Source organism: Heptranchias perlo, chromosome 23 (assembly GCF_035084215.1).
Source record: "Heptranchias perlo isolate sHepPer1 chromosome 23, sHepPer1.hap1, whole genome shotgun sequence".
NCBI lineage: Eukaryota > Metazoa > Chordata > Chondrichthyes > Hexanchiformes > Hexanchidae > Heptranchias > Heptranchias perlo.
Window position 1 is genome coordinate 47,173,327 of NC_090347.1, and position 68,094 is coordinate 47,241,420.

At 46.4% G+C, this 68,094-nt stretch overlaps 1 protein-coding gene across 2 annotated transcripts; it reads left to right on the top strand.

The window, feature by feature from the left end:
* Positions 1–18,338: 18,338 nt before the first annotated feature.
* jpt1b (Jupiter microtubule associated homolog 1b) lies at positions 18,339–60,533 on the top strand. 2 transcript variants are annotated; one of them, XM_068004434.1, is made up of 5 exons: positions 18,339–18,489; positions 21,052–21,206; positions 29,832–29,959; positions 36,114–36,153; positions 60,069–60,533. In XM_068004434.1, the coding sequence occupies exons 1-5, from the start codon at positions 18,434–18,436 to the stop codon at positions 60,209–60,211; spliced, it is 522 nt and encodes a 173-aa protein (XP_067860535.1). In that variant the 5' UTR covers positions 18,339–18,433; the 3' UTR covers positions 60,212–60,533. The 2 variants fall into 2 exon arrangements, with proteins under 2 accessions (XP_067860535.1, XP_067860536.1); XM_068004435.1 differs by having other exon boundaries at positions 21,055–21,206.
* Positions 60,534–68,094: the final 7,561 nt, after the last annotated feature.

A 68,094-nucleotide genomic window follows, 5' to 3' on the forward strand; every position in this document is an offset into this window, starting at 1 on the left:
CGATGGGAGTCCCGCACTCTGTAACTATAGTTACTGGGCCCTGTCAATGGGAGTCCCGCACTCTGTAACTATAGTTACTGGGCCCTGTCGATGGGAGTCCCACACTCTGTAACTATAGTTACTGGGCCCTGTCGATGGGAGTCCCGCACTCTGTAACTACAGTTACTGGGCCCTGTCGATGGGAGTCCCACACTCTGTAACTAGAGTTACTGGGACCTGTCGATGGGAGTCCCGCACTCTGTAACTATAGTTACTGGGCCCTGTCAATGGGAGTCCCACACTCTGTAACTATAGTTACTGGGCCCTGTCGATGGGAGTCCCGCACTCTGTAACTATAGTTACTGGGCCCTGTCAATGGGAGTCCCGCACTCTGTAACTATAGTTACTGGGCCCTGTCGATGGGAGTCCCACACTCTGTAACTATAGTTACTGGGCCCTGTCGATGGGAGTCCCGCACTCTGTAACTATAGTTACTGGGACCTGTCGATGGGAGTCCCACACTCTGTAACTATAGTCACTGGGCCCTGTCGATGGGAGTCCCACACTCTGTAACTATAGTTACTGGGCCCTGTCGATGGGAGTCCCACACTCTGTAACTATAGTTACTGGGCCCTGTCGATGGGAGTCCCGCACTCTGTAACTATAGTTACCGGACCCTGTCGATGGGAGTCGCACACTCTGTAACTATAGTTACTGGGCCCTGTCGATGGGAGTCCCGCACTCTGTAACTATAGTTACTGGGCCCTGTCGATGGGAGTCCCGCACTCTGTAACTATAGTTACTGGGCCCTGTCGATGGGAGTCCCACACTCTGTAACTATAGTTACTGGGCCCTGTCGATGGGAGTCCCACACTCTGTAACTATAGTTACTGGGCCCTGTCAATGGGAGTCCCGCACTCTGTAACTATAGTTACTGGGCCCTGTCGATGGGAGTCCCACACTCTGTAACTATAGTTACTGGGCCCTGTCGATGGGAGTCCCGCACTCTGTAACTATAGTTACTGGGACCTGTCGATGGGAGTCCCGCACTCTGTAACTATAGTTACTGGGCCCTGTCGATGGGAGTCCCGCACTCTGTAACTATAGTTACTGGGCCCTGTCGATGGGAGTCCCCCACTCTGTAACTATAGTTACTGGGCCCTGTCGATGGGAGTCCCACACTCTGTAACTATAGTTACTGGGCCCTGTCGATGGGAGTCCCGCACTCTGTAACTATAGTTACTGGGCCCTGTCGATGGGAGTCCCGCACTCTGTAACTATAGTTACTGGGCCCCGTCGATGGGAGTCCCGCACTCTGTAACTATAGTTACTGGGCCCCGTCGATGGGAGTCCCGCACTCTGTAACTATAGTTACTGGGCCCTGTCGATGGGAGTCCCGCACTCTGTAACTATAGTTACCGGGCCCCGTCGATGGGAGTCCCGCACTCTGTAACTATAGTTACCGGGCCCTGTCGATGGGAGTCCCGCACTCTGTAACTACAGTTACTGGGCCCTGTCGATGGGAGTCCCGCACTCTGTAACTACAGTTACTGGGCCCTGTCGATGGGAGTCCCGCACTCTGTAACTATAGTTACTGGGCCCTGTCGATGGGAGTCCCGCACTTTGTAACTATAGTTACTGGGCCCTGTCGATGGGAGTCCCGCACTCTGTAACTATAGTTACTGGGCCCTGTCGATGGGAGTCCCGCACTCTGTAACTATAGTTACTGGGCCCTGTCGATGGGAGTCCCGCACTCTGTAACTACAGTTACTGGGCCCTGTCGATGGGAGTCCCGCAATCTGTAACTACAGTTACTGGGCCCTGTCGATGGGAGTCCCGCACTCTGTAACTACAGTTACTGGGCCCTGTCGATGGGAGTCCCGCACTCTGTAACTACAGTTACTGGGCCCTGTCGATGGGAGTCCCACACTCTGTAACTATAGTTACTGGGCCCTGTCGATGGGAGTCCCACACTCTGTAACTATAGTTACTGGGCCCTGTCGATGGGAGTCCCGCACTCGGTAACTATAGTTACTGGGCCCTGTCGATGGGAGTCCCGCACTCGGTAACTATAGTTACTGGGCCCTGTCGATGGGAGTCCCGCACCCTGTAACTATAGTTACTGGGCCCTGTCGATGGGAGTCCCACACTCTGTAACTATAGTTACTGGGCCCTGTCGATGGGAGTCCCGCACTCTGTAACTATAGTTACTGGGCCCTGTCGATGGGAGTCCCGCACTTTGTAACTATAGTTACTGGGCCCTGTCGATGGGAGTCCCGCACTCTGTAACTATAGTTACTGGGCCCTGTCGATGGGAGTCCCGCACTCTGTAACTATAGTCACTGGGCCCTGTCGATGGGAGTCCCGCACTCTGTAACTACAGTTACTGGGCCCTGTCGATGGGAGTCCCGCAATCTGTAACTACAGTTACTGGGCCCTGTCGATGGGAGTCCCGCACTCTGTAACTACAGTTACTGGGCCCTGTCGATGGGAGTCCCGCACTCTGTAACTACAGTTACTGGGCCCTGTCGATGGGAGTCCCACACTCTGTAACTATAGTTACTGGGCCCTGTCGATGGGAGTCCCACACTCTGTAACTATAGTTACTGGGCCCTGTCGATGGGAGTCCCGCACTCTGTAACTACAGTTACTGGGCCCTGTCGATGGGAGTCCCGCACTCTGTAACTATAGTTACTGGGCCCTGTCGATGGGAGTCCCGCACTCTGTAACTATAGTTACCGGGCCCTGTCGATGGGAGTCCCGCACTCTGTAACTATAGTTACTGGGCCCTGTCGATGGGAGTCCCGCACTCTGTAACTATAGTTACTGGGCCCTGTCGATGGGAGTCCCGCACTCTGTAACTATAGTTACTGGGCCCTTTCGATGGGAGTCCCACACTCTGTAACTATAGTTACTGGGCCCTGTCGATGGGAGTCCCGCACTCTGTAACTATAGTTACTGGGCCCTGTCGATGGGAGTCCCGCACTCTGTAACTATAGTTACTGGGCCCTGTCGATGGGAGTCCCGCACTCTGTAACTATAGTTACTGGGCCCTGTCGATGGGAGTCCCGCACTCTGTAACTATAGTTACTGGGCCCTGTCGATGGGAGTCCCGCACTCTGTAACTATAGTTACTGGGCCCAGTCGATGGGAGTCCCGCACTCTGTAACTATAGTTACTGGGCCCTGTCGATGGGAGTCCCGCACTCTGTAACTATAGTTACTGGGCCCTGTCGATGGGAGTCCCGCACTCTGTAACTATAGTTACTGGGCCCTGTCGATGGGAGTCCCGCACTCTGTAACTATAGTTACTGGGCCCTGTCGATGGGAGTCCCGCACTCTGTAAATATAGTTACTGGGCCCTGTCGATGGGAGTCCCGCACTCTGTAACTATAGTTACTGGGCCCTGTCGATGGGAGTCCCGCACTCTGTAACTATAGTTACTGGGCCCTGTCGATGGGAGTCCCGCACTCTGTAACTATAGTTACTGGGCCCTGTCGATGGGAGTCCCGCACTCTGTAACTATAGTTACTGGGCCCTGTCGATGGGAGTCCCACACTCTGTAACTATAGTTACTGGGCCCTGTCGATGGGAGTCCCACACTCTGTAACTATAGTTACTGGGCCCTGTCGATGGGAGTCCCGCACTCTGTAACTATAGTTACTGGGCCCTGTCGATGGGAGTCCCGCACTCTGTAACTATAGTTACTGGGCCCTGTCGATGGGAGTCCCGCACTCTGTAACTATAGTTACTGGGCCCTGTCGATGGGAGTCCCACACTCTGTAACTATAGTTACTGGGCCCTGTCGATGGGAGTCCCGCACTCTGTAACTAGAGTTACTGGGACCTGTCGATGGGAGTCCCGCACTCTGTAACTATAGTTACTGGGCCCTGTCAATGGGAGTCCCGCACTCTGTAACTATAGTTACTGGGCCCTGTCGATGGGAGTCCCACACTCTGCAACTAGAGTTACTGGGACCTGTCGATGGGAGTCCCGCACTCTGTAACTATAGTTACTGGGCCCTGTCAATGGGAGTCCCACACTCTGTAACTATAGTTACTGGGCCCTGTCGATGGGAGTCCCGCACTCTGTAACTATAGTTACTGGGCCCTGTCAATGGGAGTCCCGCACTCTGTAAATATAGTTACTGGGCCCTGTCGATGGGAGTCCCACACTCTGTAACTATAGTTACTGGGCCCTGTCGATGGGAGTCCCGCACTCTGTAACTATAGTTACTGGGACCTGTCGATGGGAGTCCCGCACTCTGTAACTATAGTTACTGGGCCCTGTCGATGGGAGTCCCGCACTCTGTAACTAAAGTTACTGGGCCCTGTCGATGGGAGTCCCGCACTCTGTAACTATAGTTACTGGGCCCTGTCGATGGGAGTCCCGCACTCTGTAACTATAGTTACTGGGCCCTGTCGATGGGAGTCCCACACTCTGTAACTATAGTCACTGGGCCCTGTCGATGGGAGTCCCACACTCTGTAACTATAGTTACTGGGCCCTGTCGATGGGAGTCCCGCACTCTGTAACTATAGTTACTGGGCCCTGTCGATGGGAGTCCCACACTCTGTAACTATAGTTACTGGGCCCTGTCGATGGGAGTCCCACACTCTGTAACTATAGTTACTGGGCCCCGTCGATGGGAGTCCCGCACTCTGTATCTATAGTTACTGGGCCCTGTCGATGGGAGTCCCGCACTCTGTAACTATAGTTACTGGGCCCTGTCGATGGGAGTCCCGCACTCTGTAACTATAGTTACTGGGCCCTGTCGATGGGAGTCCCACACTCTGTAACTATAGTTACTGGGCCCCGTCGATGGGAGTCCCGCACTCTGTAACTATAGTTACTGGGCCCCGTCGATGGGAGTCCCGCACTCTGTAACTACAGTTACCGGGCCCTGTCGATGGGAGTCCCGCACTCTGTAACTATAGTTACTGGGCCCTGTCGATGGGAGTCCCGCACTCTGTAACTACAGTTACTGGGCCCTGTCGATGGGAGTCCCGCACTCTGTAACTATAGTTACTGGGCCCTGTCGATGGGAGTCCCGCACTCTGTAACTATAGTTACTGGGCCCTGTCGATGGGAGTCCCGCACTCTGTAACTATAGTTACTGGGCCCTGTCGATGGGAGTCCCGCACTCTGTAACTATAGTTACCGGGCCCTGTCGATGGGAGTCCCACACTCTGTAACTATAGTTACTGGGCCCTGTCGATGGGAGTCCCGCACTCTGTAACTATAGTTACTGGGCCCTGTCGATGGGAGTCCCGCACTCTGTAACTATAGTTACTGGGCCCTGTCGATGGGAGTCCCACACTCTGTAACTATAGTTACTGGGCCCTGTCGATGGGAGTCCCGCATTCTGTAACTATAGTTACTGGGCCCTGTCGATGGGAGTCCCGCACTCTGTAACTATAGTTACTGGGCCCTGTCGATGGGAGTCCCGCACTCTGTAACTATAGTTACTGGGCCCTGTCGATGGGAGTCCCGCACTCTGTAACTATAGTTACTGGGCCCTGTCGATGGGAGTCCCACACTCTGTAACTATAGTTACTGGGCCCTGTCGATGGGAGTCGCACACTCTGTAACTATAGTTACCGGGCCCTGTCGATGGGAGTCCCACACTCTGTAACTATAGTTACTGGGCCCTGTCGATGGGAGTCCCGCACTCTGTAACTATAGTTACTGGGCCCTGTCGATGGGAGTCCCGCACTCTGTAACTATAGTTACTGGGCCCTGTCGATGGGAGTCCCGCATTCTGTAACTATAGTTACTGGGCCCTGTCGATGGGAGTCCCGCACTCTGTAACTATAGTTACTGGGCCCTGTCGATGGGAGTCCCGCACTCTGTAACTATAGTCACTGGGCCCTGTCGATGGGAGTCCCGCACTCTGAAACTATAGTTACTGGGCCCTGTCGATGGGAGTCCCACACTCTGTAACTATAGTTACTGGGCCCTGTCGATCGGAGTCCCGCACTCTGTAACTATAGTTACTGGGCCCTGTCGATGGGAGTCCCGCACTCTGTAACTATAGTTACTGGGCCCTGTCGATGGGAGTCCCTCACTCTGTAACTATAGTTACTGGGCCCTGTCGATGGGAGTCCCGCACTCTGTAACTATAGTTACTGGGCCCTGTCGATGGGAGTCCCACACTCTGTAACTATAGTTGCTGGGCCCTGTCGATGGGAGTCCCACACTCTGTAACTATAGTTACTGGGCCCTGTCGATGGGAGTCCCGCACTCTGTAACTATAGTTACTGGGCCCTGTCGATGGGAGTCCCTCACTCTGTAACTATAGTTACTGGGCCCTGTCGATGGGAGTCCCACACTCTGTAACTATAGTTACTGGGCCCTGTCGATGGGAGTCCCGCACTCTGTAACTATAGTTACTGGGCCCTGTCGATGGGAGTCCCGCACTCTGTAACTATAGTTACTGGGCCCTGTCGATGGGAGTCCCGCACTCTGTAACTATAGTTACTGGGCCCTGTCGATGGGAGTCCCGCACTCTGTAACTATAGTTACTGGGCCCTGTCGATGGGAGTCCCGCACTCTGTAACTATAGTTACTGGGCCCTGTCGATGGGAGTCCCGCACTCTGTAACTATAGTTACTGGGCCCTGTCGATGGGAGTCCCGCACTCTGTAACTATAGTTACTGGGCCCTGTCGATGGGAGTCCCACACTCTGTAACTATAGTTACTGGGCCCTGTCGATGGGAGTCCCACACTCTGTAACTATAGTTACTGGGCCCTGTCGATGGGAGTCCCACACTCTGTAACTATAGTTACTGGGCCCTGTCGATGGGAGTCCCACACTCTGTAACTATAGTTACTGGGCCCTGTCGATGGGAGTCCCACACTCTGTAACTATAGTTACTGGGCCCTGTCGATGGGAGTCCCGCACTCTGTAACTATAGTTACTGGGCCCTGTCGATGAGAGTCCCACACTCTGTAACTATAGTTACTGGGCCCTGTCGATGGGAGTCCCGCACTCTGTAACTATAGTTACTGGGCTCTGTCGATGGGAGTCCCGCACTCTGTAACTATAGTTACTGGGCCCTGTCGATGGGAGTCCCTCACTCTGTAACTATAGTTACTGGGCCCTGTCGATGGGAGTCCCGCACTCTGTAACTATAGTTACTGGGCCCTGTCGATGGGAGTCCCACACTCTGTAACTATAGTTGCTGGGCCCTGTCGATGGGAGTCCCACACTCTGTAACTATAGTTACTGGGCCCTGTCGATGGGATTCCCGCACTCTGTAACTATAGTTACTGGGCCCTGTCGATGGGAGTCCCTCACTCTGTAACTATAGTTACTGGGCCCTGTCGATGGGAGTCCCACACTCTGTAACTATAGTTACTGGGCCCTGTCGATGGGAGTCCCGCACTCTGTAACTATAGTTACTGGGCCCTGTCGATGGGAGTCCCGCACTCTGTAACTATAGTTACTGGGCCCTGTCGATGGGAGTCCCGCACTCTGTAACTATAGTTACTGGGCCCTGTCGATGGGAGTCCCGCACTCTGTAACTATAGTTACTGGGCCCTGTCGATGGGAGTCCCGCACTCTGTAACTATAGTTACTGGGCCCTGTCGATGGGAGTCCCGCACTCTGTAACTATAGTTACTGGGCCCTGTCGATGGGAGTCCCACACTCTGTAACTATAGTTACTGGGCCCTGTCGATGGGAGTCCCGCACTCTGTAACTACAGTTACTGGGCCCTGTCGATGGGAGTCCCGCACTCTGCAACTATAGTTACTGGGCCCTGTCGATGGGAGTCCCGCACTCTGTAACTATAGTTACTGGGCCCTGTCGATGGGAGTCCCGCACTCTGTAACTATAGTTACTGGGCCCTGTCGATGGGAGTCCCACACTCTGTAACTATAGTTACTGGGCCCTGTCGATGGGAGTCCCGCACTCTGTAACTATAGTTACTGGGCCCTGTCGATGGGAGTCCCGCACTCTGTAACTATAGTTACTGGGCCCTGTCGATGGGAGTCCCGCACTCTGTAACTATAGTTACTGGGCCCTGTCGATGGGAGTCCCGCACTCTGTAACTATAGTTACTGGGCCCTGTCGATGGGAGTCCCGCACTCTGTAACTATAGTTACTGGGCCCTGTCGATGGGAGTCCCGCACTCTGTAACTATAGTTACTGGGCCCTGTCGATGGGAGTCCCGCACTCTGTAACTATAGTTACTGGGCCCTGTCGATGGGAGTCCCGCACTCTGTAACTATAGTTACCGGGCCCTGTCGATGGGAGTCCCGCACTCTGTAACTATAGTTACCGGGCCCTGTCGATGGGAGTCCCACACTCTGTGACTATAGTTACTGGGCCCTGTCGATGGGAGTCCCGCACTCTGTGACTATAGTTACTGGGCCCTGTCGATGGGAGTCCCGCACTCTGTAACTATAGTTACTGGGCCCTGTCGATGGGAGTCCCGCACTCTGTAACTATAGTTACTGGGCCCTGTCGATGGGAGTCCCGCACTCTGTAACTACAGTTACTGGGCCCTGTCGATGGGAGTCCCGCACTCTGTAACTATAGTTACTGGGCCCTGTCGATGGGAGTCCCGCACTCTGTAACTATAGTTACTGGGCCCTGTCGATAGGAGTCCCGCACTCTGTAACTATAGTTACTGGGCCCTGTCGATGGGAGTCCCGCACTCTGTAACTATAGTTACTGGGCCCTGTCGATGGGAGTCCCACACTCTGTAACTATAGTTACTGGGCCCTGTCGATGGGAGTCCCACACTCTGTAACTATAGTTACTGGGCCCTGTCGATGGGAGTCCCACACTCTGTAACTATAGTTACTGGGCCCTGTCGATTGGAGTCCCACACTCTGTAACTATAGTTACTGGTCCCTGTCGATGGGAGTCCCGCACTCTGTAACTATAGTTACTGGGCCCTGTCGATGGGAGTCCCGCACACTGTAACTATAGTTACTGGGCCCTTGCCGATGGGAGTCTCAGAGTCTTTTAGAAGGGCGAACCTTTTTAGCCAGTACGACCAATGATGTTGCCCCCTAGCTGTTTGCCCCAAGATGTTGGCCCCAGGGTGTTGTCTCCAAGGTGTTGGCTCCAAGGTGTTGGTCCAAAGTTGTGCCCCCTAGGTGTTGACCCCAAGGTGATGCCCTAACGTGTTCGCCCCAAAGGTGTTGGCTCCAAGTTGTTGTCCCTATGGTGTTGGCTCCAAGGTAATTGCTCCAAGGTGTTAGCCCCAAGTTATTGTCACCAAGGTGTTGTCTCCAAAGTTTTGGCCCCAGGTTGTTGGTCCCAAGATGTTGGCCCCAAGATGTTGGCTCCAAGTTCTTGTCCCCAAGGTGTTGGCTCCAAGGTGTTGTCCCCTGTCTGTTGGCCCCAAGGTGTTGGCTCCAAGGTGTTGTCCTCTGTCTGTTGACCCCAAGGTATTGGCTCCAAGGTGTTCTCCCCAAGGTGTTGGCCTCTAGGTGTTGATCCACAGGTGTTGGCCCCTAGGTGCTGGCCCCGAGGTATTGTCCCCAAGGTGTGGTCCCCAAGTTGTTGGCTCCAAGTTGTTGGCTCCAAGGCGTTGTTCCCAAGGTGCTGTTCCCAAGGCGTTGTCCCCAAGTTGTTGGCTCCAAGGCATTGTTCCCAAGGTGTTGTTCCCAATGTGTTGGCCCCAAGGTGTTGACTCCAAGGTTTCGGCTCCAAGTTTTTGTCCCCAAGGTATTGTCCCCAAGTTATTGACCCAAGGTGTTGTCCCCAAGATGATGGCGCCAAGATGTTGTCCTAAGATTTTGGCTACAAGGCGTTGGCTCCAAGGTGTTGGCCAAAAGGTGTTGTCCTCACGGTGTTGGCCCCAAGGTTTTGTTCCCAAGGTGTTGTCCCCAAGATGTTGACTCCAAAGTGTTGTCCCCAAGGTGTTGAACTCCCTTCCCTAGAGAGCGGCGGAGGCAGGGTCATGAATATTTTTAAGGCTGAGTTAGATAGATTCCCGATTAACAAGGGAGTCAAAGGTTATAGCAGGTAGACGGGAGAATATGGTTGAGGTCACAATCAGATAAGCCATGATCTTATCAAATGGCAGAACAGGCTCGAGAGGCTGAATAGCCTACTCCTGCTCTTAGTTTGTATGTTCATCTGTTGGTAAAACATTTCACACACACACTGTACCCCATCCAACTCCCCACCCTCTCACACACACACTGTACCCCATCCAACTCCCCACCCTCTCACACACACACTGTACCCCATCCAACTCCCCACCCTCTCACACACACACTGTACCCCATCCAACTCCCCACCCTCTCACACACACACTGTACCCCATCCAACTCCCCACCCTCTCACACACACACTGTACCCCATCCAACTCCCCACCCTCTCACACACACACTGTACCCCATCCAACTCCCCACCCTCACACACACACTGTACCCCATCCAACTCCCCACCCTCTCACACACACACTGTACCCCATCCGACTCCCCACCCTCTCACACACACACTGTACCCCATCCAACTCCCCACCCTCTCACACACACACTGTACCCCATCCAACTCCCCACCTTCTCACACAGACACTGTACCCCATCCCACACCGCACCCTTTCACACACACACTGTACCCCATCCAACTCCCCACCTTCTCACACAGACACTGTACCCCATCCAACTCCCCACCCTCTCACACACACACTGTACCCCATCCAACTCCCCACCTTCTCACACAGACACTGTACCCCATCCAACTCCCCACCCTCTCACACACACACTGTACCCCATCCATCTCCCCACCCTCTCACACAGACACTGTACCCCATCCAACTCCCCACCCTCTCACACACACACTGTACCCCATCCAACTCCCCACCCTCTCACACACACACTGTACCCCATCCAACTCCCCACCCTCTCACACACACACTGTACCCCATCCAACTCCCCACCCTCTCACACACACACTGTACCCCATCCAACTCCCCACCCTCTCACACACACACTGTACCCCATCCAACTCCCCACCCTCTCACACACACACTGTACCCCATCCAACTCCCCACCCTCTCACACACACACTGTACCCCATCCAACTCCCCACCCTCTCACACACACACTGTACCCCATCCAACTCCCCACCCTCTCACACACACACTGTACCCCATCCAACTCCCCACCCTCTCACACACACACTGTACCCCATCCAACTCCCCACCCTCTCACACACACACTGTACCCCATCCAACTCCCCACCCTCTCACACACACACTGTACCCCATCCGACTCCCCACCCTCTCACACACACACTGTACCCCATCCAACTCCCCACCCTCTCACACACACACTGTACCCCATCCAACTCCCCACCTTCTCACACAGACACTGTACCCCATCCCACACCGCACCCTTTCACACACACACTGTACCCCATCCAACTCCCCACCTTCTCACACAGACACTGTACCCCATCCAACTCCCCACCCTCTCACACACACACTGTACCCCATCCAACTCCCCACCTTCTCACACAGACACTGTACCCCATCCAACTCCCCACCCTCTCACACACACACTGTACCCCATCCAACTCCCCACCCTCTCACACACACACTGTACCCCATCCAACTCCCCACCCTCTCACACACACACTGTACCCCATCCAACTCCCCACCCTCTCACACACACACTGTACCCCATCCAACTCCCCACCCTCTCACACACACACTGTACCCCATCCAACTCCCCACCCTCTCACACACACACTGTACCCCATCCAACTCCCCACCCTCTCACACACACACTGTACCCCATCCAACTCCCCACCCTCTCACACACACACTGTACCCCATCCAACTCCCCACCCTCTCACACACACACTGTACCCCATCCAACTCCCCACCCTCACACACACACACTGTACCCCATCCAACTCCCCACCCTCTCACACACACACTGTACCCCATCCAACTCCCCACCCTCTCACACACACACTGTACCCCATCCAACTCCCCACCCTCTCACACACACACTGTACCCCATCCAACTCCCCACCCCCTCACACACACACTGTACCCCATCCATCTCCCCACCCTTTCACACACACACTGTACCCCATCCAACTCCCCACCCTCTCACACACACACTGTACCCCATCCAACTCCCCACCCTCTCACACACACACTGTACCCCATCCATCTCCCCACCCTTTCACACACACACTGTACCCCATCCAACTCCCCACCCTTTCACACACACACTGTACCCCATCCAACTCCCCACCCTTTCACACACACACTGTACCCCATCCAACTCCCCACCCTTTCACACACACACTGTACCCCATCCATCTCCCCACCCTTTCACACACACACTGTACCCCATCCATCTCCCCACCCTTTCACACACACACTGTACCCCATCCAACTCCCCACCCTCTCACACACACACTGTACCCCATCCATCTCCCCACCCTTTCACACACACACTGTACCCCATCCAACTCCCTACCCTTTCACAGAAACACTGTACCCCATCCATCTCCCCACCCTTTCACACACACACTGTACCCCATCCAACTCCCCACCCTTTCACACACACACTGTACCCCATCCAACTCCCCACCTTCTCACACAGACACACTGTACCCCATCCAACTCCCCACCCTCACACACACACACTGTACCCCATCCAACTCCCCACCCTCTCACACACACACTGTACCCCATCCAACTCCCCACCTTCTCACACACACACTGTACCCCATCCAACTCCCCACCCTCTCACACACACACTGTACCCCATCCAACTCCCCACCTTCTCACACACACACTGTACCCCATCCAACTCCCCACCCTTTCACACACACACTGTACCCCATCCAACTCCCCACCTTCTCACACAGACACTGTACCCCATCCAACTCCCCACCCTCTCACACACACACTGTACCCCATCCATCTCCCCACCCTCTCACACAGACACTGTACCCCATCCAACTCCCCACCCTCTCACACACACACTGTACCCCATCCAACTCCCCACCCTCTCACACACACACTGTACCCCATCCAACTCCCCACCCTCTCACACACACACTGTACCCCATCCAACTCCCCACCCTCTCACACACACACTGTACCCCATCCATCTCCCCACCCTTTCACACACACACTGTACCCCATCCAACTCCCCACCCTCTCACACACACACTGTACCCCATCCAACTCCCCACCCTCTCACACACACACTGTACCCCATCCATCTCCCCACCCTCTCACACACACACTGTACCCCATCCAACTCCCTACCCTTTCACAGAAACACTGTACCCCATCCATCTCCCCACCCTTTCACACACACACTGTACCCCATCCAACTCCCTACCCTTTCACAGAAACACTGTACCCCATCCAACTCCCCACCCTTTCACACTGACAATGTACCCCATCCAACTCCCCACCCTCTCACACACACACTGTACCCCATCCAACTCCCCACCCTCTCACACACACACTGTACCCCATCCAACTCCCCACCCTTTCACACTGACAATGTACCCATGCAACTCCCCACCCTCTCACACACACACTGTACCCCATCCATCTCCCCACCCTTTCACACACACACTGTACCCCATCCAACTCCCTACCCTTTCACAGAAACACTGTACCCCATCCAACTCCCCACCCTTTCACACTGACAATGTACCCCATCCATCTCCCCACCCTTTCACACACACACTGTACCCCATCCAACTCCCCACCCTCTCACACACACACTGTACCCCATCCAACTCCCCACCCTCTCACACACACACTGTACCCCATCCAACTCCCCACCCTTTCACACTGACAATGTACCCATGCAACTCCCCACCCTCTCACACACACACTGTACCCCATCCAACTCCCCACCCTCTCACACACACACTGTACCCCATCCATCTCCCCACCCTCTCACACACACACTGTACCCCATCCCACACCGCACCCTCTCACACACTGTACCCCATCCAACTCCCCACCCTCTCACACACACACTGTACCCCATCCATCTCCCCACCCTTTCACACACACACTGTACCCCATCCAACTCCCTACCCTTTCACAGAAACACTGTACCCCATCCAACTCCCCACCCTCTCACACTGACAATGTACCCATGCAACTGCCCTCTATTTCACACAGACACTCTAACCCATCCAACTCCCCACTCTTTCACACGGACACTATACCCCATCGAACTCCTCATCCTTCAGTGTCTTGCAGTTTAAAGTCATCTCCCTCTGGTGTTGGCCCCAAGTTATTGGCCCCAAGGTGTTGTCCCCAAGGTGTTGGCCCCAAGGTGTTGACCTCAGGGGGTTGGCTCCAAGGTGTTGTCCCCAAGGTGTTGGCCCCAAGGTGTTGGCCCCAAGGTGTTGACCTCAGGGGGTTGGCCCCAAGTTATTGGCCCCAAGGTGTTGTCCCCAAGGTGTTGGCCCCAAGGTGTTGACCTCAGGGGGTTGGCTCCAAGGTGTTGTCCCCAAGGTGTTGGCCCCAAGGTGTTGACCTCAGGGGGTTGTCCCCAAGGTGTTGTCCGCAAGGTGTTGGCTCCAAGGTGTTGACCCCAGGGTGTTGGCTCCAAGGTGTTGTCCCCAATTTATTGGCCCCAAGATCTTCACCCCAAGGTGTTGTCCCCAAGGTGTTGGCTCCAAGGTATTTGTCCCATGGTGCATGTCCCAAGGTGTTGGTCCCAAGGTGTCGTCCCAAGGTCTTGGTCCCAAGGTGTTGATCCCAAGGTGTTGGTCCCAAGGTGTTGGTCCCAAGGTGTTGGCTCCAAGGTGTTGGCTCCAAGGTGTTGTCCCCAAGGTGTTGGCTCCAAGTTGTTGGCCCCAATTTATTGGCCCCAAGGTTTTGGCTCCAAGGTGTTGTCCCCAATTTATTGGCCCCAAGATGTTGGCTCCAAGTTGTTGGCCCCAAGGTGTTGGTTCCAAGATGTTGGCGCCAATTTATTTGCCCCGAGATGTTGGCCTTAAGGTGTTGGCTCCAAGTTGTTGGCTCCAAGTTGTTGGCTCCAAGTTGTTGGCGCCAATTTATTTGCCCCGAGATGTTGGCCTTAAGGTGTTGGCTCCAAGGTGTTGGCTCCAAGTTGTTGGCTCCAATTTGTTGGCCCCAGGGTGTTGGCCCCAGGGTGTTGGCCCCAAGGTGTCACCACACTAGCTGGCGTCCCTGGATCCCTCCACTGGCAGACGGCTGTACATCCTCAATGCTTCAATCAGAGAACCTGTCATTTTTAGTAGCAACTGTCCACACTTCACAGCTAATGAGCAAACTCTGTCGAAGGTTGCAAGCGACTCAGACATGCGACAACCCTTGTTGGAAGGCCGTCCTCCCCATGAGAGCAGTAATCTGGACTCGCAGTCAGGAAGTTCAGGACTGATATCCCAGGTGGGGACCTGATGAACAACCACAGCACGCCCGCTGAATGGGCCCTCAGACTTTGCCTAACAGATGGACATGATGAATCCTGCCTACCTTGGCCAATACCCTGGGTTGCTTCTGCATTTTAGTCTAGACACCCTTGATGTCTGTCCAAAGGAAAGTGGTCATGGGCAGGGGAACCAGCCTTTAAATGGCCCAGTCTCCTGCCAGTGACTGGGTGGGGGAGGCTCCCATGGAAAAGGAGGAAGATAATGACAAAGACCACATGCTGAATTAAGGGGACAAAATGTTCAATGTAGTCAATGCTCCGGCAGCCCAGAGTTTGAACCTTAACAACTCTGATCGTTCCTGCACCAAACGAAGACTGACTGCTCCAGATTTGCGAAGGCCCCATTGTTCAGTGTTTACAGGATCTGTCATGTCTCCTTGAGGACTGTCACTGAGGGTCTGAACCGACATGCAACTCAGACAGAAGCCCACTGGCCAAGGATCCCACTCCTGAGCTTCCCATACTGCTGGACTCAAGGGCAGGTGGTTCTTCCAGTCGATTATAGCATGGCTTCACGTTTGCTTCTAATTGGGCGTCACAGCTTCAGGCTGTGAGTCTCGGTAGGCGCATGGTCCTTTCTGTAGCCAGTCTCTGCTGCTGACCGAGGACCAGCTCTGGGAGTTTCAGGCCAGCTCCCAGCGGCGGCATGCTGTAGTGAAGGCCCTGCGTACAGGCACACACCTATGGTCAAGGGAAGTTTGCTTCTTCGGCTGGCTTGGCATTGTCTTTAAGTGCTCCCTGTTCCAGATGCCCTCTGATGGGAAGATTTTCTTTGATGGGCAAGTGAATGTGTTGGTGGAGGCTTTCAAACAGCGCCAAAGGAACCTTCTGGCAATTCCTGGAATAGTACAGAGGGGCTTGACTCCCCATCTCCTCTGTTTACAGGCTCAGGCAGGGGTTCCAGAACCTAAGCCTGGCTCCAGGGCTAAATACCAACCTTCTGCCCATCACCCTCTATCAGGATCAGTCCCAAGGAGGTCTCACTTCTGATCCACTTGGCCTCACCCGCAATAGTGACTGAGCTGACTGGAGGCTGTTTGTGGCTAACTTGGAGAGGTCACAAAAGATGCCTGGGTTTGAAGACCCAGAAATGGAAGCTCTACATATTCAGGCCACACTTCGGGAGCGTGATCCAGCCAGACACCCGAGGGACTCTCAACTGGTGCGTACACTGGAGGTCATCTTTGATAGTTGAGTAGGTTCATCTGGATCTAGAAAGGAATGCATTTTACTATTATCATGTAGTCAAAAAAATGAGGAGATTCCATCCATCTTGGATCAAAGCACTCAGTACGTTCCTCTAGAAGGAAAGGTTGAAGATGGAGGCACAGCTCCAGGTTCTGCAAGTAGCGTGGAAAGTAAAATGGGGCGGGGTGTAAAACAGTCGGTCGATCCAAGCGACTGGGAATGTTTGATGGAACAGTGAAGAGGCAACTTTACTCTGTACTTAACCCGTGTCTCTCCCCGGGGTGCCAGCCTCTCTCCCTGGGGTGCCAGCCTCTCTCCCCGGGGTGCCAGCCTCTCTCTCCCCGGGGTGCCAGCCTCTCTCCCCCCGGGGTGCCAGCCTCTCTCCCTGGGGTGCCAGCCTCTCTCCCCGGGGTGCCAGCCTCTCTCTCCCCGGGGTGCCAGCCTCTCTCCCCGGGGTGCCAGCCTCTCTCTCCCTGGGGTGCCATCCTCTCTCCCCCCGGGTGCCAGCCTCTCTCCCTGGGGTGCCAGCCTCTCTCCCCGGGGTGCCAGCTTCTCTCTCCCCGGGGTGCCAGCCTCTCTCCCCGGGGTGCCAGCCTCTCTCTCCCTGGGGTGCCAGCCTCTCTCCCCCCGGGGTGCCAGCCTCTCCCCCTGGGGTGCCATCCTCTCTCCCCCTGGGGTGCCAGCCTCTCTCCCCCTGGGGTGCCATCCTCTCTCTCCCTGGGGTGCCATCCTCTCTCCCCGGGGTGCCAGCCTCTCTCTCCCTGGGGTGCCATCCTCTCTCCCCCTGGGGTGCCAGCCTCTCTCCCCCCGGGGTGCCAGCCTCTCTCCCCGGGGTGCCAGCCTCTCTCCCTGGGGTGCCAGCCTCTCTCCCTGGGGTGCCAGCCTCTCTCCCCGGGGTGCCAGCCTCTCTCTCCCTGGGGCCTCTCTCCCCGGGGTGCCAGCCTCTCTCTCCCCGGGGTGCCAGCCTCTCTCCCCCCGGGGTGCCAGCCTCTCTCCCCCCGGGGTGCCAGCCTCTCTCCCCCCGGGGTGCCAGCCTCTCTCTCCCCGGGGTGCCAGCCTCTCTCCCCCCGGGGTGCCAGCCTCTCTCCCCGGGGTGCCAGCCTCTCTCTCCCTGGGGTGCCATCCTCTCTCCCCCTGGGGTGCCAGCCTCTCTCCCCCCGGGGTGCCAGCCTCTCTCCCCGGGGTGCCAGCCTCTCTCCCTGGGGTGCCAGCCTCTCTCCCTGGGGTGCCAGCCTCTCTCCCCGGGGTGCCAGCCTCTCTCTCCCTGGGGCCTCTCTCCCCGGGGTGCCAGCCTCTCTCTCCCCGGGGTGCCAGCCTCTCTCCCCCCGGGGTGCCAGCCTCTCTCCCCCCGGGGTGCCAGCCTCTCTCTCCCCGGGGTGCCAGCCTCTCTCCCCCCGGGGTGCCAGCCTCTCTCCCCGGGGTGCCAAGCTCTGCCCAGGCCCAGGCCCCAGGCCCAGCCCATTGTGGCCCTGGTTTGGCTCTCGCATTACGTCACCTCAACTCAAACAAAAGCCTGCTCATCACGTCATCCTCCCGGCGCGCGCGGCGCCCGCCCCCCAGCCGCAGGACAATGCGGGGGGTGAGTGACAGCAGCTCCGGCCAATAGCGCTCCGGCTCTTGTTTGAAAGGCCGCCTTCGGTTTGTCCTAATCGCCAATGAGAGGCAGCGATGGGTGACAGCTGTGGGTTTGTACCAATGGGAGAGCAGCGGGGGCGGGGCTGGAGCAGGGGTGTTTATAAATAAGCGGGAGCGAGCGGCCAGTTGGCGGTGAGAGACGGAGGACGGCAGAGGCGGGCGAGCGAGCGAGCGGAGCGGAGCAGGGATCGGGATCGGCCGCTTGAAATGACCACTACCACCACGTACCAGGGCCTCGACTCCACGGGCCGCAGCAGCTCCAGGTAGCCGGGCGGTGGGCGGCCGGGCAGGTCGGTCGGTCGGTGGGTGGCCGGGCGGGCGGGTCGGTCGGTGGGTGGGTGGCCGGGCGGTCGGTCGGTCGGTGGGTGGCCGGGCGGTCGGTCGGTCGGTGGGTCGGTGGGCGGGCGGGCGGGTCGGTCGGTGGCCGGGTGGGTCGGTGGGCGGGCGGGCGGGTCGGTGGGTGGGTGGCCGCTGGCGCCGCCGTTGCCCTGGAGACGGGGTTGGTGCAGCTCCGGGGCGATGGTGAGGGGCCGTGTGACGGGCCCGGGTGGGGTCGGCCTCCGCTCTCCATCCTCCGGGCGGGGCGGGGGTGAGGTGCCGGGACTCGCCAACAAAGGGCAGTGGGCCGGGGTGCGGCCGCTGCAGTCCCCCCCACCTATCCTCCCTTTGCAGTGGGTGGGGTCCGGGCTCCTCCTCTGCCCCGTGTCCGCACTGGACACACCAGTCCGGGGGTGGGTGACTGGGCGCCCGCTGAATGTCGAGTGTTCGCCCCCTCATCCTCTCCGCCCCTCCCGAAAAAATGCTGCTCTGGAGTGTCACCATCTCCCCCCCCCCCCCAAACCCTGGTGATTCCTACTGTGGGGTGTGGCCCCCCCCCAAACCCTGGTGATTCCTACTGTGGGGTGTGGCCCCCCCCCCCCAAACCCTGGGGCTTCTTGCTGAATTATTAAAGCCAATTCGAAGCTGATTCTTTGAGGCAGACATAGTGTGTTTGGGTTATCATCACAGGCTGTGAACTGGGTGCATTAATGGATGAGTCGCTAAAATAGACTCAGTCCATTAACAGCTGCTTCAGGACATGGGTACATCTTTAAACTGCTGGAGCAGTTAAAGGCAATAACCCTTAATTGGACAAAATGAACCCTTTGTTTAAACCTTGTGGGAAAATGTTAATTAAGTTCTTTGTGTTCTGAGGGGTCTGTGTGAATGTAATGAGACAGCTGAATGGTTCTGACAGAATGGAGCTCATCTCGAGCAGTCTGTACTCATCTTCAACACAAATTGCCATCCATCTTTTATTCAGAATTTTCCCCAAGTGCTGCTGCTGGTGATTGCTTCCATTGTTGTTGGTGAATCTGTTAGGAGTGCTGAGGCGTTGAGATGACTGAATCAGCAATATTTAAGACTATAACAATTTGTGAAATTATGTTTTGCCCCAGTGAGTCGATTTTCCGTCCCAGAAACATGGGTGGGTCTTCCGTTGCAGGAAACCTTTGGCCTTCTAAGATTTCAGCTATGCTGTTTCCAGTTATGTTTGTTCAATCGTTGTCTTTTTCTAGGGGTGGGTGTGACTAATTAGGGGCAGGAACCTTGGATTATTGTGATCCACCCCCCCACCCCCCCAGCCTTTTTTTGAAGAGTAGGAGGGTGGATAAAGCCAGTTGTAGACTCTCAGATCAGCAAACAAATCACAGCCTGCAAACTGCACCCAGGATCTTCTAGCTGAAATGTAAAAATTGTGTGCATGTGGCTGTTTGGGTGTAGACCTTTTGTCTGTGGCTTGGTGCTATACCAGGTGATGATGGTGGTTGTTATGCAGTGGGGTGCTCAGTTAGTCTGTCTTTAATGAGGGTTTGCAATCCAGATTTGCTTGCTTGAACATAGTGCATATTCTGGCAAAACGCCCACTTCCCAGAATTTCTTTGCCATTAAATGTTCTGGTTTAATGTACAGCCTCTGGTGGCCATTCAGTAACTTAAACTCAGGTTTAAGTTAAATGCAGGGAGTGGTTGTGCATTTGCCATCTGCTATCTCATTGACTAATGTCCATTCATTGTCACTTTAAATGTGCTCCTGGTTAAAATGCTTACAGTATAGATACCCTTTAATTTATGCTAGGATGTTTACTAAGTAGGTATAGACAGATGACAAAGGTGGGATCTTGCTTTATGATCTGAAGTTTATGGTGCAGGCCTGGGAATGGAGTGTTTCAGAAGCTTGGTGAGAGACAGGAGCTGTGCTGCCCAGCCTTTCAGAAGCTGGGGAGGGGGTGAGAATGGTTGTCCTGAGCTGTTTCTGTTGAATAGCATGTTCATACTGGGACTTGTTACATGTGTGAGGTTATGGAATTCATGTTCAGCATTCAAGATTAGATTGGATGGAGAAAAAGGAATCCAAGGGATATGGGAGGGTAAATACTAACATGGACTGGCTGAGCTGAATGGCCTGTGTTATAGCTTCGAGATATTTCTGTGCATTTGGCTTCATGGTACAAATTGTGGCTCTCTAAGGTGTCACTTGTTCAGCTTGAGCATTGAAGATCAGGGAGGTGGGGGCAGAAAGAGAGGCTCTTTTTGAAGTCTGACTTTTTTCTTTTTAAATATAAACAATTGGGGCTTTTGTGTTGCCGTGACCATTATCAGCTATGGGCAATTTGTAACTCTTAAACCATTTGAATGTCACCTGAGACTAGAGCCCAAGTGTCCATGATGCTTCAATGTAATGTCACCATTGTTTCTGGTGACTAGCTTTAGAAGACCTATTAAATGGTTGCTTTGGTGTTTGAGTGAGAGATTTATGGAAGTTTAAATTCTTCATTTTACAAGCAGAGTGTTGCAGCCTCCTGGTGGCGGATCCAGCATCTCATTCGGGGTGGAGGAAAATGTCAAACCAGTGCATTCCCGTTCAAACAAGACGGCATCGAATATCTTTGGACCGCCAGTGGAAAACCAGCCCGTGGTTAGAAGAAGCAACCCACCAGGTGCAGTGCAATGTGTGAAGGCTGCTTGAGTAAACAGGCTTAGAGTTGCCTGACTAAGTTGAATTGCAGTCTTGCATGTTTCCTACAATCCCTCCTCTTCAAGCACACTTCTGTTTAAAAAGCAAGCCTGCTGCTGGAGGGTATTACACTGAATTGCATGGACACCTGTCTCAGTCCTTCACTTCCTGTATTTTATGTCATCAAGCTCCGAGCATGGAGGCAATCTCTGAGCATACCTTTGTGTAGAATGTCTCTTCATAAAGTTTGTGGTTTGTGTGCAACGCAGATGAGATCATACTTGTGTAGGTTTGTTGCCAGAACAGACATTGTGTAATGTTAATTACATAGTTACATAGATACAGCACAGAAACAGGCCATTCGGCCCAACTGGTCTATGCCGGCGTTTATGCTCCATGCGAGCCTCCTCCCACTCCTTGTCATCTAGCCCAATTAGCATATCCTTCTATTCCTTGCTCCCTCGTGCTTGGAACGTAACAAATAGGAGCTCCTCGAGCCTGCTGCACCATTCAATAAGATCATGGCTGATCTTCAACCTCTACTCCACTTTCCCTCCTGATTCCCTTAGAGTCCAAAAATCTGTCGCTATCGGCCTTAAATGCTCTCAAAAAATGAGCATCCACAGCCCTCGGGTAGAAAATTTCAAAGATTCAGAACCCTCATAGAATATTTATGGTACAGAAAGGCCATTCGGCCCATGTCTGCACCGGCTGAGAAAGGAGCCACCCAGCCTAATCCCACTTTCCCGCATTTAGTCCGTAGCCCTGCAGGTCACGGCTCTTCAGGTGCACATCCAAGTACTTTTTAAATGAGTTGAGGGTTTCTGCCTCTACCACTCAGGCAGTGAGTTCCAGACCCCCACCACCCTCTGGGTGAAAATATTTTTCCTAATTTCTGCTCTAATCCTTCCACCAATCGCTTTAAATCTATGTCCCCTGGTTATTGACCCCTCCGCTAAGGGAAATAGGTCCTTCCTATCCACTCTGTCTCGGCCCCTCATAATTTTGTACACCTCAATCAAATCACCCCTCCGCTGCCTCTCTTCCAAAGAGAAGAACCCCAGCCTATCCAATCTTTCCTCATAGCTAAAATTCTCCAGCCCTGGCAACATCCTCGTAAATCTCCTCTGCACCCTCTCGTGCAATTACATCCTTCCTGTAATGTGTTGACCAGAGCTGTGCACAGTACTCAAGCTGTGGCCTAACTAGTGTTTTATACAGTTCTAGCATAACATCCCTGCTCTTATATTCTACGCCTTGGCTAATAAAGGAAAGTATTCCATATGCTTCCTTAACCACCTTATCGACCTGTCCTGCTACCTTCAGGGATCTGTAGACATGCACTCCAAGGTCCCTCACTTCCTCTACACCTTAGTATCCTCCCATTTATTGTGTATTCCCGTGCCTTGTTTGCTCTCCCCAAATGCATTACCTCGTGCTTCTCTGGATTGAACTCCATTTGCCACTTTTCTGCCCATCTGACCAGTCCATTGATGTCTTCCTGCAGTCTACAGCTTTCCTCCTTGCTATCAACCACACAGACTATCTTTGTGTCATTCCCAAATTTCTTAATCATGCTCCGTGTTTAAGTCCAGGTTGTTAATATATGCCACAAAAAGCAAAGGACCTCGTACTGAGCCCTGCAGCACCCCACTGGAAACAACCTTCCAGTTACAAAAACACCTGTCGACCATTACCCTTTGCTTCCTGCCACTGAGCCAATTTTGGGTCCAATTTGCCACATTTCCTTGGATCCCATGAGCCTTTACTTTTTTGTCCAATCTGCATTTGGGACCTTATCAAAAGCCTTGCTAAAATCCATGTGGACTACATCAATCCTCCTTGTCAGCTCCTCAAAAAATTCAATCAAGTTAGTCAGACACGACCTCCCCGTAACCACCTCCTCCTCATCTCAGTCCTAAATGCCTGACCCTTTATCCTGAGACTGTGTCCCCTAGTTCTAGACTCTCCAGCCAGGGGAAACAGCCTCTCAGCATCTACCTTTCAAGCCCTCTTAGAATCTTGTATGTTTGAATGAGATCACCTCTCATTCTTCTAAACTTGGTTATAGGCCCATTCTACTCAATCTGTCCTCATAGGACAACCCTCCTATCCCAGGAATCAATCTAGTGAACCTTCGTTGCCCCGCCTCTAAGGCAAGTATATCCTTCCTTGGGTAAGGAGACCAAAACTGCACACAGTACTCCAGGTGTGGCCTCACCAAAGCCCTGTACAATTGCAGCAAGACTTCCTTACTCTTGTACTCCAACCCCCTCGCCATAAAGGCCAACGGACTTCATCCTAGCGTCTTAAAAGAAGTGGCTGCAGAGATAGTAGATGCATTGGTATTCATTTTCCAAAATTCCCGAGATTCTGGAAGGCTCCCATCAGATTGGAAAATAGTGAATGTAACTCCTCTATTCAAGAAAGGAGAGACAGGAAACTACAGCCCAGTTAGCTTGTCATGGGGAAAATGCTAGAATCTATTAAGGAGGTTATAGCAGGGTACTTAGAAAATCTCCATGAAATCAGGCAGAGTCATTATGGCTTTGTGAAAGGGAAATCGTATTTGACTAATTTATTAGTTCTTTTGAGGAAGTAACAAGCAACGTGGATAAAGGGGATCCTGTGGATGTGGTGTACTTGGATTTCCAGAAGGCTGTTGACAAGGTGCCACATCAAAGGCTACTACACAAAATAAGAGCTCATGGTGTAGGGGCTAACATTAGCATGGATAAAGGATTGGTTAGCTAACAGGATACAGTTAGTAGGCATAAATGGGTCATTTTGAGGTTGGCAAGATGTAACGAGTGGAGTGCCACAGGGATCAGTGCCGGGGCCTCAACTATTTACAATCTATATCAATGACTTGGATGAAGGGACCGATGTATAGTTGCTAAATTTGCCGATGACACAAAAGTAGGTAGGAAAGTAAGTTGTGAAGAGGACATAAGGAGTCTGCAAAGGGATATGGATAGGTTAAGTGAGTGGGCAAAAATTTTGCAGATGGAGTATAATGTGGGAAAATGTGAACTTGTCCACTTTGGCAGGAGGAATAGAAAAGCAGTATATTATTTAAATGGAGAGAGATTGCAGAACTCTGAGGTACAGAGGGATCTGGGTGTCCTAGTACATGAATCACAAAGTTAATATGTAGGTACAACAAGTGATTAGGAAGGCAAATGGAATGTTGTCATTTATTGCAAGGGGAATGGAATATCAAAGTAGAGATGTTTTGCTACAGTTGTACAGGGCATTTTATAATATGGAGAACAGAATAATGTGCACAGTTCTAAGTGTGGTCTAACCAAAGTTTGATTCAAGTTTAACATAACCGCTCTGCTTTTTCAATTTCATTTCTCTAGAAATGAACCTCAGTGGTTGGTTTGCCTTTTTCATGGCCTTATTACCCTGTTGCTACTTTGCACAGATTTGTGCATCTGTACCCCATGATCCCTTTGCTCTTCTGTCCCATTTACTCTTCCTATCCAAGCTGTATGTGGCCTCCTTAGTCTTCCTTCCAAAATGTAACACCTCATATTTATCTATATTGAAATTAATTTGCCAATTACATATTTTGCAAGTTTATTAATGTGATCTTGTGCTTTCAGTTTTCCCTCCGTATTTATGATACCCCCCCAATTTGGTGTCTGCAAATTTTGAAATTGTATTTAGATTCCTGAGACCAAATCGTTTGTGAATTGTGAACGGTGGTCCTAACACTGATCCTCTGGAACACCACTTCTTGCCTTCTGAATAACACTAGCTGTCTGCCAGTTCCTTTTCTAATGAATTTTTGTGTATATGTAATACTGCCTCTATCTCTTCCCTTACTACTTTTAATATGCATGGATGCAATCCATCCGGACCAGAGGTTCTAGCCTCAAGTTTGATTAGTTTATCAGTTATCTTTTTTGATCTCTTCTAATGTCATGTCAAATACTGAGGCAAAATTTCACTTGTTATCTGAGTTTGTCTTGTGCATCTTTTAGTGGCCCTATCCTGGTTTTTTATTTGTCTGTAGAATATTTTACAATTAAAAAAAAAAAAAATTCTTTGATTTAATTTGAGTTCCTGTTTCGATCTTATTGTTAGTTATGCCACTTTTTTCTCTACAGCCATTGTTATCTCTAAATTGTACAGCTACCCCACCTTGTTGCCTTCCTTCCCTAGCCTTTCTAAATAAGTTCTATCCTGCAATATTTAACTGGCAGTCCTGCTCTTTATGTAGCCATATTCACTTATCCCTACTACATCTGGTTCCTTGCTATGAATTATTGTTTCTAGTTCCCCGTTTTGTTTCGGATGCTATGCACATTGCTATACAGGCAATTTAATTTGTCTTTATTGTTCCCCTCACTTTATTTTTGAGACTATGGAGAAAACTATACAGATATTCCTCCCCCTCCATTGTGTTTGAGTGTCTCTGACATGTACTCCAGCTCAAGAACTGAGCTGGAGTGACTTAAGACAGACATTTACTGCAGATGTGGCAATCCCAGACAGTTTCACTGTCCACAAACACTTGTACTACAGTCCTGCAACACTGCATGTTCTGTCATAGAAAGTTTATGGCACAGGAGGTGGCCATTCAGCCCATCGTGTCAGTGCTGGTCAAAATAAAGCTACCCAGCCTAATCCCACTTTCCAGCACTTGGTCTATAGCCTTGTAGGTTACGGTGCTTCAGGTGCACATCCAAGTACTTTTTAAATGGGTTGGGGGTTTCTGTCTCTACCACCCTCTCAGGCAGTGAGTTCCAGACCCCCACCACCCTCTGGGTGAAAAAACCTTTCCTCAGCTCCCCTCTAATCCTTCTACCAATCACTTTAAATCTATGCCCCCTGGTTATTGACCTCTCTGCTAAGGGAAATCGGTCCTTCCTGTCCACTCTATCTAGGCCCCTCATAATTTTATACACCTCATCTCTAATCCTTATTTATTAGTTAGTTTTAGAAATAAATTATTGCTAATAGAATCACTTGATGTCTAGCATTAATTAGCCAATGGATTAGTTTGACTTCAAATTAATTACTCTTAGCGGATACCTGGTTAACGTATAGCTGATACCTTTTAATGTTGGCTTCCTCTACTTAGTTTATTTTGTCCCTTTAGATCTGTTTAGCCTCTTGGGTCTATTTGTTTACCTAAAGGATATTATGCTTTTAATACTTGAGATGAATGATAAATTAAACACTCCTCAATCTGTGCTAACTTTGATGTCACTTAGTTTTTCCCTTTGTCTGGTATCTGCTGCTGCTTCTCCTTTTAAACTTAGTAATACTCTGTTCCAATACACACAGATTCGTGGGGGTATGAGGAATTTTGTATGTTGGGAAGTGAAACTTGAGGCCTGTTGGGATAATTGAGGGATTGGACTATATCTCAAGGAACAATCTAATGTGGAAATACTTAACTGGAGGAGGGCTAATTTCAGTGAGTTAAAAAGGATCTTGCCCAGGTGGATTGGAATCAAAAATTGGTCGGCAAAACAGTAATTGAACAATGGGAGGCCTTCAGGGAGGAATTGGGTTCAGGTACAGAGTAGACACATCCCTATGAGGGGGAGAGGAAGGGCATTCAAAGCTCGAGCTCCCTGGATGACTAAAGATGTGGAGAGTAAAATGAAACAGAAAAAGGAGGCTTATAATGAGTGTAAGGTTCATATTACAACAGAGAACCTGGCTCAATACAAAGTCCAGAGATCATCTTAAAAAAGGGAATATGAGGGACAGAGTATGAGACTAGATTAGTGGCTAATATAGAAGGGAACTCAAAAGTCTATTAGGAACATACAAATAGTAAAAGGGTAGGCAAAGGAAGGGTGGGGCTGATTTGGGACAAAAAAGATGATCTTGTGGAGTCAGAAGGCATGGCTGAGGTACTAAATGAATACTTTGCATTTGTTGTCACTAGAGAAGAGGATGCTGCCATTGTAGCAGTAAAGGAGGAGGAGGTAGTAGTGGTATTATAGGGTAAAAATAGATAGAGGTACTAAAAGTAGACAAGTCACATGTCTGGATGGGATGCATCCTAGGTTACTAAGGGAAGTAAGGATGGAAATTGTGGAAGACTTGGCCATGATCTTCCAATCTTCCTTTAAATATGGGGACGGTGCCGGAGGATTGCAAATGTTACACCCTTATTCAAAAAAGGGAGTGTGGGAAAAAAGGGCAGTCAACCTAATGTCGATGGTGGGGTAACTTTGAGACAGTAATCTGGGACAAAATTAATTGGCACTTGGAAAAGTATGGGCTAATAAATGAAAGTCAGCACGGATGTGTTAAAGGAAAATCATGTTTGACTAACTTGATTGAGTTCTTTGAAGTAATGGAGAGGGTTGATGAGGGTAGTGTGGTTGATGTGTATGGACTTTCAAAAGGTATTTGATAAAGTACCACATAATAGAGTTGTTAGCAAAATTAAAGCCCATGGGATTAAAGGGACAGTGGCTGTGTGGATACAAAATTGGTAAGAGACAGAGTGTAGAGTAGTGAACAGTTGTTTTTCAGACTGGAGAGAAGTATACAGTGGCGCTCCCCAGTATTAGGACCACTGCTCTTTTTGATATATTAATGACCTGGACTTGGATATAGAGGGTATAATTTCAAAGCTTGCAGATGACATGAAACTTGAAAATGTAGTGAACAATATGGAGGACAGTAGCAGACTTCAGGAACAAATGGGCAGACACTTGGTAGGAAGAATGAAGAGAGGCAATATAAACTAAAGGTACAATTTTAAAGAGGGTGCAGGAACAGACCTGGGGGTGCACAGACACCATCTTTGAAGGAGTCAGGACAAGTTGAGAAGGCTTTTTTTAAAAAAAAAAGCATATGGGATCTTGGGCTTTATTAAGAGGTGTAGAGTACAAAAGCAAGGAAGTTATGCTAAACCTTTATAAAACACTGGTTAGGTCTCAGCTGGAGTATTGTATTCAATTCTGGGCATCACACTTAGGAATGATATGAAGGCCTTAGAGAGGGTGCAGAAGAGATTTACTAGAATGCTACTAGGGATTTGGGTCTTCATATATGTGGGGAAACTGGTGGTCTCCTTAGAACAGAGAAGGTTACAAGAAGATTTGATAGAGGTATTCAAAATCATGAAGGGTCTTGGTAGAATAAATAAGGAAAAACTACTTCCAGTGGCAGAAGGGTCGGTAACCAGAGGACACAGATTTAAGGTGATCAGCAAAAGAGCCAGAGGCGACACAAGGAAACTTTGTTACGCAGCGAGTTGTAATGATCTGGAATGCACTGCCTGAAAGGGTGCTGGAAGCAGATTGAATAATAACTTTGAAAAGGGAATTGGATAAATACTTGAAGGGAAAACATTTACAGGATTATTGGGAAAGAGGAGGGGAATGGGACTAATTGGATAGCTTTTTCAAAGAGCTGGCACAGGCATGATGGGCTGAATGGCCTCCTCCTGCACTGTACCTACCATGATACTGAGGGTTTGGGTAGCAGATGGGCTGAGGTGGGGATAGAGACAGACGATATTGTGGAGATGGCAGTAGGCGGTCTTTGTGACGGAGGATATGGGGTCGGAGGCTCATTTCAGGGTCAAATAGGATGTCAAAGTTGCGTCGAGTCTGGTGCAGCCTTTGACTGGCCAGGGAGGGTATGGAATTGGTGGCTAGGGAACAGAATTTATGCTGGTGGCTGAAGACAATAGCTTCAGTCTTCCCAATGTTTAATTGGAGGAAACTTCAGCTCATTCAGGACTTGATGTTGAAGCAGTTTGACAACACAGGCAGAGGGGTTGGGAGAGGTGGCGATGAGAGAGTTGGGTGGTAACATGTTTTTTAGATGATGTTGGCGAGTGGCAGCATGTAGATGAGAAATAGGATGGAGCCAAGGACAGATGCTTGGGGGAACTCCAGAGGTAACCGGACGGCAAGAGAAGCTGCTGCAGGAGATTCTCTGGCTATGACCCGATGGGTAAGAGTGGAACTGGGGAGGGCAGCCCGATCAACAAGGCATTGGAGGCGTCAACCATGTCAAAGGCTACAGATAGGATGAGGAGGGATCATTCACCATGGTTATTCATGTAGCATGTCATTTGTGACTTTGATTTGGGCTGTTTCAATGCTGTGGCAGGGATGGAAACCTGATTGGAGGGATTATAAATTCAGTTCATGAATGTTGGACTTCAACTTTAGAATTTTTTGTTCACTTGAAAAGGCAGCTTTCATGTGCATGCATTTCCAGGTAGATTTAGTTCAATTAATGGATGGCCATCAAAATCTCTAGTATGGTACATTCCTGGCCTGGTGTGTGCACTGGCTGCTAGCAGGAGATTAGCTTCAGGTTGTTATAAATCCTTGCCTCAGAGAGCTAGTAGCAATATGACACAATCTAGTGTATGTTGATAACAATGCCTTGTGGGACAGTGACCAAACTCTTGTGGTGCTACTGAGGCTTACTAGAGACTGAACTGATCTGTAAGGACTTGTTTTAAGTGCCTTCTTTGCTATTACTCATTGTATAGTTATCACCCTGTAAGCAAATGTTTTCCTTGGCACCATTTGTTTAGAGTTGGAATCTGAAGATGTGGAAATGCCTCTTATATGCTGCCTGGTTCTTATTTTTCTGCCATTTCTAGGTGGGAAGAGCAGCGGCATCTTTGGATCGGCTACCACTGAAGCAATGGATCCGAAGCAACAGAGAAACCCTCCTGGTGGCAAGACAAGTGGCATCTTTGATACTGTGAAAATGCCTCCCCAAACTCTAGTAAACACCTTTTTAAACTATTCAGTCAATATTGAACTGGATTTGTAACTTCAACTTGTGTTTTGCTGCAGAGTATTTGGGTGTCTTGTAGTACACGTTGGGTTGAAGTTGTCTCTGGCTGATCGAACTGGTCTCGGAGCCTTTTTTTAACATGTCACTTCCCATTATTTTTAAGCTGGTACAGTGATAGTGGACATTAGTGCAGTCCTGTGGGGTGATATTCAGCTGTAGTATAGCCAAGCAAAGATGTTACAACACAGGTAGCAACATTCTGAATCTTCCCTCCAGAACAATGCAGAATAAATTGAACAGACCTGAATAATGTCCAGTAATTGGTTTCATTTTAATAATTTAATCCAAGTGGGAAGAATGTGGGAGATTCCTTTTTTGTTATCGAAGAATTATGGTTACCATTGTAATAAGATGCAATTCTATATGGGCATGTTCCCAATACTGGCTGGACATGCCAGGAGAAACTTCTTTACCCAGTGAGTGGTTAGAATGTGGAACTTGCCAGCACATGGACTGGTTGAAGCGAATAGCATAGATGCATTTAAGGGAAAGCTAGGTAAACACTGGAGGGAGAAAGGAATAGAGGGTTATTCTAATAGGGTTAGATGAAGAGGATGGGAGGAGGCTCGTGTGGAGCATAAACACCGGCTTAGACCAGTTGGTTGAATGGCCTGTTTCTCTGCTGTAAATTCCATTTCTATGTAATTCACTTGAATATTGTGAATGAAGTATATTTACACAATCAGTGATGGAAATAATTAGTCAGTCTGTAAATAAAGACTGGTATGAACCGAACTATAAGATCACTAAAGATTTTAGTACGGTTGGAAAGAAAGTTTTGGTATTTTAGTATTTAGCGTGCCATGGATTTTCATTTAAACTATATGGTTTTGACAGTCAGGTTTAATTCTCAAAGGCCTAGCAACTTTTTTAACTTGACAGGCACTGGAACAATAATGGGATAAAGTGCCTTTAATGAGCCAGCCATTGAAATGGTTATCCTTGTTTGGGACAATGGGTGAGGTATCACATTCTGACACTTCCAGTGAGCATTCACACATGGTGTTGGAAGGGGCTGCATTCTGTGAAAGGGCTGTCTGGCTGGAACCCACTCCTAGGAGTGTGGTAGCCAGTTTGATTTTTGGCTCAACTAGCCAATCTTTGGACATGGAGAGCTGATGGAAGGTCAGAGGTCAAACGTTGAGATCTATTAAGGGAGTCACTCGCTGAGTGAATTCTCTCCAATCGAATTGGGTGCTGACTCTTAGGAGTGAGTTTGAGAAAAAGTGAAGAGAAATTTAATTAGTGGATTGGGATATGAATGCTTTGCCAGTGTGGTTGATGCACGGGCATTGCACCCTTTTAAGGATGAATATTTGAAGCAGAGGTAGATAACAGGTTGGGGGAATGTAGGACACTGGGATTAATTTTTGATTGCTGTAATGGAACCAGCACAGATATAATGAGCTCCCATAAACTGTTCTGTAAACTGCCCCCTCAGGTGAATGTAAAAGGTCTCATCTCACTATTCTCTTTGAATAGTGCTATAGGATCTTTTACATCCACCTGAAAGGGCAGACAGGCCCCTGGTTAACGTCTCATTTGAAAGACTGCACCTCTGACAGTGCAGCACTCCCTCGGTACTGTACTGGAGTATTAGTTTCAATTATATGCTCAAGTCTTTGGCGTGGGGCTTGAGTCTGTCATTTTTCCTCACAAAATGTATTGCTTCACGCTGCATTAAATATCTCATTAAATTTGATCTGCCTTCTGCCCAATCTATTAACCTGTAAGTCACTTATCCTTTTCAGTTAACTGCTCCCTGCTTTTGTAATCTGCAAATTGATAGTTTGCCCCCATGTCAAATGCAGATTATTTAAGAGCAATGGTCCCAATACTGACCACTGTTTACATCCCTCTAGTCAAAACATTCATTAAGCAAAACTACGTTGCTTATCTTCGTATCCCTGCTCGCACATTGCCTATCGTACCAGTGCCTTTATTTTTTTATCAACAAGTCTCCTACACAACACCTATCAAATCTCCTGACAATCCCCACACATCCATTGCATTTCTTTTATCAATGCAGTCAGAGCTAATGAACTTGTTTAAATTACTCTCCTTTTACAAATCCATTTTGACTGTCCTTAATTAACCGGTGTCTTTCCAGGTGAGTATTTTATTGTAGACTGCATGCCTTCCCCACCCCACCCCCGGCATTGTATGCTGTCAAGGCATGCTGCTTTTCCACTGATTTGCTAATCTTTTCAGTACTATACTTATGGCTATCTGATGCGATTACCCCATCTCCTTGAACCTGTTCATTCCCACTTCCACACTCTTGTGAAAATCATGGCAAAGTATCCCTGCCATTCCTTCAGTGATTTCCTTTTTCATCTCTAATTGGCACTATCCTTTTTTACTTTTTGTTTATAAAATCCTTCATATTTCCCTTTGTTACCTGCCAGTCTTTTACAACCCCTCAATCTTTCTAGTCATTTTTTTGTCCTTCCGTTTTCTGTATGCTGCTTGATTTTCCTTTAACCCTGGTATGTCTTGTGCCTCTCCTTGTATGTTTGATTTAATTTGAATTTCTTTACCAAATCCAGCAATGCCTCCTTCCTCGTTGGGCTGTTCTTACACTTTTCTAACTTGTCTACATATCGCTTCCTCTCTCCTTTCCCTTGTTTAATGGAGTAACAGTTCCTGATCTTTAACCACCCCAGTGATCCCAGTGTTGTAGTGCTGTAATGGAATTTTTGCTGGGCACTGCCACTCCTCACTTTTACTGTCTCCTGAATAGTTGCTAACCAGGAATATTCTACTCAGTCATGCCCTAACCTAAGCCACTTGTTAATGGTATCATAGTAGAATACAGCACAGAAGGAGGCCATTTGTGACTGTGCTGGCTCTTTGGTAGAGCTAACTAATTAGTCCCACTTAGAATCATATGTTACAGCATGGATGAAGGCCATTTGGCCCATTGAGTCTGTGCTGGCTGTATGCAAGAGCAATCCAGCTAATCTCACTCCCTGCCCTATCCCCAAAGACCTGCAATTTTTTCCTTTCGAGTATTTATCCAGTTCCCTTTTGAAGGCCATGATTGAATCTGCCTCCACCACTCCCTTGGGCAGTGCATTCTAGATCACAACCACTCGCTGTGTTTAAAAAAAAAAAAAGTTTTTCCACATGTCACCTTTGGTTCTTTTGCCAGTCATCTTAAATCTATGTCCTCAGGTTCTTGACCCTTCTGCCAACTGGAACAGTTTCTCTCTATCTACTCTGTCTAGACCCTTCATGATTTTGAATACCTCGATCAAATCTCCTCTCAACCTTCTCTGTTCCAAGGAGAACAATCCCAGCTTCTCCAGTCTATCCATGTAACCGAAGTCCCTCATCCCTGGAATCATTCTAGTAAATCTCTTCTGCATCCTCTAAGGCCTTCACATCTTTCCTAAAGTGCGGTGCCCAGAACTGGACACAATACTCCAGTTGTGGTTGAACAGTGTTTTATAAAGGTTCATCATGACTTCTTTGCTTTTGTACTCTATGCCTCCATTTATAAAGCCCAGGATCCTGTATGCTTTTTTAACCACTTTCTCAACCTGCCCTGCCACCTTCAACAGCCTGTGCACATATACCCCCAGTTTCCTAGAAGTAAAGGGAATTAGGGGTTATGGGGAGCTGGCAGCAAATTGGACATGAATTTAGATTTGAGGTTAGGATCAGATCAGCCATGATCTTGTTGAATGGCGGAGCAGGCTCGAGGGGCCAATTGGCCTACTCCTGCTCCTATTTCTTATGTTCTTATCTCTCTCTTCCTGTACTCTTAGAATTGTGCCCTCTAGTTTATATTGCCTTTCCTTGTTCTTCCTACTGAAATGATCACTTCGCATTTTTCTGCGTTAAATTTCATCTGCCACGTGTCCGCCCATTCCACCAGCCTGTCTGTATCCTCTTGAAGTCTATCACTATCCTCCTCACTGTTTACTACATTTCCATGTTTTGTATCATCCGCAGATTTGGAAATTGTGCCCTGTACACCCAAGCACAAGTCATTAATATATATCAAGAAAAGCAGTGATCCTAGTACAGAACCCTCTTTCCCCATAGTCCTGTAAATGTTTTCCCTTCAAGTATTTATCCAATTCCCTTTTCAAAGTTACTATTGAATCTGCCTCCACCGCCCTTTCAGGCAGTGCATTCCAGATCATAACAACTCACTGTGTAAAAAATGTTTCCTCTTCTTGCCTCTGGCTCTTTTGCCGATCACTTTAAATCTGTCATCTGGTTACTGACCTTTTGGCCACTGGAAACAGTTTCTCCTTATTTACTGTCAAAACTGTTCATGATTTTGAACATCTATCAAATCTTCTCTTGCTCTTCTCTGTTCTAAGGAGAACAATCTCAGCTTCTCCAGTCCCTCCACATAACTGAAGTCCCTCATCCCTGGTACCATTCCAGTAAATCTCTTCTGCACCCTCCTAAGGCCTTGACATCTTTCCTAAAGTGTGGTGCCCAGAATTGAACACAATACTCCAGTTGAGGCGTAACCAGTATTTTGTAAAGATTTAGCCTAACTTCCCTGCTTTTGTGCCTCTATTAATAAAGACCAGGATGCCATATGCTGTTTTAACAGCCTTCTCAACTTGTCCTGCCACCTTCAAAGATTTGTGTACATGCACCCCAGGTCTCTCTGTTCCTGCACCCCCATTAAAATTGTACCATTTAGTTTATATTGCCTCTCCTCTTCCTACTAAAATGTATCACTTTACACTTTAGTGTTACATTGCATCTGCCATGTATGTGCCTGCCCATTTCACTAGTCCTCCTATGTCCTGAAGTCTGTTACTATCCTGCACATTGTTTACCACATTTGAGTTTTGTCATCTGCAAACTTTGAAATTATACCCTCTACACCCAAGTCCAGGTCATTAATATATCAAGAGCAGTGGTTCTAGGGGAACACCACTGTATACTTCCCTCCAGTCTGGAAAACAACTGTTCACCAGTACTGTCTGCTTTCTGTTCTTTAGTCAATTTTGTATCCACGCTGCCACTGTTCCTTTAATCCCATGGGCTTTAATTTTGCTAACTAGTCTATTATGTGGTACTTTATCAAATGCTTTTTGAAAGTCCATATTCACATCAACCACACTACCCTCATCAACCCTCTCCATTACTTCATCAAAGAACTCAATCAAGTTAGTCAAACACTATTCTCCTACAACAAATCTGTGCTGACTTTCATTTTTTAGCTCATACTTTTCCAAGTGCCAATTAATTTTGTCCCAGATTATTATCTCAGTTTTCCCACCACCGACATTAGGCTGAATGGCCTGTAATTGCCATGTTTATCCCCCTCCTTTTTTGAATGGGTGTTCACAATTTGTGCTTCTAGTTTGCCAGTTATGTTCACATACTTTCTCTCATTCTGACCTATTTCTAGAAAATATTTCAAAAGCAAAATAGTGGGTGCTGGTCTAGAAAATATTTGTTGTCCTTCAATGCCCCATCCAGCTGTATTTAACTGAGACTCCAGTGAGGTTTTGCTGGCTATGTAACCATGGGAGGCACAGACAAAGCAAATGTTCACCTGACATGAACACCCTACTAAGAGGTGGCTAAATATTGATTAGGAGCAGAACCCCCTCCTCACTAATAGGAGTGCCGTGGTCAATGGGGAACTCCTATTTAAAAACATTCAGCACAGACCAGGAATGTGGCTTAGCCACTGGGAAGGTCCACCCAAATATTGGTAGCACTGAGCAGGGGTGTGAACCATGACTTTGTATAGTCACCCTTGGAAAAGTGGGATTAAATTCCTCCAGCATTGACCCAACTGAATTCACGGCTCTGCATGGACCTGGGATCTTGCTCTATAATAGTCTAGATTTAGCGACTCCCGTGTGGCAAATTTGTCCCACTGAGCCTCTGGGGTGTGCTTGTAAATTGCTGTCATAACTTCTCATCAAGCAGCTTAATTATAACTAAAATTTGATCAACTCTTCAATGTGCTTCATACAGAATAGATAATATTGCCCACTTATTTGTTTGCTCCTATTATGCATTGATTTTTAACTATGAAATCATTAGCCTTGATTTTTAGGCTAATGACATTTTATTGCTTTTTTCTTTTTAGGGCGTTGCAACTGGGGAAGGTGAAAAGTGCCCAGGTTCATGTAAGTAAGATTCTAGATTAACTGGCATGGTGGAGATTCTCATTCAGCATCTTCCACACTTTTCCTGTGTGCACTTTCTCTCTCAACCGTTGTCCTTAAAAACAACCCAAGAAGCTTGTGGTTAGTGTATTGAATAATGGATTAGATGTTGGGTGCCTGGTATCTTTGTTAGTTGGGTTTCCTCATGCAGTACTGTCCCAATCTTGCTTCCATATGTCATTAGTTACTGGGATACATGCATGTGCATGGACTAACTGCACTGTTAACCATTCTGAACTGAGACTTTGCTATATTTAAGGCAGTTTTACTGCGGCCTAACAGCAAGTGTGATTCTCGTCTCATTAGCTGGCTCCTGTGATTTGAAGCTGGTCCACATTTTGCATCATAAAAGCATGTAGGCCCAGTTTCAGTCATTGCAGGTCCTAAGACTCATTTTATTCGAAGTCCGTAACTTACACTCGCCTGTCCTGTGGAAACCCACTGCAGGAGCAATGTCAATCATTGAATCTTAAGTGGCACTTGAAAAGTCATTAGAGTACTGCTCTCCCAGGACTTGATCAATAAGGTAAAATTGCCTTGCAATGTATAGGAGCTAGGGCTTGAAAGGGCCATTGGTGTACAGAGGAGCTAGGAAACCTTTTCCGAGTAACTACTGGATTTTAACGGCAGACGTGTGCAGCAGTTTGTTCTGGGAGTGGGTGGGGTCCTCACTCATTTGGCTTTGTTGTACTTGGTGCATATGCTGCCTGTCAGTAAATGCACTGAAGAAGTCTCAAGTTGGGGAAAGAATGGCTCCTGTAGAATTGCAGAGCAGTGTCATTAGCTACTGGGATATGTGCATGGACTAACTGTTCTGAACTGAGACTTTGCTATATTTAAGGCAGTTTTACTGTGGCCTAACAGCAAGTGTGATTCTCTTGTCTCATTAGCTGGCTCCTGTGATGTGAAGCTGGTCCACATTTTGCATCATAAAAGCATGTAGGCCCAGTTTCAGTCATTGCAGGTCCTAAGACTCATTTTATTACAAACACAGTGCTGTTACCAGGTCACTTGCTATACACTCAGTTCCCTGAACTTTATGGATCCCAGCTGATGTGTTGGGTATATTGTGCACAGTAGCATGCTTTGACTGGAAATGCTGACCTCTGCATGTTGAATCTTTAACTGGTATTTGTTCAAAATTCTCCAAATGGCTTTATACTGGCTTCAGGTTCCACTGACCACTTCAGTATTTTCAGAATACTGGCTCCAGTCTAGTTAAATGCATATTCCCTTTCAAGTGGACATATTTTTAAAGCTTTTAATCTCTGACTTGGTTCACACATTATCCTTTAATTGGCTCATTGTTTTTTACACTGCTTTAACTAAAGTTAAAACTTAATGAGCCTTTTCTGAATCCAGCTGTCAGACAAATCCAGCCAGGGAGGTGCTGGTTGGATCTGCTCCCACTCTTCCACTGGTCGTTTTAGTTCAAGTTCAGGAAGAGTGCTGTCTGGTGTTGTTTGCATTACAGGAACCAGCTGTCTTATCCTGCTGCTAGATTAGTCTGAGGAACAGTTTGAGCCCAACGCCCTCATCGACTTCAGACTAAAAGGGCCCCATTTTTGTAGTCTGCTGCTCTCACCTAGTCACACTCCCTCAACACACATTGAAGGAATTATGCACCTAAAGTATTTGAGGTAGTACAGCTGGTTACTGTGCACTCAATGCATGTTCTACTGCTGGTATTTTATCTGATAAGCAGTTCAAACCTTGCATTTTATCAGCTCAGTGGTATCTATCTGACACCTGGGTTCAATGGTGGATCAGTTAAACATCTTAATGCACATTATTGTGCTTCAGTGTATGTTTTGCCAGGATTGTAAAATGCCTTTTGAGAATTGTCCTACTTGAGCATGAAGTTCACTGCCATCATTCCCATGCATGGTGTAACAACGCCTGTTGTTTGATTCCCATTGTGCCTTGTATAATAACCTTTTCAAACATGTATTCATCTACATTCATCCACCCACATTTTGGAAGTCTTAAATTTGTTTGTTTTAATAACTGGAGAAACTAGAACAATAATAGTGCATTAGGTCAAGAGACTGGTGAGAAGTGCAGAAAAATGGCTTAAAATGAACTGACTAACAGTGCAGGTTTTAGTATGACTCTTGCACCTTTTTGGAGATTTGTGAAGTGGACATGGCATTTTAAATATTCCAATATAATCAAATAGGATGCTCATATACTTGGGTTAATGGTGGCTGTACTGAGCCTATACCTCCTGGAATAGTAACTTCAAACTGCCAGCAGTAATAATGTGGTCTGCAAAAACCAGGCAGTATTTGAGTTATTTAGAGGAAAGCTAATTTTGATGTGTAAACCAGGTCTAGTGGGCATCTCTAGCAACTTTTGAGTAAAAAAAAATACATTGCACTTCTATTTCTGCCACTTTATACTTTGCACATAAGAAAAACAATTAGATGTATCTACTATGACCTTACTGGGCTGTAGAAACTCAACTGATGAACTGCTAAATTGTGCGCTCTGAGATGTAAGGATAACTTGGGATTTGCTTTAATCTGTTGTTCATATTCTGGGGTTTGAATATTGAAAATAAGCAAAAGAAAATTAATTTCAGAATCTGGCACTTAAAGGCAAAAATGCACCAGTACTGCAGCCCCTCCATACATTCTCTTCACGGGTCTGATTTTCAGTATGAGCACTTTGATCAGTTAACAACTTAATGTGCACTCGTCCTTCCATTTGCTGTTTCCAGCTGAACCGGTATTCACGTGTATATTAGTAATGTCAGATGTTGGACCCCTTGGTGTTCTGTAATATCTGTACTGAGCCCCACTGATTTAACAGGGCAGGTGCGATGGATGAATCACTTCTCAAAGTGCAAGGATTATTGTGTACAGACGGCCTGCAGTCCACTATCTTGATTAACTTAATGCCACACTTGCTTCAGATGCACTCGGCTGTGTAGGACTAGTCCTTGGGCTTGAAGTGAACATTAGGAATCTCTGCTCCCCAAAAAAAAGCAAAGTTGTTGCACAAACCTCCTGGTATGAGTACAATCTGCAGAGTGCAGTGACAGTGGTAAAATTAAAAAGAATGCAAATACTGGAATCTGAAATGAAGGACTGGAAATTAATAGGTCGTCAGCAGCTGTACAGACAGGTTAGGGAGTTTTGGGTGTTACCCTTTATCAGAACACAACTTCCTTACCTGTCTTAGTACAGTTGCTGTCTGGTTTGTGTATTTCAAGGGGGCATAACCTTAGAATTAGTGAGGCCATTCAGGGGTGATGACAGAAAGCACTTCACACAAAGGGTAGTGGAAATCTGGAACTTCTTCCTCGCTCTCTCTTCTCTACCCCCCTGCCCCTGAACCACAAAGAAAAAGCTGTTGAGGCTGTGGGTCATTGAAAATTTCCAAACGGAGTTATTTTTGTTAGGCAAGGGTATTAAGGGATAAGGGAACCAAGGCAGGTAGATGAAGTTAAGATACAGATCTGTTCAAGGGGCTGAATGGCCTACTCCTGTTCCTATGATTAAGGATTTTCTATCCTTAATGTGTACTACCCAATCAGGTAGGAACTAGTCATTGGTCAAAGGTAATGATTTAACTGGGTTTTTATGGTGACTTGGATTTTGATGTAAGCAGTCACCTGGAAAGGTCAGGCTGATGAGATAGACGGCAACATGTTGGGCCTTGTATGGCACTATCTGAAGCTACCTCTTTTTGTTTTCCCCTCCTCAAAGTTGTTAACTATTTGTACCTTGATCAAGAGGGAAGTACATTCTCCACTATTTCCTGTTCTTTGAATTGTGGATGTGAGACATCTATTGGGCCCAGTATTCAAAGATCGGCATGGGGGTCCCATAGATTTCTCCTGCTGCAAGGCCTGTGCAATCAGCCACTGTTGACTTGCACAGCCCTGGAAGGAAAGAATCTTTTTTAAAAAATTGCAGCCATTTTAGCAGCAGTTCAGAGACTGCTGGCACTCTACACTGCAGCAAATCTCTGCACCAAGCTCACTTGAGCTCTCTGGTAAAAGTTAGCCAGTCTGCCTCTTGTATTTAAATGACCCTGAAGCTGGAAACTTGCCTAGGCCCAGGAGTACACCATTCTGCCCCCTCGAGCCTGCTCCGCCATTCAATTAGATCATGGCTGATCTGCACCCAAACCGCAATTACCCGCCTGTGCTCCATAATCCCTTGATACCCTTACTCGAAAAAGCTATCTCTCTTGAAAGCTTCAATTGACTGAGCATCCACAGCCTTTGGAGGAGAGTTCCACCTTTCTGCTACCCTTTGTGTGGAAAAAATGCTTCCACCGTGCATTCCAGATCATTACAACGCGCTGCATTTCGATTTTTTTATAAGTCGCCATTTTCCCCCCTGGATATTTTGCCAATGACCTTAAATTTGTGTCCTTAGGTTACTGACCCTCCTGCCAGTGGAAACACTTTCTCCCTATCTACTCTATGAAAACCCCTCATTTCTGAACACCTCTTAAATCTTCCCTTGGCCTTCTCTGCTGCTCTAAGAACAATCCCAGCTTCTCCAGTCTCTAAATAACTGAAGTCCCTCATCCCTGGTACCATTCTGGTTAATCTTCTCTGCACCCTCTCGAAGGCCTTAACATGCTTCCTAAACTAGGGTGCCCAGAATTGGACACACTACTCCTAGCTGAGGTCTGACCAGTGGCTTATAAGGATTTACCATAAACTTCCTGCTTTTGATCTGTATGCCTCTATTTATAAAGCCATTGATCCCATATGCTTTTTTTAACAGCTTGATCAACTTGCCCTGTTGCCTTCAAGTTCATATTTGTGTATGTACACCCCCAGGTGTCTCTGTTCCTGCACTCCCTTTAAAATTGTGCCATTTAGTTTATATTGCCTCATTTTTCCTACCAATATGCATCATTTCATCTGCTGTGTCTGACCATTTCACCAGTCTGTCTGTCCTCCTGAAGTCTATTACTATCCTCCACATTGGTTACTATATTTCCAAGCTTTGTCATCTGCAAACTTTGAAATTATACCCTCTATTCCCAAGTCCAGGTCATTAATATGTATCAAAAAGAGCAGTGGTCCTAATACCAACTCCAGGAAACACCACTGTATACTTCCCTCCAGTCTGCTTTCTCTTAGCCAAATTTGTATCCACGCTGCCACTGCCCCTTTAATGCCCTGGGCTTCAATTTTGCTAAAGTCTATTATGTGGTACTTTATCAAATGCCCATGTACAGTCCACGTACACATCAACCACACTACCCTCGTCAACCTTTTCCGTTATTTCATCGAAGAACTCAAGTTTGTCAGACACAATTTTCCTTAACACGTGTTGTCTGTCATTTATTCATAGAATCATAGAAGTTACAACATGGAAACAGGCCCTTCGGCCCAACATGTCCATGTCGCCCAGTTTATACCACTAAGCTAGTCCCAATTGCCTGCACTTGGCCCATATCCCTCTATACCCATCTTACCCATGTAACTGTCCAAATGCTTTTTAAAAGACAAAATTGTACCCGCCTCTACTACTGCCTCTGGCAGCTCGTTCCAGACACTCACCACCCTTTGAGTGAAAAAATTGCCCCTCTGGACCCTTTTGTATCTCTCCCCTCTCACCTTAAATCTATGCCCCCTCGTTATAGACTCCCCTACCTTTGGGAAAAGATTTTGACTATCGACCTTATCTATGCCCCTCATTATTTTATAGACTTCTATAAGATCACCCCTTAACCTCCTACTCTCCAGGGAAAAAAGTCCCATTCTGTCTAACCTCTCCCTATAAGTCAAACCATCAAGTCCCGGTAGCATCCTAGTAAATCTTTTCTGCACTCTTTCTAGTTTAATAATATCCTTTCTATAATAGGGTGACCAGAACTGTACACAGTACTCCAAGTGTGGCCTCACCAATGCCCTGTACAACTTCAACAAGACATCCCAACTCCTGCATTCAATGTTCTGACCAATGAAACCAAGCATGCCGAATGCCTTCTTCACCACCCTATCCACCTGTGACTCCACTTTCAAGGAGCTATGAACCTGTACTCCTAGATCTCTTTGTTCTATAACTCTCCCCAACGCCCTACCATTAACGGCGTAGGTCCTGGCCCGATTCGATCTTCCAAAATGCATCACCTCACATTTATCTAAATTAAACTCCATCTGCCATTCATCGGCCCACTGGCCCAATTGATCAAGATCCCGTTGCAATCCTAGATAACCTTCTTCACTGTCCACAATGCCACCAATCTTGGTGTCATCTGCAAACTTACTAACCATGCCTCCTAAATTCTCATCCAAATCATTAATATAAATAACAAATAACAGCGGACCCAGCACCGATCCCTGAGGCACACCGCTGGACACAGGCATCCAGTTTGAAAAACAACCCTCGACAACCACCCTCTGTCTTCTGTCGTCAAGCCAATTTTGTATCCAATTGGCTACCTCACCTTGGATCCCATGAGATTTAACCTTATGTAACAACCTACCATGTTCTTCCAAGTGGCAATTAATACTGTTCTGGATTATGAACTCTTTTTTAAAGTTTCCCCACCACTGATGTTAGGCTGACTGGCCTGTAGTTTCTTGGTTTATCACCTTTTTGAACAGGGGTGTAACATTTGCAATCCTTCAGTCCTCCGGCACCATCCCCATATCTAAGGAGGATTGGAAGATTGTGGTGAAAGGTGCTGCGATCTCCACCCTTCCCTCGGTAAACTAGGATGCATCCCATGTGGACTGGGTGACTTTTTTCTACTTTGAGCACTACCAACTGTTTTAGTACTTCCTTTATTATCCTATCCAATTTCTCCACCCCCTCCTCCTTTAGTGACATTGGCAGCATCCTCTTTAGTGAAGACAGATGCAAAGTACTCACTTAGTACCTCAGCCATGCCCTCTGTCTCAAAGATGATTTCTTTTTGGTTGCTAATTGGCCCCTCCCCTTCCTTTGACTACCCTTTTATTCTTCGTTTATAAAATATGTCAGTGTTCCCTTTTATGTTACCTGCTAATCTTTTCTCATACATTCTCTTTGGCCCTCTTATTTCCCTTTTCAGTTCTCTGCACTGTTCAGCTAGATTCTCTATTGTATTATGAACCTTTTTTCTGTTCCATTTTAATCTCCATTTCTTTAGTCATCTGGGGAGCTGTAGCTTTGGATGCCCTTCCTTTCCCCCTCATAGGAATGTCTGTACCTGAGCGATGATCTAGAAGGCCTCCCATTGCTCATTTACTGTTTTACTTGATCTTTACTTCCATTCCACCTGGGACAGATTCCTTTTCAGCTCATTGAAATTAGCCCTCGTCCAGTTGAGTATCTTCACCTTCGTTCCTTGTCTTTTCCCATAACTACTCGGAACCTGATACTGTGATCACTGTTTCTCAAATACGCTCTCACTGAAACATGCTCCATTTGTCCCACTTCATTCCCAGAACTGCTTCCTCCTTTGTTGGCCTCAAAACATACTGATCAAGAACAAGATTCTGTGTCCATATTAGGATAACTAGAGTCTCCCATCTTCACTACAGTTTTTACCTATCCATATGGGTTAATTATCCACAGCTTCTGATCTAGTCCAGATACCGGTCAGATTGATGAACAAAATTCTTGTCCAGTCAGCCTCTGTTTTGATCTCCATCACGATCTTCTGTTTGAGGGGCTCCCGACATCTGCAGACCAACATCTTTCCAAATAACTCCCTCTTCCACATCACCTGCTTTTCAGTCTGTGGCTGGCAAAAGCACCTCTTCTGGACAGGTCAATAATTGCCTTTCTTAGGTCAGATCAAATTCAAGGCCACAGAATTGCAGTTTCATGGAGGGAAAAAGAAAGCATTGTGGGATAAGAACCCTAAACACTAGTAAACCTCCTGGAAAATCTAATTCCATGCAGTGAAAACTGATGTTAACTTGACCAGTGCTAATTATAAATGGTCAGAATTGTAGAATGCAATATCTAAAACAAGTGAAAATCAATTTTTTTTAAAAAAGCAGAATTTCTTATTCAGCTAATGTGAAAGTGACCGTACAAATGAAATGCCTTGTGCAAATTTCTGATTAGCGCAGTGTAAATTCTTTTCCTCAAAATCAAGCAATGCTTCACTGATCCATTTAGACTGTGCATGTGAAGCTTCCCAGTGTATATATTAGGCTGCTCACACCACTTACAATAGGGAAAATGCAAATCTTTCCAGAGTCTCTCAATTTGCATGTAAAATTTGAACAGGTCAAGAACATGAGTACAAGACTGGTAACAGTTATGTAGTACATCTGGCTAGTCCCATAAAGTAACGCACCTCAATCACCTCCTCCTTTAAATATCTATCCAATTCTTTCTTTTGCACTGCCTCCCTGCACAGTCCATTACACATTTCCTCACCACCTGCATAAAGTAATTAAATCTAAACTCTGTACCTTCCCTCTTCTAATCTTGAACCTGTGTCCAATGGTATGGAATTTGTGGTAATCCCAAACAGTAAGTTAATTGCATGAATGTCTTCACTGAACAACCAGTTCTATATGTTGCAACCGTTGCTAATTAAATGTGACGTTTTAGGAACAGGAGTGACCAGTCAGCTCCTGGAGCCTGTTCTGCCATTCATTTAGGTCGTGGCTAATCTTAACTCCATCTACTTGCCTTTGTTCCATATCCCTTAATATCCTTGCTTAACAAAAATCTATCTCTGTTTTGAAATGTTCAATTGACCCCCAGCCTCAACAGCTTTTTGGGGGAAGAGAATTCCAGATTTCCACTACCCTTTGTGAAGAAGTGCTTCCTGACATCACCCCAGAATGGCCTTGCTCTAATTTTAAGGTTATGCCCCCTCGTTCTGGACTCTCCCACCAGAGGAAATCTCTCTCTACCTTATCAAATCCTTTAATCATCTTAATCACCTCAATTAAATCACCCCTTAATCTTCCATTTTCAAGGGAATAAGCCTAGTCTGTGTAACTGTTCTCATAATTTAACCCTTTAGCCCTGGTATTCTGGTGAATCTGCACTGAACCCCCTCAAAGACCAATATATCCCTCCTGAGGTGCTGTGCCCAGAACTGAACGCAGTCTCCAGATGGAATCTGACCAAGCTCTATACAGCTGTAACGTAACTTCCACCCCTTTATCTCGAGGGCTGGAATACAAATGCCAAAATTCCATCAGTCATTTAAATAATTTTTTGTACCTGTCCACTAACTGAGTTCTGTACTTAGACCCCTAAAACTCTCTGCTCCTCCACAGTTCATAGCTTCTTGCCATTTAGAAAATACTCTGATCTATCTTTTAGGTCCAGAGTGGATGACTCACTTTCCCACATTAAACCCCATCTGCCACAGTTTTGCCCACTCACTTAATCTATCAATGTCCCTTTGCAACTCTCTGCTCCCATCCACACTATTTACTGTGCCACCTAACTTAGTGTCATCAGCAAACTTAGATATACAGCTCTCTATTCCTTCATCCAAGTCATTTATAAATATAGTGAAAAGCTGAGGTCCCAGTACAGATCCCTGGGGGACACCACTAGTCACATCCTGACAATCTGAGTACATAACTGTTATCTTGACTCTCTCACCTTCTAACCAATATCCTATCCAAGCCAATAGGTTGCATCCAATTCCATTTTCTATTTAAACCCAACACTAAACATATAGTCAGAGAGACAAACATTTCAGACCATTTCACCCCAAAGACTTGCAAGTTGGCTCGTGTTCCACTCCAACAGCCACTCCTTAAATTATTGCAGGGGTTGTATCTTCATATTTTTCTACATTCAAAATTAATGTGGTGTTGAATCAGTTCTTCCAGTGATTACTGATGGCCACTCCTTTTAATCCTAGAAGAAATACTAGATACTAGTTGAAGAGGCAACTTTTAAGATGAGATTCTTAGTCCCATTGTTGTGTACTTTCTGGAAGTTTCCTGTACATGAAGGGGACCTTCTGCTCTTACATGACTTGTATGGGGACAGGTTGTATTTTTTTTTTGAACATAAGTTTTCAGAATACCAGTAATCTTTTCCTGAACATCATAGACCTAAACTTTCTTTACATAAACCTCTGACCTACATGTGAAGGGAATGTATGGAAGAAAAGTTGCTTGAAGATATGCCTCTAATATCTTCCTTGCTCGTGGCATCTTTGAAAAAGACTTAAGACTTTCAAACTGCATTAACCTCTTGCCTCTTGTGTAGTCTGTGCTGTTGAGCTTTGTTTTGTAGTGGTTTCTACTGCATTGTGGAAAAGTTATGTTGTATTCATACAGTTTGAATGATGTCAGTAAAAATGAACACTTGCAGTAATTGAGTACATAGTTTGCTTGAATAATGGTGGGTCCTTGAATTCTGTAAATAGCCTTTGGAAATATTCCAACTGCACACCCTCAAACTGATGGTTGTGATTTCCTTCAGACTTGTGCAATTTGTGAGATAACTACCTGAATTGTGGAATTGCCACCATTTTTTTGCTAACCACCTTTCTTTCTCTTTATAGTTCGCACTGGCAAGTAGGAGTGTCAGGTAACACATGCATGCACAAACTATACACTTGAACCTGTATTCTGTGTGTTCTGGACTTCAACGTTTGAGAATGGAAAGGTTTTGCTGTACTTTTGTAAACTTCATAATTTGCAATTTCCTTGGGTTCTAGTATGCATTTTGAATTATAACGAAAGGGAAAGTTACGGATTGGAGGCGGGGCCTCTGAACCAGATTTATGGGTTAAGCAGTTGATGAATACCCGGAAGGCACTGGGTTACCTAACATTAGCTGTTGGCTTAGTTAGATTTCACCAGTTCAGTTGAGCCATACAACAAAATGTCCACCAGAAATTTAGGTTTGAAGAGAACATGGTGTCCCCATCCTTTCACTGGTGACAATCATGGACAATGTGGCCTGCACACTTCCACTTAGAAATCTGAACTTGTGACTTTGCTCCAGATTCAAAACACTGCCCAAAGTTGCCACTATCTGTGCTGTCATTGGGGATGACTGAAAGCAAACTAAATGGGTTAATTATTTGTACTTAGAGATGACCAGTATCTCTCTTGAACAGTTCTTGCTATATGTTTAACAAAATGGCAGCCAGAGCATGTTTTAAGGCTTGAGCTCTATGGTTGCATTTTACTATTCAGTTGCCAGAGATGCCATCAGTTTTGATCGTCGATAAACTTGCTGGATGGTCTGAAGATTGAGATTGTAAAAAGTCCCTCCTAAGTTGGCTTCTCTCTCTATTACTCCCTTTCCACAGCTGCCAGCAGTATGATTGCTCCACTCTTAGTGCAGAGTTAATAGTGAAGAATTCTAGCTCTGCTGGAGAAACTGGCCTTCTGAAGTTCCTCTTGATGGCACAGCTAAAGTCTCAATTGGGGATATTGATACTTATTGAGATCATAATAAAATTACCTGGATTCAGGAATTGATGGAACAATATTTGCTGAGGATGTGGAATTGCTAGATACAACAACTTGCATTTATATAGTGCTTTTAATGTAGTAAAATGTACAAGGAGCATTATCAAACAAAATTTGACATTAGATATGGTAAATTGAGGATTGTGAAAAACTGCAGGATGACATCGGCTACCATATGGACAGATGGATGGCAAAAACACTTCTCATTTCTCTACATTGAACTAATACATTTTGGAAATAAGAATGAAGAGCATAGCAAAATGGTGAGATTTTAAATATAGAGGAGCAGGAGCCTTAGATGTGCATGTACACAGGTCATTAAAGATGGTAATGCAAGTAGATAAGGCCAGTAAAAAGCAAACTTTAATCCTTAGATTTGTATCTAGTGATGTAGAGTATAAAAGCAAGTAAGAACATAAATAGTAGCAGGAGTAGTCCGTACAGCCCCTTGAGCCTGCACTGCCATTCAGTAAGATCATGGCTCATCTTCTGAACTCCACTTTCCTGCCCTATCCCCATATCCCATGATTCCCTTAGTGTCTAAAAATCTATCTACTCAATTTTGAATATACACAACGACCGAGTGTCTGCTGCCCTCTGGGGTAGAGAATTCCAAAAATTCACAACCCTCTGACCGAGGAAATTTTTCCTCGTCTCAGTCCTAAATGGCCGACTCCTTTATCTTGAGACTGAGACCTAGTTCTAGACTCTCCAGCCAGGGGAAACAGTCTCTCAGCATCTACCCTGTCAATGCCCCTCAGAATCTTATGTTTCAATGAGATCACCCCTCATTTTTCTAAACTCCAAAGAATACAGGCCCATTCTACTCACTCTCTTCATGGGACAACCCTCATCCCAGAAATCAATCTGGTGAATCTTCATTGTGCTGCCTCTAAGGCAAGTATATCCTTCCTTGGGTAAGGAGGCCAAAACTGTACACAGTACTCCAGGTGTGGTCTCACCAGAGCCCTGTATGATTGCAGCAAGACCTTCTTACTCTTGTACTCCACTCCCCTTGCAATAAAGGCTAAAATACCATTTGCCTTCCTAATTGCTTGCTGCACCTGCATATTAACTTTGATTTGTGTACAAGGACACCCAGATTCCTCTGAATACCAACATTTCTTCGTCTCAGCTTTTAAAAAATATTCTGATTTTCCATTCTTCCTACCAAAGTGGATAATTTCACATTTCCCCACATTATACTCCATCTGCCACCTTCTCGCCCACTCACTTAACCTGTCTATATCCCTTTGCAGCCTCTTTGTGTCCTCCTCACAGCTTACTTTCCCACCTAGCTTTGTCTTGTCAGCAAACTTGGTGACATTACACTCGGCCCCCTTATTCAAGTCATTAATATATATTGTAAATAGCTGAGGCCCAAGCACTGATCCTTGCGGCACCCCACTAGTTACAGCCTGCCAACCCGAAAATTATCCGTTTATTCCTGCTCTCTGTCCGTTAACATCCTCGCTAATATTACCCCCAATCCCGTGAGCCTTAATCTTGTCACAACCTCTTATGTGGCACCTCATCGAATGCTTTTTGAAAATCCAAATATACTACATCCACTGGTTTTCCCCCTTACCTACCCTACTAGTTACACCCTCAACAAACTCATAGATTGGTCAAACACAATTTGCCTTTCATAAAACTGTGACTCTGCCTAATCAGGATTTTCTAAGTGCCCTGTTACTACATCCTTAATAGATTCTAGCATTTTCCCCACTACTGATGTCAGGCTAACTGGCCTATAGTTCCCTGTTTTCTCTCTTCCTCCTTTCTTGAATAGCAGTTGCTACCTTCCAATCCACAGGGACTGTTCTATTATGTAGGGAATTCTGGAAGATGAAAACCAATGCATCCACTATCTCTGCAGCCACCTTTTTAAAAATCCTACGATGTAGGCCATCAGACCCAGGGGATTTGTCGGCTTTTAGTCCCATTAATTTCTCCAGTACTTTTTCTTCACTAATTGTTTTAAGTTCCTCGCTCATTAGACCCTGGGTTTCCCACTATTTCCGGTATGTTTTTTGTCTTCTACGGTGAACACAGATACAAAATATTTGTTTAACGTCTGCACCATTTCCTTATTCCCCATTATAATTTCTCCTGTCTCAGCCTCTAAGGGACCCATGTTTACTTTTGATCTTTTCCTTTTTGCATACTTGTAGGAACTCTTATCTTATTTCTTGGAAGAAAAATGAATGAATATAAATTACCATCAGTTTTTTGGTCATACTTCGATTCTTAAAAATCACAATGGTTTCAGCAAGGAAGGAGGCTATTTGGCCTGTAGAGTCCATGCTGACTCTCCCAAGAGCAATCCAATAATCCCTATCCCTACAGCCCTGCAATTTTTTCCCCTTTTTTTGAAAACCATGATTGAATCTGCCTCCACCACCCCCTCAGGCAGTGCATTCCAGATCACAACCATTCGCTGTTAATTTTTTCTCATGTCGCCTTTGGTTCTTTTACCAATCACCTTTTAAATCTATGTCCTCTGGTTCTTTACCCCTCCACCAATGGGAACAGTTTCTCTCTATCTACTCTGTCCAGACCCTTCATGATTTTGAATACCTCTATCAAATCTCCTCTCAACCTTCTCTGCACTAAGGAGAACAACCCCAGCTTCTCCAGTCTATGCATGTAACTGAAGTCCCTCATCCCTGGAATCATTGTAGTAAATCTCTTCCACACCCCCTCTAAGTCTTTCCTGAAGCGGTGCCCAGAACTGGACACGATACTTCAGTTGTGGCCGAACCAGTGTTTTATAAACATTCATCATGACTTCCTTGCTTTTGTACTCAATGCCTCAATTTATAAAGCCCTAATCCACCCTATGCTTTCTTAACCACTTTCTCAACCTGCCATTCCACCGTCAACGATTTGTGTACATATATCCCCAGATCTCTGTTCCTGAACCCCTTTGAGTTGTACCCTTTAGTTATATTGCCTTACCTCGCCTTGCTCTTCCTACTGAAATGAATCACTTCACACTTTTCTGTTGAATTTCATCTGTCACATGTCTGCACATTCCACCAGCCTGTGTCCTCTTGAAGTCTGTCACTACCGTTCCTCACTGGTCACTAGTTTGGTTATGTGCAAATTTTGAAATTGTGCCCTGTACATCAAAGTCCAAGTTAATTCTGTCTGTCTACTGATCCCTGGGCAACACCACTGTATACCTTCCACCACTCTGAAAATCAACCGTTTACCACTCCTGTTGCTTATTACTTACCCAAGTTCATACCATGCTGCCACTGCCCCCTTTATTCTATAGGTTTCAACTTTGATGACAAGCCTATTTGGCACTTTATCAAAAAACTCAATCAACTTGGTTAAACGCGACTTGCCTTTAACAAATCTGAGCTGGCTTTCCTTTTATTAATCCACACTCGTTCAAGTGACTATTAATTTTGTCCCAGATTATCGTGTCTAAAAGTTTCCCCACTAGAGGTTAAACTAACTGGCCTGTAGTTGCTGGGCTTACCCTTGCACCCTTTTTTGAACAAAGGTGTAACATTTGCAACTCTCCAGTCCTCTGGCACCACCCCCTTATCTAAGGATGATTGGAAAATTATGGCCAGAACCTCTGCAATTTCCACCCTTACTTCCTTCAGCAACCTCGGATGCATCCCATCCGGACCGGGTGACTGATCTACTTTAAGTACAGCCAGCCTTTCTAGTACCTCTGCTTTATCAATTTTTAGCCTATCCAGTATCTCAACTACCTCTTCACTTACTGTGATTTTAGCAGCATCTTCTTGGTAAAGACAGATGCAAAGTACTCATTTTTCAGCCATGCCCTCTGCCTCCATGTGTCAATCTCCTTTTTGGTCCCTAATCAGTCCCACCCCCCTTACTACCCATTTACTATTTATATGCCTATAGAAGACTTCTGGATTCTCTCTTGTTAGCCACCACTCTATTCTCATACTTTGCCCCTCTTTCCTTTTTTGCTTGCCCTCAGAACTTTTTATACTCGGCCTGGTTCTCACTTGTATTATCAACCTGACATCTGTTGTACGTCCTTTTTTTCTGCTTCATCTTACTCTATACGTCTTTTGTCATCCAGGGAGCTCTGGTTTTAGTTGCCCTGCCTTTCTTCCTCATGGGAATGTACCTAGACTGTACCCGAACCATTTCTTTAAAGGCTGCCCATTGTTCATTTACAGTTTTAACTGCCAAATTTACCCGGGCCAAATCCGTTCTCATCCCACTGAAATTGGCCCTCCTCCAATTGAGTATTTTAACCCTCCCAATCCTCAGGCTTACTACTCTTTTTGGCAACACTAAGCCTCTTTTAATCTAATACTATCCTTACGTCTCTAGTTAGCCACGGATAGATCACTTTTCCCATGGAGTTTTTATTTCTCAAGGGAAGTAATGTTGAACTTGTACAAGACCCTAATTGGGGCACAGTTAGAGTATTGTGCAGTTTTGACATCTGACTATGAAGGATATAAAAGCAATGGAAAAGTTGCAGTTTAAATTCACTAGCATGTTACCAATGTTGAGGGGTTCCAGTTACAAAGAGACTTGAGCAGTTAGGTATTTTCACTGGAGCTGAGATGGTTGAAGAATGACCTGATGGTTATGATGAGTGAAAGATTATCAAATAGAGAAATTGTTTACATTGATCACGAGTTTAAGATAATCACAAAGAATTAGGAAAATAGGAAACATTCAAGAGGCTAGTTTGAATGTGAAATTCTCTGCCCCAAACTGTTGAAGTAGAGTCCAATTGTTTTAAAAGGGACTATTAAAGGGTGTAGGGAGTGAGCAGAATAGATTTCAACTAGACAGCTTATATAAACACTAGCACAGTCTTGATTGGCCAAATTACTGGTTTCTATGCAGGGACATTGTGATTCTATGACTTGCAACAAAAATGTATCATCTTCCAAATCTACATTACAACTTAAACTTCAAATTAATTACTTCAACTTCATCCAAGATAGGAGGCACATTTAGGGCTGATGAGTTCTTCACAATGATGAAATGTGGAATGAACTTGTGGTAGTGTATTGGGATCAAAAAAGGTGGTTGTGGTTGAGGCCAATCATTGCAGCCCAAGGTCATCCCTGCAGGAGTTCCAGGCCAGTGACCTCAGCCAACCATCTTCAGCTGCTGCTTCAGTGACCTGTCGGGAAAATGCTGGAATCCATTATTAAGCAAGTGGTAACAGGGCACTTAGAACATCATATGATTAGACAGAGTCAATGTGGTTTTATGAAAGGGAAATAGTGTTTGACAAATTTATTAGTTTGTTTTGAGGGTGTAACTAGCAGGGTAGATAAAGGGGAACCAGTCGATGTAGTGTATTTGGATTTTCAAAAGGCATTTGATAAAGTGCCACAAAAGGTTGTGACACAAGGTAAGGGCTCATGGGGTTGGGGGTAATATATTAGCATGGATAGAGGATTGGTTAAATTGAGGATTGTACACGGACTGCAGTGGTTCAAGGCGGCGGCTCACCACCACCTTCAGGGCAATTAGGGATGGGCAATAAATGCCGGCCTCGCCAGCGATGCCCACATCCCATGAACAATTTTTTTTAAAGGACAAAACCGAGAAACAGGTCATTTTGGGGTTGACACGCAGTAACTAGTGGGGTGCCGCAAGGATCAGTGCTTGGGCCTCAATCTATATTAATGACATGAATGGACCGAGTGTAATGTATTCAAGTTTGCTGACGATACAAAGCTAGGTGGGAAAGTAATCTGAGGAGGACACAGTCTACAAAGGGATATAGACAGGTTAAGTGAGTGGGCAAGAAGGTAACAGATGGAGTATAATGTGGGGAACTGAAGTTATTCACTTTGGAAGGAAGAATAGAAAAATATAACTTTTTAAATGGTGAGAATCTATTAAATGTTGGTGTACAGACACTGGGATACAAGAAATGCAGAGTTAGCATGCAGTTACAGCAGACAGTTAGGAAGGCAAATGGCATGTTGGCCTTTAGTGCAATTAGGTTGGAGTCCAAGACTAAGGAGGTCTTACTATTGTAGAGAGCTTTGGTGAGTGCTGTGTATGGTTTTGGCCTCCTTACCTAAGGAAGGATATACTTGCCTTAGAAGTGATGCAATGAAGGTTCACTAGATTAATTCCTGGGATGAAAGGGTTGCCCTATGTAGAGGGGTTGAGTAGAATGGGTCTATACACAAGTTTATAAGAATGAGAGGTGATCTCATTGAAACATATAAGTTTCTGAGGGCTTGACAGGGTAAATGATGAGGTTGTTTCCTCTGGCTGGAGAGTCTAGAACTAGAGGGCATAGTCTTACAATAAGGGGTCGGCCATTTAAGACTGAAATGAGGAATTTGTTCACTGAGGGCTGAGAATATTTGGAATTCTCCACCCCAGAGGGCTGTGGATGCTCAGTCATTGAATATATTCAAGGCTGAGATAGATAGATTTCTGGATGCTAGGGGGATCAGGCAGGAAAGTGGAGATGAGGTTGAAGATGAGCTGTGATCTGATTGAATGGCGGAGCAGGCTCGGGGCTGTATGGCCTACTCCTCCTATTTGTTATGTCCATCATAAGGTCTGGAGTGGGGCTGTTTGCTGACCATTCTACAGATGTTCAGCTTCATTCACGACTCCAATAATGAAACAGTCTCTAGCAGGATTTGGGCAGCATCCAAGCTTGAGCTGAGTAGTGGAAGATAGCATTCCTACCATTCAACTGTCAAATAATTACTGTCTCCAATCATAAAATGCCTAACCAGCTCCCCTTGACCTTCATCAGCACCATCGCTGAGCTTCCCAGCAGTAATGGCTTGATCACCATTGGCCAGATGTATAAATGGGTCAGCATTGTCAACACTGCCTACAAAAGTAGCCAGAGGCTCTGAGGAGTGGCTTACCTCCTGACTACTCCACCATCCTCCAGGCTCAAGTCCAGGAGTGTGATGGAACACTCATCTGGATGGATGCAGCTGCAACAATACTTGAAGCTCAACACCATCAAGGACAGGAGCAGTTTGCTTGATTGACATCCTGGCATAACATGCAATCCCTTCACTGCAGTCTGCACGATCTAAAAGATGAACTGCAGCAGTTTGTCGAGTTTACTTTTACACCACCTCCCAGCCCCACGATCTCTACCAATGAAGATGAGAGCAGCAAGATCATAAATCGTTACTTGGGCATATATCGCTCCTTTGTCACTGGGTCAAAACCCAGGAATTCCCTCAACAATGCCATTGTGGGAGTACCATCACTAAGACTACAGTCCTTCAAGGAGAAGGCCCACCATCACTACCTCATGGCAACTAGGGATGGGAAATGGGCCCTTGGTGGTGTCACCTACCCCTGAGAACAAAACATGCAATTCTGAAGGTGCAACTAGTTTATTTTGCTACTGAAGTTCTGTCTGTGCTCCAGTGCTTAATTCCCTGCTGTAGGATAAGTCAACTAGTATCTTGTCTTGTGGTTCTCTGCATGTCACCACAGTGGGATGAATAATTGGTGGCAGACTATTGCCCATCAGTGGAGGACTTGGTAATTCAGCTCTGGGTTCAAACCCTGCGCTGGCTGCTCTTGTTCACTACCTGTTTCTCCCTTAGTCCTCCGAGGGGGCAGGTGGTTGGGGCAGCACCCTGTGAAGTTGCTTCATTTAGGATCCATGTCTCTTCCTGCCTTCACTGCAGGTATGGTGGGTGGGGAGGGTGAGGGAGAAACAGACTCTCGGATGCCACTAAGGAGCTAAATACAAATTGAACCATCCTGTGGGGACACAGCAATCGGTCACTTCCCAAATATTGAAAAACATGTCTCACTCTGTTCACAGGTCTGAAGACAACACCGGCAGTAATAAGGGACAGTAATTTGCAGAAGAGGAGATGGATATTAAATGTGGGTTGTCATTTGGTTTCACATTGCAGGGAAACTTTTTAGTGAGTCTGAATTCACTCCGTGCCCTGTCAGATCATTCTGTGTTCGTGCCATGTTGACATATGTAGCAACGGTCTCTGGCAGTGATGAAATCCAAATCAAGTGCAAGCTGCTCCACAACAAAGTCATAAGACAAACAAATGACCAGTGCGAGTCCCGCTAGAATATCTGGCAGTTCGTTGAAAATGACAACTTGTGTTTCTTTTCAACCTCTCCTTCATCTTGTCGCTCAGAACCTCATGGTCACTGTTTGCTGCTGGTCATTGTGCCCTTACAAAGTCACCAAGCAGGGCTGACCTGACACTCATTCACTGACATCATGCTTGCCTTGCTGTTTGACGAGGATATGAGTGCTGCATCCAAAGCATTGTTGCTCCTGGTTTCACGTGTCCTGGGGGAGCCTGGCCTACCTCTCGCTATACAGCTGCTCCTTGTGCACTGAGTATCCACTTCAACTGCATGGAATTTGCAGCATAAATACTCCACCTCGTGACCCTCTGCTGCCGATAGTCTTGCTGACTTGTGTTCTTGACTTATTCTGCCACTTGTCTGTTTTCTGCCCATGGCAGTTGTAAACACTAAGATTATCAGACTATGCAGGGCCTCCTGTGTGGTCGCTGCCACTGTGGGCTGTGTAGAGGAGCAGACTGCGCATTGCTTCATTTCACTGCTGTTATGGGTACTGTCCTACATTATGGCAAGTTATCCAACAGTGCTACAAACTACACAAACATCCTCTGCTCCCTATTTTAATGGAAATGTTAACCTGTCTATTTAAAATGGGTTGGCACTCCCTTATGGCAATGGGAATATCACCAGCAGCAACTTCTAGTCAAGTCCTCTTGGGCCTCACATTCACCTGCTTACAGCTGAGACCTGTGACATTCCCAGACCCCTCATTAGGGGATGGTATCTGAGGAGACTCTAGTCCTCTACCTCAAAAGTACTAAAACATAGAATTACATAAAATTTGCAGCACAGAAACAGGCCATTCGGCCCAACTATGCTTCACACGAGCCTCCTCCCACTCTTTACTTCATCTTGCCCTATCAACATATCCTTCTATTCCTTTCTCCCTCATGTACTTACCTGGCTTCCCTTTGAATGCATTGAAGAGAGACCATTATTTCCTACTAGTTTTTGTTGACCCTGGCAACTTGGCCTACCCCACAAGACCAGGAGCCAACTTGGTCTGCGAATGTATCTACTTGAACCATTTTCACATCAGGGTTCCTGAACAATGGCCTTAGAGTAAGACCAGATTAAACTTAGCTCCATCTTAGCAGCTAAATACTGCAACCAGAGACTGAGCAATGCCACAGGACATCAACCAGTAAATGAAAATCCATTCTTGCACTCAAATACATGACTTTACAAGTTTTGGTGGAACTTTATTCATTTGGCTAGTGACTGACCTGCAGATGTGTTGTCTGCAGCTTAAAGTGTTTAATGACATTGCTGACACCTGATTTGGTTGCTCAATGGGAGTTCCACCTTTGGTCACAGAATTTGAATTGAGACAATGGCATTGTTACTACAGAATGTGACCAAAGGGGGTAATATAGTCTGTGTCCTGTCTCCGTTATATACTACACTAGGCTGGTGTGTACCATTTTCCTGTCCATTGTATCATAGTAGGTACAGCACAGGAGGAGGCCATTCGGCCCATCATACCTATGCTGGCTCTTTGAAAGCTATTCAATTAGTCCCATTCCCTGCTCTTTCCCCATAGTCTTGTAAATTTTTTCCCTTCAAGTATTTATCCAATTCCCTTTTGAACATTATTATTGAATCTGCTTCCACCACCCTTTCAGGCAGTGAATTCCAGATCATTACAACTCACTGCATGTAAAAATGTTTCCTCATGTCGCCTCTGCCTCTTTTGCCGATCACCTTAAATCTGTGTCCTCTGGTTACCGACCCTTCTGCCACTGGAAAGTTTCTATTTGTTTACTCTATCAAAACCATTAATGATTTTGAACACCTATCAAATCTCCCCTTAACCTTCTCTGTTCTCAGGAGAATAACCCCAGTTTCTCCAGTCTCTCCACATAACTAAAGTCCCTCATCCCTGGTACCATTCTAGTAAATCTTCTCTGCACCCTCTCTAATACCTTGACATCCTTCCTAAGTGTGGTGTCCAGAATGGAACACAATGCTCCAGCTGTGGCCTAACCAGTGTTCTATAAAGGTTTAGCATAACTTCCTTGCCTTTGTACTCTCTGCCTCTTAATAAAGCCCAGATCCCATATGCTTTTTTAAACAGCCTTCTCAACTTGTCCTGTGACCTTCAAAGATTTGTGTATGTGAACCCCCAGGTGTCTGATGCTGCACCCCCTTAAAAATTGTACCATTTAGTTTATATTGCCTCTCCTAGTCCTACCAAATGCATCACTTCACACTTCTGTGTTAAATTTCATCTGCCCTGTGTCTGCCCATTTCACCAGTCTGTTTAAGTCCTCCTCAAGTGTGTTACTCTCCACATTACATTTGAGTTTCATGTCATCTGCAAGCTTTGAATTTATACCCTCTAGATCAAAGTCTAGATCATCAATCTATATCAAAAAGAGCAGTGGTCCTAATACTGACCCCTGAGGAACACCACTGTATACTTCACTCCAGTCTGAAAAACAACCGCTCACTGCTACTCTGCTTTCTGTTGTGTACTACCCGAGGCTGGTGTCACATTGTCACAGTTCCCTGTTGTGTACTGCGCTGGGCTGGTGTTGAGCCCATGAGTAAAGTTCATACTTTTGGACATTGTACTGGGGGTTATGATTTTAACCTTATGTGGCTAATGCTGGATAAAGGGCCCGAAATTAATCATGGCCGAGCTCAGTGGTGTTACCTGTAATGACCTTTGTACCACTTCACAATGCCTGAGCCTTTTCCAGCTGATGCTTCCAATAATCTGCTGAGTGCTGCAGCTTTCTGCACTGATCTTGCTATCATGCTGCAATGTAAATGTTTCCCTGGAGGCACTGTCTGGTACTCAACAATGTTTTGGCAATGAAAATGTCAAGTGAGATTATGAATTTGACTCTCCTCCTGGTCTTAACTTATTACTTGGGATGCACCAGATGCCCTTTCACCATTGAGTTCTCTTTTCAAGTGTCCTTTTTAAATTACATTCAAAGGTGATTTCAGCTAAAGAGATGGGTGAGTGGAAAGTTTGGACCCTCCTTCCCCTCCCCTCCCTGCCCACTCTTCTCTCCCCTCACCCTAGACCTATCTCCCCTCGCCCTTATATATTTTGTCAGACTTAGAAGCTGAAAAGCATTCTTGATATGGAAGTACCTAACTCTGTCATGACCTGGGCCAAATGAGCTCTTTCTGATCTGACACCTGATTAGACATACGGTGATTAATTTCTGTGCGTTGTTGAACTGTGTGCTTAATATATATATTAAAAATGCAGTGGTCCTAGTGTCGACCCCTGGGGAACACCACTGTACACCTTCCTCCAGTTGGAAAAACAACCATTCACCACTACTGTTTCCTGTCACTTAGCCAATTTTGTATCCATGCTGCCACTGCCCCTTTTGCTGACAAGCCTATTATGTGGCACTTTATCAAACATCTTTTGAAAGTTCACACACAATATCAACCGCATTGCCCTCATCGACTGTTACCTCATCAAAAAAACTCAATCAAGTTAGTTAAAGACAATTTGCCTTTAACAAATCCATGCCGGCTTTCCTTTTTATTAATCCACATTTGTCCAAGTAACTATTAATTTTGTCCCAGAGGACCCAGATTTAAGGTGATTGGCAAAAGAACCAAAGGCGACATGAGGAAAAACTATTTTGCGCAGTGAGTAGTTATGATCTGGAATGCGCTGCCTGAAAGGGTGGTGGAAGCAGCTTCCATCGTGGCTTTCAGAAAGGAATTGGATAAATGTTTGTTGGGGAAAAAATTGGCAGGGCTGCAGGGTAAGAACAGGGGAATGGGACTAACTGGATTGCTCTTACAAAAAGCCGGCACAGGCTCGATGGGCCGAATGGCTGCCTTCTGTCATGTAACCATTCTACGATGGAAGCCCCACTGCAGATCTGCCCAATTCCCTTTCTTGCAGCTGTCGGGTACCTCTTACTGCTTTGAGCAGGCCCTGTTTACCCAGGTAGTCTCATACTTCTGGGAGCTTGCCTTGTGTGCTCAGGTAATCTCGGCTCAGTGAGTTGGGATTAGAGACTGGCAGAAGTCCCACCCTGTCTGAAGGGATAAACCCAGCTCGTCATCTCATCAGGACATTCAGCAGTATCAGAAGGCAAATACAAGTTTGAAGCATGTATTTGGCTGACAGCAGCAGCCTGCCAGCTCCTGAGAGCATCCAGCTGCTGTACTTGCAGGTGAAATGAAGGCTCCATTTTGTGTGTGGACTGCTATTTATCAAATGCCCATTGCAGTAGACTATAAGCTGTGCAGTGTCTTGTCCAGTTTAGCATTACTGTGTGTACCTTGGTGTTGGATGATAACTTTCAAATAGATTTGTTTAAGAAAGTAAAAAATGCATTTAAATTTGTCACATCATTCCTGGTTCAAGAAGGGAAAGGCTGTGGATTCTCTGTCTAACTGTTGTGCTTTTTTTCAGGCAACAATAAAACTGAAAACCAAGAGGAGGCCCAGGGACAGAAGGAAGAGTCCATGCCCAGCCCAGGAGCGTCTGCACAAACTGCATCATTTCGGCCCAGAAAAATCCCACCTGGTGGTGTCTCCAGCCTTGTTCTGGGATAAACCCACTGTTTACTTCATTATCTGAGTTGAAGACTGAATAAATGTTAATTTTATTGTGACCTTCAAAGTTTGAGCCCTATTTTTTTTGTACTAGCACTTTACATTTTTCTGTTTTATAGGAGCCAGCTCCATTTTCCTTAAGTACATCAAACACTAGGCCTGCTGGGAAAGGCATGAAATGGTTCCTCCCTGTGATGTAAAGTATTGATGAGTATGTGTGTGTGTTTCATATGTGACTTCAGACTAAATTCTGGCATTTTGGACTTTGTATTTGGGTATATCAGAGTATGATTTGTGATGCAAATAAAAATTATTCTCCAAACTGGACTTTGATTTCATCCTTCAGCCCATTGATTTAGCTAAACCTGCACTCAGCAACTTTACAGCTGTTGTGAACAGGCTTTGTTTTTTGAGATGCTCAGGTGCAGGAACACCGAGGCTGGATGGGGTTGGGGGTAGATTGTGAAATGGTGACCGGGGGGTCCAAGCTTGGGTTTAAAAGCCTGAGCATTTAAAAAAAATTTAATTGGTAATGTTGAGAAAATGAGTAAGAGTGAGGATGTGGGAGGAGAAAGAGCAGGCAGGATGGTGTAGTCACAGCTTAGCAAGAAAATATTTTGAGCAGCACTAACTGTAGCTTCTAAAATAGAGACTGGAAAGGTTAGAGCTGAGTGAACAATTGGCTATCAGATGAGCCATGTATTCTGTTGAAGTATGGAAGGGGTGTTTGAATCTCTGTTATAGGAACAGTATCAAAAGTCTTGAATGGACTTGGACCTTACACAGTGTGTTGAGGCAAAAGTGTTTTGCAGGAAAAGGCAAAGCAAGCATCTTTAGCAGTGGAGGAGATGTGGGATTTGGAGGGGTCAAGAACAGTGATAGATGGAAAAACTAAGAGTACAGTGACCAAGGTTGTCACTGTTGGTTAGATTTGGAGCATCCAAAGAAACAGGTAGAGACTCAACCGTTAGAGCAGTTACGGAAAAAGACAATGAACAATCAAAGGTGAAGATCCTCAACTGGAAGAGGGCTAATTTCAGGGAGTTGAAAAGGGATCCGGCCCAGGTGGAATGGAAACAAAGATTATCAAGTTAAACATTAAATGAGCAACGGGAGGCCTTCAAGGAGGAGATAGTTCAGGTACAGACTAGACATTCCTCTGGGGGGGGTAGAGGGCACCAAAGCTATAGCACCCTGGCTGACTAAAGAAATGGAGATTGAAATGAAACAGAAAAAGGAAGCTAATTACTGTATTAGGAACCTGACATTTGAGAATTGGGCAGAATACAAAGTACAGAAGAGAACTGACAAAGGAAATGAGGGGTGAAGAGAATGTAAGAGAAAAAGATTAGCAGGTAACATAAAAGGGAGCACTAAAGTATTATAAACATTTAAAGTCAAAGGAAGGGTGGGACCGATTAGGGACCAAAAATGAAATCTTGTGGAGGCAGAGGACATATCGAAGGTAATTAATGAGTACTTTGCATCTGTCTTCACTTTTTAAAAAAAAAGAGGATGCTACTAATGTCACAGTAAAAGAGGAGGGGCTAGAGAAATTGGATTAACATAAAAAATAAAGAGGTACTTAAAAGGTTAGCAGTGCTCAAAAGTGGACAAGTCACCCGGTCTGGATGGGATGCATCCTAGATTACTGAGGGAAGTGAGGGTGAAATTGTGGCGTCTTTGACCACAGTCTTCCAATCCTAGATATGGAGACGATGCTGGAGGGCTACAAATGTTACACCTCTGTTCAAACAAGGGGAGAGAAATAAACCAAGTAACCGCAGCCTAATGTCGGTGGTGGGCAAACTTTAAAGAGACCGTAATGAGCAGGGGAATGGGACTAATTGGATCGCTCTTTCAAAGAACTGGCACAGGCACGATGGGCCGAATGCCGTCCTTCTGTGCTGTAAGATTCTATGATTGCCCTCTGAGAGAAGCCTGGCACTTGAGCATAGCTATGTAGTCTGAAAGAAAGGGAATGTAGAACCGAGGAGGAGGATGGGAAACTCCTGAGAAAGTGGACAGCACAGACACTCGATCAGGAGCTCTCTTCCAGTCCATTAACATTTAATTCTATATATTTATATATATATAGAAATGCCCATTAAAAAAAATAGTCTCCAAAAAAAATGACACGTTAATCACAGGAGTTAAGTGCGATGAATTGACAGCTTAGTTCCAAATGTAACCACTTTGCACTGAATCCAGGTGTTTGATGTAAATTAGACCCAGTCGTGGTCCTAATATGGATCCCTGGAGCACCCTGTACTCTCCCACCATCCCCTACTCTCACAAAGCTCCCGAGGAGGACTTGTTTTCTGCCCTTCAACCAACTTCTTGTCCGTTCCCACTGTTTGTGCTGAATCCCCAGTTTTGAGTTTAACTGGTAGTGTTTTGTGTGGATCTTCCTCAAAAGGTTTGGTCCCACCAAAGGAAGTGATTTTAATAAGAAATGACAGCATGATTCACTTTATAACATAGCACAGAATAAGCTTCCTGCCCAGTCCTGCCTTCAAATTATACTAATTTAAGAATTCTTAACATTTTAAGCTTTTAACTTTTTGTATTTAATACCAAAATATTAAGTTGATACTTTTATAATTGTATCTTTTTGTGAATGTTTCAAACAAACGACCATTTATTGAATTAAAAACCCTACCAAAGCATAACTTTGACATTTAGCAGCTGGTCATTAATTACCTACTTCCTTTTATAAAAAAAGCTTAATGTTTGAGTTTGTAAATCACAGTCTCAATATGTTCTAGTTTGTGCTGCAGACACGCCCACCCCCACATTCTCCCCAGAAATTCAACCACCTCTTTATCCCATTAAAATGTGCCCCGTTGATGTCTTTCCAGCAGCGGTTGCATTGATCGTTGATCGACCTCACCTTTCATCCATTACCGTTATCTCCAGGTTTACCTTCCCATTGAACTTCTCCCCGTGGAGTCGGTGATCTCCCGTCTCCCCACTTACTTGGAAAGGTGTTGCCGAGTGACAGACTGAGCACTTTCCCAATGTGGACAGACCAAAACTTTGTTCAAAGAGAACACCTTTAGCAATGGGATAATACTTTGGGTAAGAATATAATCATAGAATGATATAGCACAGAAGATGGCTATTCGGCCCATCGTGCCTGTGCTGGCTCGTTGAAAGAACTATCCAATAGCCCCTTTCCCTCGGGTCCTGCAAATTTTTACCCTTAAAGTAATTTGTTAGCAAAATTAAAGCCCATGGGATTAAAGGGACAGTGACAGTGTGGATACAAAATTGGTTAAGGGTTAGAAAGCAGAGAGTAGCGGTGAACAATTGTTTTTCAGACTGGAGGGAAGTACACAGTGGTGTTCCCCAGGGGTCAGTATTAGGACCACTGCTCGTTTTGATATATATTAATGACCTGGACTTGGGTACACAAGGTATAGTTTCAAAGTTTGCAGATGACAAGAAACTTGGAAATGTAGTAATGTGGGGGATATTAACACTTCAGGGGGGCAGATTGGTGAAAAAGGCAGACACATGGCAGATAAAATTTAACGCAGGGAAGTGTGAAGTGATACATTTTGGTAGGAAGAATGAGGAGAGGCAATATAAACTAAATGGTACAATTTTAAAGGGAGCACAGGAACAGAGATGTGGGGGTGCACATACACAAATCCGTGAAGATGGCAGGACAAGTTGAGGAGGTTTTCAAAAAAGCATAAGGGATCCTGGGCTTTATTAATAGAGGCTTAGAGTACAAAAGCAAGAAAATTATGCTAAACTTTAATTAAACACTGGTTAGGCCTCAGCTGGAGTATTGTGTTCAATTCTGGACACCGCACTTCAGGAAGGATGTCAAGGCCTGAGAGAGGGTGAAGAAGAGATTTACTCGAATGGTGCCAGGGATGAGGGTCTTCAGTTATGTGGGAGACTGGAGGAACTGGGATTGTTCTCCTTAGAACAGAGAAGGTTAAGGAGAGATTTAATAGAGGTGTTCAAAATCATAAACGGTTTTGATCGAGTAAATAAGGACAAACAGTTTCCAGTGTCAGAAGGGTCGGTAACCAGAGGACACAGATTTAAGGTAATTGGCCAAAGAGCCAGACATGAGGAAACATTTTTTTACGCAGCGAGTTGTTATGATCTGGAATGCACGGCCTGAAAGGGCGGTGGCAGCAGATTATAGTAACTTTCAAAAGGGAATTGGATAAATACTTGAAGGGAAAACATTTACAGGGCTATGGGGAAAGAGCAGGGGAAGGGGACTGATTGGATAGCTCTTTCAAAGAGCCAGCACAGGCATGATGGGCTGAATGGCCTCCTCCTGTGCTGTACCTACTGTGATACTATGAAGTATTTATCCAATTCCCTTTTGAACGTTATTATTGAACCTGCTTCCATCACCCTTTCAGGCCGTGCATTCCAGATCAATGTTTCATGGTTCTTTTGCGTTAACTTTCTCTGCTGTAAGGAAAACAACCCCAGCTGCTCCCGCCTCTCCATAACTGAAGCCCCTCATCCCTGGTACCATTCTAGTAAATCTCTGCACCCTTTCTAAGGCCTTGACATCCTTCCCAAAGTGTGATGCCCAGAATTGGACCACAACTGGAGTATTGTGTCCAGTTCTGAGCACTGCACTTTAGGAAAGATGTGAAGGCCTTAGAGAGGGTGCAGAAGAGATTTACTGGAATGATTCCAGGAATGAGAGACTTCAGTTACGTGGATAGAGTCATAGAGTCATACAGCACAGATAGAGGCCCTTCGGCCCATCGTGTCCGCGCTGGCCATCAGCCCTGTCTACTCTAATCCCATATTCCAGCATTTGGTCCGTAGCCTTGTATGCTATGGCATTTCAAGTGCTCATCCAAATGCTTCTTGAATGTTGTGAGGGTTCCTGCCTCCACAACCCTTTCAGGCAGTGAGTTCCAGACTCCAACCACCCTCTGGGTGAAAAAGTTCTTTCTCAAATCCCCTCTAAACCTCCCGCCTTTTACCTTGAATCTATGTCCCCTTGTTATAGAACCCTCAACGAAGGGAAAAAGCTCCTTAGTATCCATCCTATCTGTGCCCCTCATAATTTTGTACACCTCAATCATGTCCCCCCTCAGCCTCCTCTGCTCCAAGGAAAACAAACCCAATCTTCCCAGTCCCTCTTCATAGCTGAAGCGCTCCAGCCCTGGTAACATCCTGGTGAATCTCCTCTGCACCCTCTCCAAAGCGATCACATCCTTCCTGTAGTGTGGCGACCAGAACTGCACACAGTACTCCAGCTGTGGCCTAACCAGTGTTTTATACAGCTCCATCATAACCTCCTTGCTCTTATATTCTATGCCTCGGCTAATAAAGGCAAGTATCCCATATGCCTTCTTTACCACCTTATCTACCTGTTCCGCCGCCTTCAGGGATCTGTGAACTTGCACACCAAGATCCCTCTGACCCTCTGTCTTGCCTAGGGTCCTCCCATTCATTGTGTATTCCCTTGCCTTGTTAGTCCCTCCAAAGTGCATCACCTCGCACTTTTCCGGGTTAAATTCCATTTGCCACTGTTCCGCCCATCTGACCAACCCATCTATATCGTCCTGCAGACTGAGGCTATCCTCCTCGCTATTTACCACCCTACCAATTTTTGTATCATAGACTGGAGAAGCTGAGGTTGTTCTCCTTCGAACAGAGAAGGTCGAGAGGAGATTTAGTAGTGGTATTCAAAATCATAAAAGTGCAGGATTGGATACTAAATATTCCTGGATACAAGGTGTTCAGGAAAGATAGGGAAGGAAAGAAAGGAGGGGGTGGGTGGGGTGGCAGTACTGATTAAGGAGAATATTGCAGTGCTGGAGAGAGAGGATGTCCTGGAGGGGTCAAGGACAGAATCTATTTGGTTAGAGTTAAGAAACAATAGAGGTACCATTACATGACTGGGTGTATTCTATAGGCCACCAACTAGTGGGAAGGAGATAGAGGGGCAAATTTGCAGGGAAATTACAGTGAGGTGCAAGAACTATGGAGTAATGATAATGGGGGACTTCAACTATCCTAATATAGACTGGGATAGTAATAATATAAGGGGCAAAGAGGGGGAGGAATTTTTGAAGTGTGTTCAGGAGAACTTTCTTGACCAGTACGTTTCCGGCCCAATGAGGAAGGAGGCATTGCTGGACTTGGTTCTGGGGAATGAGGTGGGCCAAGTGGAACAAGTGTCAGTGGGGGAGCTTTTAGGGAGCAGCGATCATAGTATCATAAGGTTTAGAATAGGTATAGTAAAGGACAAGGAGCAATCTAGAGTAAAAATACTCAATTGGAGGAGGGCCAATTTCAATGGGATGAGAACAGATCTGGCCCGGGTAAATTGGAATCAAAGATTGGCAGGAAAAACTGTAATTGAACAATGGGTGGCCTTTCAAGAGGAGATGGTTCAGGTACAGACTAGGTACATTCTCATGAGGCAGAAAGGTAGGGCAACTAAAGCCAGAGCTCCCTGGATGACAAAAGAGATAGTAAGATGAAGCAGAAAATAGATGTCAGGTCGATAACACAAGTAAGAACCAGGCAGAATATAGAAAGTTCAGAGGGGAAGCGAAAAAGGAAATAAGAGGGGCAAAGAGAGAGTATGAGAATAGACTGAAAAGGGAATACAAAAGTAGGCATGTAAACATTAAACGGGTAGTAAGAGGAGGGGTGGGACCGATTAGGGACCAAAAGGGAGATCTACGCTTGGCTGAGGTAATAAATGATGGGATGCATCCAAGGTTGCTGAGGGAAGTAAGGGTGGAGATTGCGGAGGTGCTGGTCATAATCTTCCAAACATCCGTAGATATGGGGGTGGTGCCAGAGGACTGGAGAATTGCAAATGTTGCACCCTTGTTCAAAAAAGGTGTAAGGATAAACCCAGGAACTACAGGCCAGTCAGTTTAACCTCAGTGGTGGGGAAACTTTTAGAAACAATAATCCAGGACAAAATTATCACTTGGACAAGTGTGGATTGATTAGGGAAAGCCAGCATGGATTTGTTAAAGGCAAATCGTGTTTAACTAACTTGATAGAGTTTTTTGATGAGGTAACAGAGAGGGTCGATGGGGGCAGTGCAGTTGATGTGGTGAATATGGACTTTCAAAAGGCGTTTGATAAAGTGCCACACGGTCTGGAAGTGCTGCATGGTCAAAATTGAAGCCCATGGAATAAAGGGGTAGTGGCAACATGGATACAGAATTGGTTAAGTGACAGGAAACAGAGAGTAGTGGTGAAAGGTTGTTTTTCGGACTGGAGGGAGGTATACAGTGGTGTTCCCCAGGGGTCGGTGCTGGGACCACTGCTTTTCTTGATATATATTAATGACTTGGACTTGGGTGTACAAGGCACAATTTCAAAATTTGTAGATGACACAAAACTTGGAAGGGTAGTGAACAGTGAGGAGGATAGTGATAGACTTCAAGAGGATATAGACAGGCTGGTGGAATGGGCGGACACGTGGCAGATGAAATTTAACGCAGTAAAGTGTGAAGTGATACATTTTGGTAGGAAGAATGAGGAGAAGCAATATAAACTGGAGGGCACAACTCTAAAAAGCGGTACAGGAACAGAGATCTGGGGGTTTATGTACACAAATCATTGAAAGTAGCAGGGCAGGTTGAGAAAGCGGTTATAAAAGCATACGGGATCCTGGGCTTTATAAATAGAGGCATAGAGTACAAAAGCAAGGAAGTCATGATGAACCTTTATAAAACACTGGTTCAGCCACAACTGGAGTATTGTGTCCAGTTCTGGGCACCGCACTTTAGGAAAGATGTGAAGGCCTCAGAGAGGGTGCAGAAGAGATTTACTAGAATGATTCCAGAGATGAGGGAATTCAGTTACGTGGATAGACTGGAGAAGCTGGGGTTGTTCTCCTTGGAACAGAGATGGTT

What these genes read in the sequence shown, in the direction of transcription:
- jpt1b (XM_068004434.1), top strand. Translation starts at nt 18,434, where the DNA reads ATGACCACTACCACCACGTACCAGGGCCTCGACTCCACGGGCCGCAGC. An exon ending in AAATGCCTCCCCAAACTCTA is followed by an intron (nt 29,960 to 36,113) that starts GTAAACACCTTT and finishes TTTTCTTTTTAG; the next exon opens with GGCGTTGCAACTGGGGAAGG. An exon ending in TGAAAAGTGCCCAGGTTCAT is followed by an intron (nt 36,154 to 60,068) that starts GTAAGTAAGATT and finishes GCTTTTTTTCAG; the next exon opens with GCAACAATAAAACTGAAAAC.